Source organism: Cucumis melo, chromosome 2 (assembly GCF_025177605.1).
Source record: "Cucumis melo cultivar AY chromosome 2, USDA_Cmelo_AY_1.0, whole genome shotgun sequence".
In the NCBI taxonomy this organism is placed as follows: Eukaryota; Viridiplantae; Streptophyta; class Magnoliopsida; order Cucurbitales; family Cucurbitaceae; genus Cucumis; species Cucumis melo.
Window position 1 is genome coordinate 3,940,686 of NC_066858.1, and position 72,089 is coordinate 4,012,774.

Sequence of the window (72,089 nt, forward strand, 5' to 3'; positions counted from 1 at the left end):
AGAAAATAAGCGTTCGGTATTTTCTAATGGAGAACTTGCATGAGGATAAGTAGTATAAACTTTGAACTTTCCCTAGTGAGCATCAATCGAGTTTACTTGGTTAATCAGTGGACATGATGCCTTGAACTGTCAACCATTCTAGAATAAACTAAAACAATAGATATCACACAACTTCTCATTATAACAAAGTTTGTTCTCATGATTGTGTTCATTTTGGCCTCGAACACCGCCTGGTCTCATGAGTGTTTTAGAGAATTCACCTTAAAATTCTCATAGAAGCGGCCCCTTCACACTCACATGGGTGATTCCTATACAGAACATCGTATATGCTTTATTATTATTATTAATTATCACTCACAGAAATCATTAAAAGCACGATGCTTACCCTAAACTCATACTAGCACTATTTCATCATTCGTAGAATGGGTGAAAGATATTAATGCAGTGCTCATTATGTTATCTAGAGATCGGTTTTCCCATTGAACCTAGATCTTGGGATCTCCAGTCAATTAGGTTAGGTTGCCTCTTTAGGTAACTTCATATTATAGGCTTTGATCCCATTTTTTTTATGAACTTTCAACCAACTCCCTAGTTAGGCCTTTAGTAAGTGGATCTGCAATATTATCCTTTAACCTCACAAAGTCAATTGTAATAATTCCACTAGAGAGTAGTTGCCTTATTGTATTATGTCTTCGTCGTATATGTCGAGACTTACCATTATACATAATATTTCGTGTCCTTCCAATAGCTTCCTGGCTATCATTATGTATACATATTGCAGGCACCGGTTTAGATCAATTGGGAATATCTTCTAAAAAATTACGAAGCCATTCTGCTTCTTCCCCAGCCTTGTCTAGAGCTATAAATTCAAATTCCATTGTAGATCATGCTATACATGTTTGTTTGGAAGATTTCCAAGATACAGCCCCACCACCAAGGGTAAAAATGTAACCACTTGTGGATTGGGAGTCTTTAGTGCTTGATATCCAGTTGGCATCACTATAACCTTCAAGTACAGCAAGATAGCGAGTATAGTGTAATCCATAATTTTTAGTATGCTTTAAGCATCCTAAAATTCTCAAGATAGCTTTTGAATGATCTTGACCTGGATTACTTGTATAGCGACTTAACTTGCTTACAGCATACGCTATATCAGGACGTGTACAACTCGTAATGTACATTAAACTACCAATGATGCGAGAGTATTCTAATTGTGCTATACTATCTCCATTACTTTTACCTAAATGGAGACTAGCATCAATTGGGGTCTTTGCAATCACAATGTCATGTTTTTTATATTTCTTCAATATTGTAACATAATGTGATTGAGACAGCATTAACCCTTGTGGGGTTCTAGAAATTTTAATACCTAGAATAACATCTGTGACACCCATGTCTTTCATCTCAAATTTATTGGCCAACATTTATTTGGTAGTCTTAATAATGTTGATATTGCTACCTATAATTAGCATATCATCAACATACAGGCACACAATGACATGGTCATTCTGATTGCTTTTGACATATACACATTTGTCACATTCATTGATTTTAAATTCATTAGCCATCATTACACTGTCAAATTTTTCATGCCATTGTTTTAGTGCTTGTTTTAGTCCATAAAGAGACCTAATTAATTTGCAAATTTCTTTTCTTGACCGGGGAAAACAAACCCTTCAGGCTATTACATGTAGATCTCTTCATCTAACTCACCATTTAAAAATGTTGTTTTGACATCCATCTGATGTATCTCAAATCCATGCAAAGATGATATTGCTATGAGCATGCGAATGGAAGTAATTCTAGTAACTGGTGATTATGTATTAAAATAATCTAGTCCTTCTTGTTGCCTATAACCTTTGGCAACAAGTCTTGCCTTATATTTATCTATTGACCCATCGGTCTTTATCTTTCGTTTGAAAATCCATTTGCAACCAAGTGGTTTACTTCCTAATGGAAGATCAACTAGCTCCCAAGTATGGTCATTATGCATAATGGACTCAATTTCACTAGTCACAACCTCTTTCCAATATGGAGCTTCGGGAGAGGACATGACCTCTTTAAATGTTTGAGGTTCGTTTTCTAACAAATATATTAAAAAATCCGGCCCAAATGATTTTGAAATCCTCATCCTTTTACTTTGTCTAAGTTCCTCATCCTTGTTTAACTCATCGTTTGATCTATTTTGAGATTCACTCGTTATAGCATCAAAAGAACGTTTTTGTAACCTTCCTTCACAAGACATTTTGTGTGGAAAAATATTCTCAAAGAATGTTTCATTCCTTGATTCCATGATAGTATTAACATGTATCTCTGAGATATGTAATTGATGAACTAGGAATTGATATGCACAATTGTTGCTAGCATAACCAATAAATATGCAATCAATAGTTTTTGGTCCTATTTTAACCATTTTGGGTTTAGGCACTGCAACCTTTGCTAGGCACCCCCACACTTTTAAGAATTTGTATGAAGGTTTTCTTCCTTTCCATTTTTCATAAGGAATATTTTGTGACTTCTTATGAAGTATCCTGTTTAATAAGTAATTCACTGTCAACAAAGCTTCTCCCCACAAATTTTGAGGTAAACCTGAACTTATAAGCATTGCGTTCTCATTTCCTGAAGTGTTCGGTTTTTTCGTTCAGTAATTCCATTGGATTGAGGTGAGTAGGGAATAGTAGTTTGGTGAATAATGTCATGTTCTGAACAAAATTATTCAAAAGGAGGACCATATTCACCACATCGATCACTTCTTATTGCCTTAATTTTTGTGCTAAGTTGATTTTCAACCTCTTATTATAAAGCTTAAACACTTCAACTGTCTCATCTTTGCTTTTCAGCAGATAAACATAATAATATCTTGTGCAATCATCTATAAAAGTAATAAAATACTTTTTCTCACCTCTAGTTTACACAAATTTCAAGTCACAAATATCACTGTGAATTAACTCTAAAGGTTTGGTCATTCTCTCAGTGGAATGAAAAGGTGCTTTAGTCATTTTTTATTCCACACATACTTCACATCTATGATTTGCATCAAAAGTGAATTTTGGAATCAAGTTCATATTAATCAGCCTACGAAAAGAATTGAAGTTGACATGTCCTAGTCTACCATGTCAAACAAATGACTCAACAATATAAGCAAAAGTTGATACTTTATTATTATTAATACTTTTAGGTACAACTGTGAGTCCATTTAATTTAAACAGGTCATCACTCAGATAACCTTTTCTAATGTACACCTCATTCTTGGAAAGTACAAATATATCAGATACAAAGACCAACTTAAAGCCATTCTTACTAAGTAATGAACCAGCAACTAAGTTCTTGCGGATGTCAGGAACATGAAGCATATTGTTGAGAGTGAGTTCCTTCCCAGAGGTTATCTTAAGAATTACTTTTCCTTGTCCCTTGACCTTTGACGTAGAGGAGTTGCCCATAAATAATTGAACCATTAGAGACTGACACATATGAAGTAAACATATTCTTGTTGGCACAAATATGACGAGTAGCACTAGTGTCTACTCACCATTCCTTGAAATTGCCCACCATGTTGCACTATGAAATGACTGCACAAAGGTCAATATCTGCACAAAGGTCAATATCTGCAACATCATCTGATACTTCATCAACTTCTGTGATATGAGCTTGAGCATGTTTTTTCTGAAAGTTCTTTGGCTTACGACAATCCTTAAATTGATGTCCCATTTTGTTGCAGTTGAAGCACTTACCATTGAACTTTTTCGTGAATCGTGGTTTTTTATTTGAACCTTCACCAGAAAATTTTCTTTTCTTGTTACTTTGTGGTCTATTTTCCACAATGTTGGCCTTGGGATCTATTGTACTATCTATAGTACACTTTTCTATCTTTCTATTATTCTCTTCAATCCCAAGTCGAACTACAAGTTCCTCAAGCTTTATCTTTTTTGCATTTATGCTTGAGATAATTTTTGAAGTCCTTTCATGAGGGTGGCAATTTTTCAATTATTGATGCTACCTGAAAAGACTCACTCAAAGTCATATTCTCGGCATGTATATCATGTAGGATTACCTGGATTTCCTAAACCTGACTGATTACAGTTTTGGAGTCCACCATTTTATAGTCCATAAATTTTCCAACGATAAATTTCTTTGCACCAGCAACTTCAGTTTTGTACTTCTTCTCTAATGAAGTCCAGAGATTTTTTTGCTAAATCAACACTACTATACACATTGTACAGCGTGTTGTCCAATCCATTCAGAATGTAATTTTTGCAAAGATATTCTGCATGTTTCCATGCATCAACTGCAAGTTGCTTTTCTTTGTCAGTTTCTCCCTAAGGTAAACTGGGAGCATCCTCTGTGAGAAACTTTGCCAAATTTAAAGTGGTGAGATAGAACAACATTTTTTGTTGCCAACGTTTGAAATCAACACCACCAAAATTTTCAGAGATTTTTTTGCTGAATCAACACTACTATACACATTGTACAGCGTGTTGTCCAATCCATTCAGAATGTAATTTTTGCAAAGATATTCTGCATGTTTCCATGCATCAACTGCAAGTTGCTTTTCTTTGTCAGTTTCTCCCTAAGGTAAAATGAGAGCATCCCCTATGAGAAACTTTGCCAAATTTAAAGTGGTGAGATAGAACAACAATTTTTGTTGCCAACGTTTAATTTTCAGGTTTCTCCCTATGATCAACATCAGTTACAGGAACTGAATTAAAGTTTGTTGAAGTCATATCTTCAAAACAAGAAAATTTTAAACAAGTAATTAAAGCAAATCTCTCACATACAAACTAATGCAAAGAAAAAAAAATAAAAATTACTCAAGTTAATATGCTAATGTGATATTTGAATTAAAAAGGAAACATATTAAAAGCATTTAAGTTAATATACTACTGTGATTTTTGAATTTAAAAAGAAACAAATCTAAACAATATATATATATATATATAATAAACTAATTATATATATTTATGTATTAAACAAACTAAGATATTTAACAAAGTAAAAATTAAACAAAATCTAAACAAAAGAAAATAATACAGAAGGGATGTATTCTTAGAAAAAATACAGAAGTGTTTTGCTATGTGAAGGATGTAAATTAACTATGAATAAAAAAAATTAGAAGAATTCCTAATAGAAAAAAATTACGAATTATGAAGAAAGTCATTGTGATTGAACCATTATCAACATATATAAGACCACTGTGAAGAAAATTAAAAAACAAATACTTGTTTTGTTTGAAATTCGAACTAAAGAAGATATACTAAAATTTGTCTTAAGATTGTTATGAAAATTATCAATACAACAAAACAGGAAAACATATATGTATATAAGTCTGAGTCCAACGAACTCACGTTGTCTTCTTAAGACAAATTTACTCAACCTAGTGCTTGAGTTTTTAGAGTAATTGTCTCCCAGGATATAACATATTACCTTTCTTCTAAGAGTAGCACTCCGTCTAGAAAATCAGCGAACAAAACTTTGTGGATCTACCGAACGTGAAAATTGTGGATAATGGATAGAAAATAGTTTTTGGAAGAAGACAAATGATAATGAAAATTTTCCTCTTCTTCAACCAAATAGAAAAATGACCTATTTATAGACTTATTTGTAGCCATTTGAAAAGTCATGTCCTTTTTTCTATAACACTTTTCATGAAACGTTGCATCCACTCATGATGCATCCATTCATGAAGAAACACAAATAGTTATCGGTTTTCATGAAGTGATGCATCCATTCATGATACATCCGTTCATGAAGAAACACGAAAAATAACCATTTATTCCAACAATAAAAACGTAATTTATTCAAAATTCTCAAATCAAATTAAAATATTATTTTGAGTTTTTTAATTTGCTTAGTGTTTGACTCGCATACTTCACAAAAAGTTAAATAACTCAACTCAACCGAAATTAAAGTTTTTATATTTATTGAAAAACTCCATTGATGAATCTAATTGTTGCCCCCATCAAATACAAACTCTAGTGATAATATCGCCGGTTACATGTTTTGAACCACCTCTAATATCTAACTTCTGAAGTAACTATTGTTCATGACTATTATTGCCACATTTCAACTACATGGTTTGATGACCCACCTCTGGCAATTGACCCCAACAATAGTCTACTTCGATGTCAACCACCTCCAACAATCCTCTACTGCGACCTCCTCCGACGTTTATCTCCGCTCAAGTACTACTACCTCCAGTAACAACTAACTTTAGTGATCACCTATAGTGACCAACTCCGATCACCAACTCATTGATCATATTCGACACTAACTTTAATAACTAACTCAACCAATCATACTAAAAAAACATGCTGGCTAGTGAAAGTGTTTTATAAGCATAAAATTCAAGTTATTAGTTTATCATTTAATAATTGTCTTATGTAGTAATCTAACATTAATATAAATACTTTGAGCATATAGTCAAATCAAGAAACTTGGGTATGAAAACACTCTTGAGAAAATGAACCCACCATTTGTATTTTTTTGAAAATAGTTTTGTTGAAATGCAAATGACTTTAATTTCTAAAAACACATTAAATTTATGTTAAAATGCTCAACCACAGTTAGATCATACAACCATGATTGCATCTTTTGAGACTTTCCACTTCTTTCTTCAACAATTATTACAAGTATAAACTTTCATCGTTTTACTTATAGTTTTCATCCAAAGTATCTCTCGTATCATTCGAGATAGTTGTCCTTTCATATATACTCATTGTTACGAAATCGACAATTAAGTAATAGAAGAAAGTACAGATCAACATATAAAGATACGCGATTCACTAATAGTGTATTAGCTACATCCACTGGTAGAGGGAGAACAAATTAATATTATTAGAGAGAATGTTTTCATAATACAATACAACGCTAGTAGATTAGAGTTTATATATGCACTTCTTTAAACCATAGGGTTAAAATCGTAAATAACTAAATATGCAAATTCCTGTACTAGGTTGCTCATGTAGTGCCATATTAACAAATTCAAGGCACTCCAACACCCCATGATCATCCTCTCATCTCTGCAGTTGAGACTTTGATCACCTTCCTAATGCTAAAATAGATGCATATAATACACAGCAATCTACAATTTGACATAATGTCATACAAAGTCCTATGCCACCCCCTCGATGAACTATGTTTTTTGTGGATATTACATTGCTACATTCTAATTTCTACTATTGAGAAAGTATGTTATTGTAAAGTTTTATTCAAATTATAACTATGGTCTTTTTTTACTAATCAAATTACTCAAATCATATGCATTAGTATGGTTTTTGATCCATCGTTATCTTTTCAAGGGGATTAATAATTCATCTCATCATCATTATCATCATAATTTATCCAACACATTATAGGAAGAATGAAATTTTCATATTCTTTTTTCATAGCTATTCATTGTTATAGATGAAAATAAAAGATCCACGTACATATTCAACATTTACTAGAGTTGTATAGTTTAGTAATTAAGATATATATATACTTTTAACCTCAAGGTCAAAATTCGACCTGGTTTCCAACTCCAGATTATTGATTGAAAAAACATGCATGCATTGTGTAACGACCCAACTTTTCCGGACTAAGCTGAGGTCACTACCAAATACCAAAACTCGACCATTCAACATAAAATTAAAACGGACCAGATACGATTCATTAAAACATTATAAACCTTACAAAAGACAGTTTCGGGCCCTATTTTAAATAACTCAAAAAGTCACAAAATAAAATGTCCAGTCACCAGTCCAAAAATCACAGTCAAAATATTCTGACAAAATACATAGCGGAAGCGAAAAGAAAACCAGACGCGTCCATATGGCCTTCACGCACCCTTCCTGCCTCTCGTCGGTCTGCCCCTCGCTGTACCCCTACCTGAAAAGTTAAAGAAGAGAAAGGGTGAGTATAACATACCCAGTAAGGGACCCACTACTGGGCCCGTTAGGAGACAACAGTTAACTTCCTATTCGGGGGTGCCCTACATAGCAGTCTAGTGCTCCCGAAGGATGCACATATCAGTCTAGTGCTCCCGAAGGATGCACATATCAGTCTAGTGCTCCCGAAGGATGCACATATCAGTCTAGTGCTCCCGAAGGATGCACATATCAGTCTAGTGCTCCCGAAGGATGCACATATCAGTCTAGTGCCCCCGAAGGATGCACATATCAGTCTAGTGCTCCCGAAGGATGCACATATCCGTAAGGCACACTACCCCATAGATGAAGCTAACCGTTACCCCTCAGTCCAAACTAAACTGTCTACATCAGTCACATCCCAACGACATTCATATCACAGTCCCGCCATCGGCTTTGTCAGTCAGATAGTATAGGTTTAAACATCTACACCCTCAGTTACTATATGCATTACCAACTCGCACACCATTAGGGGAAAACCCTAGCTCCAATCGACTAACCAGCCCAAAACCGGACTCACTGTCCTTCCCCGTCCAAACTCCATGAACCACATCCAGACCAGTGTTTTACTACATACTGAACCGTAATTTTAAGGTCCAGCAACATAAAATCTCAATCCACAAATAGCAGTCACAGTATATTTACATCAGACAAAATATAATATCAGTACTTAACAGTCAACACGCATACAGATATTCAGTACAGTCACTAACGTGTAATCCCCTGTGGATTACTACGCTTTCAGCCTGGACTCGGGGTCCGGTAGTAGGAAAACCCTTACCTGATACTCGGTTATGCCCCTCGACCGAAATCCACGCTCGACAGATCCACCTAACGAAACACGAAAGTTTTAGTTGATGACTTTACTAGCAGTTGTTTTAAAAGGTCATCCGTTGACTTACCCAAGGAAAGGAAACTATCTCCAACCAGGTCTGCCGCGGAACCCGAGAACTTAAGCGTCAACTCTGTACTACCTTCAAGGGAGAAAAGTAGGGCCATATCTTAATCCAACATTCAAACTCGAATCGGACGAGGTAACATTAGGGAATTCATCAAAACAATCCTTACCGAAGACTCACCGTGAACCGAAGTGGAGGAAGGAAGGCTTAGGTGGCTCGGCTCGGCTCGGCTTGGACTCGGCTCGGCTCGGCTCGGCTTAACTCGGCTTGGTTCTCGGCTCGGCTCGGCTCGGCTCGGCTTGGCTCGGCTCGGCTCGGCTCGGCTCGACTTGGTTCTCGGCTCGACTCGGCTTGCTCGGCTCGCGGCTCGGCTCGCGGCTCGCTCGGCTTGGGGCTCGGCTCGGACAAGGATGGCGGCTCGGGTACGGCTTGGAACCGGGTCGGGTTGGACGAAAAATGGCAGCACGGTTCTGGGGCTTCTTCCTTCCGGCGAACGACGGCGTGTCGGCGTCGGAAACACGAGCTGATGACGGAGAGGTTGACGGTGGTGGCAGAAACGGAGAGAGAGAGGGAGTTATCGGCTGCCGGCGGTTGGAAGCGAACGGAGATGGATGGAGGCCGCGGCGAACGTCTGGCGAGGCTACGCACACCGACGGAGATGGAGATAGGGCAGAGGACGGAGACGGAGATGAAGAGAAAGACGGAGACGGAAGAGAAAGAGAAAAACGGAGGCCGAAAAGAGGAAAACGGAGGCGGCGTCGGGGAGGAAGAAGGAGAAGACGAAAAATCGGGGGGGGGGGGGGGGGGTAGGCGGCGCGCGGTTAGGGTTTTGTTTTTTAAAAAAAAATTTATTATATATATATATATATATATATATATATAATTCTTAATAATTATATAATATTAATAATTTAAATTAAATAATAATATATATATTAAATATAAATAATAATAATAATAATAAAGTAATAATAATAATATATTAATAATATTAATATTAAATAAATAATAATTTATTTTATTGTTTTAGAAATAACAATATTTCTATAATATTAATTAATAATAATAATTATAATATTCATATTATAACAAATAAAATAAATATTAATAATAATAATATAATTAATATTATATTATTATTATATCAACTTGCACTTTACATAAAACGAGAAAAATTTTACCTTAAGTTTTCGGGGCGTTACACATTGTTTATATTAAAAAAAAATAGTATATATTAAAAACATATTATTTCTTCCATTCTTGAAGTTGTAGAGAGTAAATAAGGGACATTGGAAGCCGTTAGTAGCATCATTTTTCTGCCGTAAGCTTTAAGAATTAATACTACTTACTACTTTTTCTCTAAGTCACATCTACGTCATATTGGCGATCATAAATTGTTAGAAAAACAAATATCAATCATCGTTGTATCTTTTCGAACCATTACCTTGAAAGTAAAATTCGATCCGACCTTGATGCAAATCACATATATGTTGGTTGTTTTCCAAGATTTACACAACTTCCCAACTCGTCGTGCATTCGCTAGGGTAAGAGAACCACCAACAACACCAAAATCTTTTATTCAAATATATAAAAAGAATAATGGTTTTAAAACTAAGTTTAATTTTAGATCTATAATGGTTAGTATACTAAAGTATATCATTTACAATATTTATAATCAATCAAAATAATAATAATAATAATAATAATAATAATAATAATAATATTTTCGATTGAAACATTAATTATAAATCATTACAATAATAATCATTTCCACCCAAATATCTTACTGCGATGCACACATCATCACTATATATATTCGACTCGCCATAGCAAACATTAAAAACATCTTGAATCATCTTACAGCATTTTTCTACCGATTGTTTGGATGAATCATAATCAGTTATAATTTCAGCACATCGTAGTAGTCCGTCTTCGCTTGCAATTGGTGGAGGTGGTTGATCAGTAGTGACAATAGAAAAGAAAAGAAGGTTGACACAGAAGAAGAAGAGTGCAAGTGAAGTGGTTTTGTTGGAAGAACCCCAAAGAAAAAAAGAAAAAAAAAAAAGAAAGAAATCCTTTTGAGAGATGCTTTTAGAGGGGTGAAAAGAGTGTGGTAATGGGAAGGGTTTCTATAGGGTTTTAAGGAAGAGGATGTGCATCTTTTCTGGGCGACGTGTTGGATAAACTCATTGTTAATCAAACTTAGGCTCATTGTCTATGTTGATTTGCAAATCTTTATGAAGTGGAGATGACGATACTTGTTGGATCATATTTGGTGTGGTTTTTAGTGTGATTTTAAATAAGCATTTGGTATTTTAAAATACTCAATCAAGTTATTGGTTTAGTTTCACTCCCTCTCAAGTTGTAATGCCAAGATAAACAAGAAGAAATCTAGTCTAATATGGATTGGGACTAATATCTTTGATAATATTACTAAAGACCTTTAGGGTTGGTTGGGACTAACATTAATGTTTCAACTTATATTTAATAAATATATAAAACCTCAAAAGCATAATCAGTTGACATTTTATTCTTTTTCATCCATGACTTATCCCTATTATATATGATGTAATTTAATAAATAAAGTCAAAAAAAACAACAAAGACAATAATTAAGTAATCTTAAACTTTGAACTTAACTATAATCAATAATAATACCTAAAAAGTTGAAGACTAAATATAATCAATAAAAAGTTCTATATACAATCAAACAATTAGAACAAAACAAGACTATTGAATAGGCACATATATAAAAAAAAATTAAATTCTTACCCACGTTCCAAAAACTAGCAAGTTCTAATGTATACTCAAATAACTACAAAACTTGCAATCGTATCATTCAATCAACTAACAAGCAAATCTCAAATTAAAAACATCCACAAAGACCAAACACAAACTTCTAACCATCATTATGACATATAATTCCAAATGAATGAAGAAGTAATTAGTTTGATTTTCTTTTACTAACAATTCAAGGTGTGTTAAAAAGTCTTCCAAGTACCAACTGTATCTACAGCTCTTGTTAAAAAGAAGCCGTCAGCAAGTTTTTTCCTACGACTAGTGGTATAAAATAAGTTGATTCAACTAATTTAAAGATAACACTTTTTTTAAAAAGAACAAAACAAAACTAGTGACACTAGAACACTCTTATCAAGATCATTAGAAAACACACATTCTATAAGAGCAACAATCTACAGACTGTCAACATTCACCTATAGAATTCCGTAAACAGATCTTTATTGTAAATGTATGTTAACAACTTCACACCAGTATTTTTAAATCATATGAAATCCAAAGTTACATCATTAAATGAACTTCAAATGAATAATGAATAGAAAAATTACCTTCTCGAGTGTCTCCTTGATTGCTTTATGATCACTCAAACTTCTCACTTCGACCTTTCTAAACGATGTTATCACAATTAAAGGTAGCAAGCAATCATGCACAAAAGTTACGACAATAAATGAACTTCAAATAAATAATAAACGAGGGCTACTTAACAAAGAAGACTTCTACTCATCATTCAATACGTATTTCAAAAATCGTGTGGCTTGATAAAAGAGTAAAGTAAGAGAGAGAAATACTTAATTTTTTTTGCAAAATTAAAAAAATTAAACATAGCTTTAATGTCGCTTTTCAAAAGGAGGGTGTTTAATGCCTTTTAAAAGCGACGTAAAAAGCTCCGTTTTCATTTTTTCCACTCGACATTAAAGACCAGATTTCTTCGGATAATTACATGAAAATAACAGAGTTAATAACTTTGGTGGAGTTCTAGGCTAACCCATTTTTTAAGATAATTTTAATAATATAATTAATAATAGAGGTTTTTTCGTAAATAAAAAAAATTGACAAACTATTTACACTCCATAGAATAAAACCACTAGAAGACAAAATTAGTTACACTTGATTTTCTTATGAAATGTATGTATCTTGTCAAATTGTTCTATTTTTTATAATTTTTCATAAAAAAATATGCAAAACCTAATGGGAATTGGACTTTTCTTAATTTTCTTTTTTTATGGTCGAAGAGAATCATTAAAAATACCTTTCTTAACTGGTGATGTCCATCAAGAAAACCATATTGTATTAGGTTAATCCTGAACGAGAAAATGTTTTACGCTCGCACCAAATTTAAATCTCAATCGAATTTTGTGGATACATTTCTTGATTTGCATACTGCATCAAGCAATAACTATTTATTAATTGATTGATATTATTGACTATCAAGAAAGGGCTATCTTGACTTTTTATTGCCATGAATGAATTCAAAAACCAAAAAATCATCATTTTCACGATAGACTTGTGTATTTGTTTAATTTTCTTGATGAACGTGTTCATCAAGGTAATTATGAATCTTTATTGTTTTAAAAAAAAATATCTTTCTTCATCGTCTTTTACCATGACCATAAAAAAAGAAACTAAATTTGTGTGCTTCAAGAAAGACAAAAGTTATAGTAGTGGAATTATAAAATACATGTGTATCGCATACATTCGGGTTTCCACAAATTTAAATATATAGTATAATCTTGTCATTCGTATGAAACAAGAGTATTTTGTCTACGTTAAATATATTAATCACATATATATAAAAGAAAAAGTGTATAATATATTTGTAAGTTTTAAACTGTTAAAAATGTAGAAAAGTGTGTACAGTTGTAGTGTTAAACCAAAAAATAAACCAACAAACCGTGCCAGATACTCTATTTTTAGCTCAATAAATGGAAAACATAGATTTCTTTAACTTCAATGTCATATTAACTTCAAACTTCAAAACTTTACTCTATTCGTTTAGGAGAGAACATGTTTTCTTTATTTTCTCTTTTGCTAAAATAAAATAATGTATATATCAATATATCCACAACCCTTTTTTTTAATTTATCCACAAATAAGTTGAATTGTCCACTTGTCACTCAGAGATTAGATAATTTAGATAAATGTTATCACACTTAGAAAGATGTAAGATATGATTGTACGTTTGTAATCTTGTAAGATATTGTCTTTTGTGTTTCAATAATTATTCATGGAATTCAAACAATTAACACATAAAAAAAAATATCACGTTTCTTGTGGTTTTTTATTTTGAAGTTTTCTTAATTGTATCCCCCATTTAGATTACAATTACAAATTTACCATATGATATTATTGATCTCTAATCGCATCAATAATATTATGAATTTTTTTTTTATTTTTTTTTTTTAATTTCTAGTGTGGAGAACCTTTGGTATAACACTTATTATTATTATCACTTTAGTTTATTTTAACAATGAATTGAAGATTAAAAAAATATCTAACTTTTGAAACAAAGGGTATAAGTTAGCTTAAATATTACTCTATATCAAAAGTAACGTGGTGTGTTTTGGTAATTATTAAAGCATAACTCTACATTCACAAGTGGGATTATTTTCAATTGGGTGCACGTTTTCTTTTTATTGCAACAGTTGTAGAGAGAAAATGGGAAATTGCCAAAAATAGGTTAAAAAAAGAGATTTAAATGAATTTTGGGACAAGTTTTCAAAAGAAAGACTTTTAGGACAATTTGGGTGTGAATAGACAAAAATGCCCTTCATTAAATTTCTATCGCTCTCTATTGATTGTTTCGCCTACCCACGTTCGCTTTCCCTTCTCTTTCGCATAGAACACCTGAAGTAAAAAAAAAAAACATCTCCTTTCTTTGGCTTTTGAAATTTCCCGCTCTGCTCTTCGAAGATACTCCGACTGTTCGTCTGTCGTCGGTCCTCCAGTGCATTTCGTCGCTTCTCCTTTTCGAACCTAAGAATCAACTTTGAGCGTGTTCTCTTATTTCAGTGAGTTTTATCTGTAACCCATTTTCAATATATTTGCTTTTTCTTGGCTTGAATCATGACATCGACTTCAACATCGACCGACGGACCCTTCTACAAGATTAATCCTTCCCATCATTTTTATTCCCTAGTAAGCTGTTTGTCTCATTTGGAAAAGACAACACATAATATTAAGGCCAAACTCAAACCCGATCAATTAGCCTTATTTAGGAAAACAAAGTTTGGGCACTTTTTGGACCTAAATATTGTCTTCAATGGGCCACTCATCCACTACTTACTGTTAAGGGAGGTGGAAGATGAAGGAAAGGATTCTATAAGTTTCCTACTAGGGGGCGTTGTTTGTACTTTCGGTAGGAGAGAGTTTAACATCGTAACTGGACTATGGGGTCCTAAAGAGGACTATATTCAGTTGGGTGGGAACAGTCGACTGTTGGAGAAGTTTTTCAAAGACAAGGACTGTGTTTACGTTAGCGACTTAGAAGATATATTTTTGGAATACGAGGGTGATGACGATGATATCGTCAAATTAGCTTTAGTCTACTTTATAGAGATATCTTTGTTGGGAAAAGATAGGCGAACCAAAGTGGACATTGGTTTTTTTAAGATTGCTGATGATTGGAATTCATTTAATAATTATGATTGGGGTCGGATTGTTTTTGTACGCACGCTAAGTGCATTGAAAAGAGCCTTGGACAAGCAATATGCCAAGGGAAAGAAGAAATCAACACAGACAAAAAAATATACTATCAATGGATTTCCGCATGCATTACAGGTATTTGACTTCTTACTTCTTACTTCAAAACTTTAAAAAGATCGTTTAGTTATTTGAAACGATCGTTTAGTTATTTGAAACGATCGTTTAGTTATTTTAAACGATCGTTTAGTTATTTAAACGATCGTTTAGTTCTTTTTAACGATCGTTTAGTTATGTTAAATGATCGTATAGTTGTTTTCAAACGATTGTATAACCACTTGTTTATATATCTATATATATCTTGTGGCACTTTCTAAACTTGTTTGTCAAATGTGGAATAGGTTTGGGCATATGAGTCTATACCAACCATCATTGGATGTGGTGTAGATAAAGTAAACGATCATGCCATACCACGAATGCTGAGGTGGGTGTGCCAACAATCACCAAAGTCCCAAACTATAAGCCAGGTGTTTGACTCGCCAATGGTAAGTAGCAAGCAATAGTAACTTACTTAAGGATCGCGTGATTTTGTGCTTATTTCTTTGTCCTAAATACATTTGCCTTTTTCTATTTGCAGTTTATAATTAAGGCGGTCATTGAGATGACACCTGAAGAGGAGCAATTGAAAATTGCTTCAGGTGAACTTTTTGAAAACTTCCGCTCATCTACCATTATTCAGTCGAAGAATGGTGGTTCAAAAAGAGTACGAGAAGTTGTTAACGATGAAGATGAGTTGAAAAAGAGTAAGAAACAGAAGTCCAAGATTAAGATGAAAAAGGCTATTCGAAATCTCCAAGATCGAGTAGCGGTTGTTGAAGGCCAACTTAATACTATAAAATCCGATATTGACGAATTGAAGGGCCTGATGTCAACCATATTGAAGCACATTGGACTTCAAAGAAAGGTTAGGAATGAAACTGTTAAGTGTATTCACGTTAGTTGTTTCATATTTGGTAACCATGTTCTCGCTAATTCATTTTGAGGTTCCATAGGGTGACGAAGGGGACCACAAGGTGTCCGAAGGCTTGGAGGATGAACACATTGAAGTTAAAAAGAAGGTTTGGTTCCATGTTCATGCTAATATTGATGTTTAATTTCTATCATTATATACACTAATGCATTATGAGCTTCCATAGGGTGACGAAGATGTGTTGGAGAAGAAGGTTGATATTGGTTTAGAGGAGCCAATAGATGTCGTTGACGATGAGGACGTCATAGAGATAGAACCATTTCTCACTCAACGACCACACGTTCGGCCCGCCCGTAGGAAGCGTGCAAGTGTTTACCTATCAACCCCATTCACAACTCTACCTAAACGGTCTCTGACATCAACCACCAGCACCTCTGAGTCTGAAGCAATTGTTTATGATCCTATGCACAAAATACTTGACGTCCATTTAGATAGACTTCGAGCTTGGATTACAGACAAGCGTACAGACGATGAGCTGCGTGAAACCTTTCATGGGAAAAAATCGAAGGCTTTTTTCAGAGACTTGTTTATGTGTCGCCGGTGGTTGTCGGATGAGGTATGGGATTATCTTATCATTTATGCAATTATAATTTTATCATTGTTATGGTTCTATACATTTACTGCTTACTTTTGTTTGTATTAGCATTTGGATGCACTTTTTCTTTTCATTCGCTTGAAGATTAAGGCAGCCGGGATACCTTCTTCTCAGAACTTCACAACTGCAGACACAATCTTTATGGTTTGTAATCGTCTCGTTACTTTATGTATGTATTTGCGTTTGATATTTGTCTTTCGGTCTGATATTTGCGTTTGTATGTTTTTCTTTGCAGCGCATTTTAGTTTCGAAGTGGCCCCTATACAAAGAATGTATCAAAGAGAATCGCCCGTTTGACTGGGACGAAGAGTATAGGTTGGTTGACTATGTTGTCGGGTCAAAAGTGGACTTCCAAGATCCTTGGGCAAGTGTTGATTACGTTTACTCTCCATTCAATGTCCATGGCAACCATTGGGTTCTATTATGCTTGGATTTGGTAAGTTGTCAAGTGAAGGTATGGGATTCGCTTCCGTCACTTACAACTGCCGAAGAGATGACAAACATATTACTGCCCATTCGACAGTTGGTGCCAAAGTTGTTAGATAGTACTGGCTTCTTTGATAGGAGAGGTAGATCATCGACATACAAGGAACCTTGGCCAGTTGTCATTGTTGACCCAATTCCACTTCAACGAAATAATTGTGATTGTGGCGTATTCGCAATTAAGTATTTTGAGTACATAGCTGCTGGTGTTGGTTTAGATACATTATGTCAAGAAAACATGTCATACTTTAGAAAACAATTAGCATTTCAAGTATGGACCAACACTCCTATGTATTGAAATATTAACATAAATCACAAGTATCAATTGGCTGTTCTATTATTGTGTATGTTGCATTTCAATTAGTAGTATCGATTATTCTCTATGTTGCAAAACTACTTGTAGCTAAACGATCGCTGAATTTTTTTATGATTTTAAGAATATCGTTTAGACTTTACCAAACGATCGTTTAGACTGTACCAAACGATCGTTTAGACTTTACCAAACGATGTTTAGACTTTACTAAACGATCGCTTAATATTTTGACGTTTATTAAGAAGATCGTTTAGACATCGTTTATTAAGAAGATCGTTTACACTTACCGAACGATCGTTTAGACTTTACCAAACGATCGTTTAGACTTTACTAAACGATCGCTTAATATTTTGACATTTATTAAGAAGATCGTTTAGACATCGTTTATTAAGAAGATCGTTTATACATATGTGCGCGATGAGTATTTCTCTACACGAATATTTTGTGATATGTATCTAAACGAATACAAATATTAACTCAAATATTCTTTCTCAATTTTGGTCGCGTTTAATTGAAAATATCACAAAGTATTTATTTTATAACAAAGTTTAAAATTATAATATGTTATTCTCTCTATAAAAATTACATAAAAAAATTATATAAACGAATACAAATATTAACAAAAGTATTTATTGGCCCAAAGTTCCAGCACATATTGTTGTCTAAACAGTTTCATGTTTGGCACAGTTAGACAACCAAGGTCACTAGCAGTTACAAGGCATTCAACAAATTTGGTACAGAAAATTCCACAATCCAATGAACGCCCTTTCTGTAATGTGGCCTTCGATCTGCGTATTGGCCAAGGGCCATATGTGAAACGATCTGAATGGAGGTTGACTCCAATTGCAATCGCGAGTGAGGCAATGCATCGTGCAGGCATTTGAAGAGCTTCATCAACAAGTTTCTGCTCAACATAATTTGGCATTGAGTCGAACACGTAGATCCTGCATTTTCTCATATCAGCTGCAATAGCCAACCAGTGTTCTTTTATGTTGATGCAGGTAATCACGTAGTTGACATCTCCCCACCCTGGTATGTCGTTGTAATCACCAACAGCAGTGTTGAAATAGTATTCGACATCTTTTTCTGTCCATATAGTTAGGTGTGCTGTTGGGTCTGTCCATTCAGCTTTCTTATTATCTGGTGTCACCAGATGAGTATCAAAAATGTGGTTCCAAACAATGCAGTCTGGTTTATTGATTCCAGTCTTCAAGAACAAGTCAAAATTTAATCAGAATATAATGATGCAGTTTAACTTGTATACAAAAAAAAAAATTAAAGAATAACAACTTACCAGAAAAGAGGAATGTAATATTCTAAAAGAACGCTTGCAATGGTGCTTGAGATGCAACATTTTATTCTGCAAGTGGGCGAATAGCAGATCCAATGTCTACAAAGAAAAAATAAACGATCGTTTAATGAATGAAAGGAGAGGATAAGCGATCGCATAAGAAATGTACATGTGATCGTTTACGTAGTAAGCGATCGTGTAATATTAACTTAACGATCGTTTAGTTAATAGAAGCGATCGTTTAGTTAATAGAAGCGATCGTATATCAAATATAAGCGATCGTTTGGGAAGAGTACTTACGTCTCCATGTACCCATGTGTTTTCTTCAAGCTGTCTGAAAAAGTCTTTCTTTCTGGTTGTGGAGACTACTTTCCTTTCTTCATGGGTTGTTTTTCTTGATTTTTTCCATTGCAAGTATTCCTTCCATAATTTTGGATCCACTTTCCACATCGGATTATATGGATCTACTTCTCTGATTTCCACATCTGGGACAGGTGTTGTAGATACTGATATGATCTGAGCAGATGTTGTGGGTGGATTACCTTGTTCATCTTCATGTTGCACCTCTTTATTTGCTATTTTACATAGCTTTCTTCTCTTTATTGGTTTTTCTTCCACATCTTTATCAGGCACAGTTACTGGTTCTTTTTCAACCAAAGTAACTGCTTCATCATTTTTTTTCATCTCAACCTGTTTTTTTGTTGTTTCCTGCAATGTAATCGTATTAAACAAGTAACAAACTATTCATTCAAACGACTACAAATTTGTTGTGTATACATACCAGTTGAGATTCTTCATTTACAATTTGTACAGTTTGATCCATTGGAGCCAATTCACAAAGTGCAAGAGGTTGGCTCACATATGGAACGGTAGTAATCATCTGTGGCAGGTCTGATTCTTTCTGAATTTGATGACTTAGACTATCCGATATATCTCTTATAGTCATTAGCAAGTCTGCATCCCTACCGTCTATGCTTATATCACTACCACGTTCCTCTTGATGTTCCCTAAACAAAATGAGAAGAAACATGAGAATAAGAAAAAAAAATACAATTGTTAGGTATTTATAAACTAGTAAACAATGAATGAAATGTTAACCTTTGGGTTTCCTCTTGATGTTCAGTATGTTGTTCTTCAGTAGGTTGTTGTTGAGTATGTTGTTCTTGAACAACATACTCATTGTCATTCTGATCAGTATGATCATTCCCTTGATTTTCAGTTTGATTCTAACAAACAAATAAAAACGAACATAAAATTAAAAAAATAATGTATTGTTAAACCATCGTGTATATAAAAGTAAACGATCGCGTAACTTTGATAAACGATCGTCTATCGAAGTTAAACGATCGAGTAACTTTGATAAACGATCGTCTATCAAAGTTATACGATCGTTTATCTAATGTATGATGAAAACAAATTTTACCTGGACCAATCTCTCCAGCATCTGCTTCATTTCATACAGCTCCAATGACTGCTTTGTGATTGTGTCATCCATCCTACAGACTATAGAAGTCAGTGTGGATAAATCCTTACGAACTTCTTTTATTTCCTTCTTCAGTTTCTTGTAGGATTTTGAATGACTTCGTTCTTCTTTGTCATTGGACTTCTTTGATCTGAAATGTTTCTTCTTGGTGATTGGATGCATTTCAGACTCCTCAGCCACTGTTTGACTTTGTTCCCTTTGGGGTGAGAGTTGTTCTCTTTGTGGAGATGAGTCTGATTGCTCCAATGATTTGTTGTTCATTGCTCCAATGGATTCATCCTCCTCCATTTGCATGTTATCATCCCCTCGAATTCGACTCTCCATGAAAGCCTTCTCTTGGGTTGACATCTTGAGTTTAGGTTGAACAACAGTCTGCAATGTAATTGTATTATTGGATTGTGTAATTATATTAAACGATGACTGACAGGTTTTACTTACATTTTTGTTGTCGAATATGTTATTCTGCAGCATTTTGTAAGATGGAGCTTGTGTACAATTCCATCTCAATATCCTTGGGATTAATCCCTTACTGTTTCTTGTGGCCAGGTGCTCATTTGCGGTTGAGAGTACTTCATAAGCCCACACCTACAACATTTAAACAAATATGTTAAACTTTGATGTTCAATTGGAATTTACTTAAAGTGTATGAAGAAATAAAAATCACCTGAAAAGCAAGGACGTAGCCTTTGATGTTATAGTATGACACTGCTTTGGAACTTCGTGTCTTCTTCAGCTCGTATGCTTCTTTTTTGCCTTGGAGACTTGTCTTTAAACTGTTGAGCAGACGAGTGTAGAAGAAAGTTGACCAATCGAAGCTTTTAAATGCTTCTTCATCATCAACTCTTCCCAAAATGTCCATGTCAAACTGTGTTTTCTTATCCTTCCCGACCATCACAGTTTCTATAAAGACGGCCAAGGCGACCTTCACAGCATCGTCATCATTTGTAAACTCAAAATTCTTGAAAATTTCCTCAATTTCCAAGCATGTTATTACTTTCTTATTTTCTGATCCGAATAGAAGACTCTGCAGTCGCTTGCTATCGCAATCTTTCTCCAATGGATTGTTTGTTGGCCACAATCCAGTTATGATGTTGAATTCCTTTTGGGTAAAACGGACGTTCTTCCCTAAAACCGAGAAACAGATTCCATCTGCGTTACCGTCTTCAGGTATCTGCCTCAGCAAGAAATGATGGATCAACTGGCCGTTGAATACCATGTTCACATTCAGCAATGGACCAAAAATTGTTTTTTCGAACATTTGCAGCTGGTCCTTGGTCAGTTTATCCTTAATAAGACTGCCGATCTTGTGCACTTGGCATGACACAGTGGCAGGGAAATACTTTTCGCTAGGTACAGCCATCCTGAAATGAATATAATATATTGAAGACAGAAGTCGAACCCGAAACCCTAAACGCTTCACAATAATAATATAAGAACACAATGATAGTTTTTGAAGACAGAAGTTGAAACGTTTGAAATATAAACAAAGGAAAAGTGTAACGTTATAGTAGGAAAAGTTCGGGAAAATACCTTTTAACGTTGACGAAAACTATGGACTGAGACAAAAATGGTCTGAGAGAACAATGGACTGAGAGAAAACGAAGGTGTGATCAGTGCGGTTGTGTATTGCGTAGTGACGAAAAACGAAAAGTGAGAAGGCGGAACGTATATATATATCGGTCGTTTTTACCAAAGGGGCAATATTGTAAATTCGCATACTTTTTTTGAAATGTTGAATCGCGGTTGTAAACAATTCGCGGGTGTCTTTCGTTGTTTCAAAAGATCGTTTAGTTTATGTAAACGATCGTTTAGTTTTTTATAGTCGATCGTTTAGTTAATTTCAAACGATCGATTGGTTGTTTTAAACGATCGTTTAGTTTTGTTCGACCAATCGTTTAGTTTTGTTTAACTGATCGTTTAGTTAATTTCAAGGTATCGATTGGTTGTTTTAAACGATCGTTTAGTTTTGTTTGACCAATCGTTTAGTTTTGTTTCACTGATCGTTTAGTTGTTTTCCAACGATCGATTGGTTGTTTTAAACGATCGTTTAGTTTTGTTCGACCAATCGATCGTTTAGTTTTGTTTAACCTATCGTTTAGTTGTTTTCAAACGATCGTTTGGTTGTTCTTAACCGATCGTTTAGTTATTTTTAAACGATCGTTTACATATTTTTAAACGAACATTTAGTTATTTTTAAACGATCATAAAACCAGTGTTTGTGTTCTTAAATGAATAAGTCAATCGTTATTTTCGTCTTCTTCATCCATTTGGAAGCACAGAAAGTAAGAATGTTGGGACAAATCATTAAGAAAACACATCATTAACAAACATTAATTAATTAGTGTAATACTTAGTACATTGGTAGGGAAATTTCTAATCTTGTATGCTCGACTTGTCGGTATATGAAATTGGATTGGTACACGTTAATCTGTTGTGACCTATTTGTTTACACCGACCACACTTATGCAATTTCGGAGCTTCACCAACACTTGGAATCCTCTTTTTCTTCGGTCGACCAACTCTTTTGACTACTTTTGGAGGTAAAACAGTCATATGTACGTAGTCTTCGCTTGTCTTCCAATCTGACTGATTCCCAACTGGGTAGACGGCCTCCGCATATGCAGCCAACAAACATTCATTAGTGTAATAATTAGCACATAAACTATAAACATTTATATTACGAACCCGTGCTGCAGCAATGGCATGTGAGCATGGTAGTTGCTCAGCTTGAAACTCCTTGCAAGTGCATTCTTTAGTCTGAAGGTTTACGACCTCCTCCTTATCTAAATCTTTGACATGAAATTGGTAACAGTCAATTGGGTTGACCTTCATTGTCAAAGCTCCTTCTTGTTTCTTTTGAATAACTAACTCTGCCCATTTGGTCAATGTAGACGTCACTTTAATGCCTTCTTCTCGACGCTCCCAAAACCAACGTTGTAGCAAAGCTCGAACATTTTCAAGGAATGAAGCAATAGGCAAATCTCTAGGTTCTTTCAGTATAGAATTCATGGACTCCGCTATATTTGTTGTCATCATGTTATACCGTCTTCCTGGGCAGTGAACACGAGACCATCGTGCTATTCCAACATCATTTAAATATTTCCCTGAACCATTAGGAAATGAAAGAAGATGTCTCCACGCTTCAACAAACGTTGATTCACGATATGTTCTCGATGCATTATAAAACAAAGTAGCAACCGTGTCATTCTTATATTTATCATGCAAATTTTGACTCAAATGTTGGACACAAAGGCCGTGGAATGCAGATGGGAAAACTGATGAAATACCCTTGGCGAAGCATGTTTTCCGATCTGTCACAAAGCCTAGATTAGGCACCTCCCCTATTGCACCTTTCAATTTTTCTAAGAACCACTGTATTGAGTCATCTGTTTCTCTATCAACTACTCCAAAGGCTAGAGGATAGATCTGATTGTTACCATCTAAACAAACGGCCACTATCAACTGACCCCGATATTTGTTCTTAAGAAATGTTCCGTCCATGACTATGACCGGTCTAATGCAATTTAAGAATCCTCTAACACATGCACCAACAGCCATAAAAAGATATTTAAAGAAACGATCATCTTCGAGTTCCATGTGAAATATTGTACCTGAATTTGTAAATTTGAGTGCTTCACCATATCTACGCAAAAGATTATATGACTCTTCAGGAGACCCTCGCACTCGTTCATATGCATTTTCTCTGGCACGCCATGCTTTCTCATAACTCATATTTATGCCATAGTCTTGCCTCATGTCTTCTATGATATCACGTGGTTTGTATATGCGACCGGGCCCCTTGAATTTGGACTTTATTAATTCTCCAACAACCCAAGATTTTGCTTGCCTATGGTCACGATTCAAAAACTCAAGAGAACATGAATGAACTTTCACATACTTTTTAATCTTGAATATATTTGAATCCTTCAGTCTAACCGCTCGCAATCTCCAACCACACTTGTTGTCGATGCATCTAACGAAAAGAACCTCTTTTGTAGACTTTTTTACTACAAACTGAAAATTTTTTTTCATTGCCAACACACTTAATCTCATTGACAAATCTCTCTTGCAAAAAAATATTTGTCCTACATCCAACTCTTCACTTGTAGAGCTTTCTTCCGACCAGCCACTTCCTTTTGTCTTCAACTTCCGACTAGAGGACCTGTAGTCAACTTTACCTTTTCCTTTGCAATCTTTTGTAGGAGCATCTCTTTGTTCTGGGATGTCAAACAATTCATTGTACATCTCAACTGACTCCAATGTAAAAGTATCATCTATTGAATGATATGACTCATATGATTCCCATATAGCCGAATTGGTCCCTATCATGTTATGACACAAGCCACCCTCGACTTCACCAATATCAACTTCATTCTCATCTAATCTATCCATTCCAATTGGAGGAGGATGAGGGTTTAAATTTTGAACTTGGTTGCTCCCAGATACTGAATTGTAATCTTTGTTTAACACTTTCATGCTTCGATTGCTTGTAGGCTCAAACGATAGGTATAGGGGGACCTCCAATGGATTTTCACTAAGAATATAAAACTTCAAATCACGGTCATTGCTTAACTCAAATGGAGGAGCTTCCTTTTCCCCTTTGATCTCATATATACATCTTATCTTTATGTCAAACTTTGTAGGGTCAACTTCTGCAAGGTCATATAGTTCAGACTGTAAATCTTTGTGTGTTATTTCTTTAGGGACAACAATGCCTTTTAACACTCCTCCTTCATATTTTCTTCGTCCCTCATCCCATTCACCACCGTGACGCACTAAAATCCGAACATGTGCCATCCTTAAACTACCTTAAGTACTTTTGTATCTTAAAAAATTGATTTGAACTTAAGAACCTACAAAATGCGTGCAAGATGTAAAGAAATGAATTAGGAGGTGTACCAATTTGATTTTGAAATAAATAGTGGAAGTTTGGAACGTGCGAGATGTGTGCGAGATGTGTGCGAGATACGTGCGAGATGTGTGCGAGATACGTGCGAGATAAAGCATGAGGGCCTAAGAGAGTTACTAAACATGCAAAGAATAGCTCTAAATGGATTAGGAGGTGTACCAAGTTGATTTTGAAATAAATAGTGAAAGTTCGGAACGTGCGAGATGTGTGCGAGATACGTGCGAGATACGTGCGAGATAAAGCATGAGGGCCTAAGAGAGTTACTAAACATGCAAAGAATAGCTCTAAATGGATTAGGAGGTGTACCAAGTTGATTTTGAAATAAATAGTGAAAGTTCGGAACGTGCGAGATGTGTGCGAGATACGTGCGAGATAAAGCATGATAAAGCATGAGGGCCTAAGAGAGTTACTAAACATGCAAAGAATAGCTCTAAATGGATTAGGAGGTGTACCAAGTTGATTTTGAAATAAATAGTGAAAGTTTGGAACGTGCGAGATACGTGCGAGATAAGTGCGAGATAAAAAAAAATGCGAGATAAAAAAAAAAACCTTAATTCCTTCTATTCCTATTGCTTACTCCTCCTCTATTTGATCCAACTAAATCCTCATCCTCTAGTTCAATTCATTTTTCACTAGCCATTGAACATTGAACTTTCTAAGAACCTAAAACCAAAATTTGACTAAACTAATTTACGGCAAATAAGTCCAATTCCAAAAACCAGACAATTACGGATGAAAATAGCACCAAATACCCTAACAAACATTTACTTACAGCAGATAAATTGAAAATCGGTTATACATGAAACTCACCTAAATAAGACGCTCGAAGTTGATTGAATGGTCCGAATAGGAGCGACGAAATGCACTGGACAACGACCGACGAAGGGCAAGCGACGAAGGGCAAGCGACGAAGGGCAAACGACGATGGGCAAGCGACGATGGGCAAGTGACGATGAACAACTGACGATGGCCGGAGTAGGTTCAGGTGTTCTACACGAAAGAAAAGAGAAGGGAAACGGAACTATACGCGAAAGAGAACGAATCGATGGTGGAGAGAAGGGAAAGCAACGTGGAAGAGGGAAAGGAAAGGAAGGGCATTTTTGAAAACTTGTCCCAAAATTCATTTAAATCTCTTTTTTTAACCTATTTTTGGCAATTTCCCAGAGAAAATGGATCGAAAATCACCGATAACCTTTGTAAGGTGCAAAATCGATTATACTACTAAAACTTGGTTCACTCTAATAATTGGGTTGGTTATGTTTGTGAGAATGAAAAAACTAAATTTGCCTTTAGGAAACTAAAAAGTATTACGAAAATATCATCTATAAAGATTTGTCGATATACAACAAAAAAAAAAATATATATGCATATTTTAAGCTTTTATGGTATTAAAATTTTAAATTTATCTATTTTTGGTCTCTAAATTTAGACGATTTATGTAGAAAATGCACTCAAAGTCTCACATCCATTAAATAAAAAGATGATTATGGATTTGCAAGGGAAAACAACTATTTCTAGTGGTTATGAACCTTTTAGGTGAAACACAAAAGCAAGTCCCGAGGGACTCCATATCATTGTAGTGATATTTTTTTAACTTTCAAACTATCTATGAAAAGAATTGTTTTGTTTCTTTTTCTTAATTGGTTTAGGTTATTTTAGAAACATTTTTAAATATAGTAAAATAAACTCAAATGTTATAACATATAATAACATTTTGGATTCTATCAATGATAGACACCGATAGACTTTTATTATTGTCTATCAATATTACTAATAGAAGCATAACAGTGTATACCAATGTCTATCGTTGGTAGAATTTGAAATCTTGTTATACTTTCTAAATATTTTGTCAAATTTGTCATTTTTCACGATTTTTCCCTTTTTTTTTTTTAATTATACTTGTTTTAGGTTTTTCATTTAACTTTAACAAAATATCTATCCAATATTTCAAACTTTAAAAATTAAATAGCCCATTGGGTAATTATTTTATTTTTTTTATTTTCAGTTTTTTAAGTTAAAAGTATTTAAACATTTTTCACTTCTAATTTTTGTTATTTTATTATCTACTTTTTATCGATATTTTAAGAAATCAAGTTAACTTTTGAAAACTAAATAAAATGTAATCACAGAAAAGTAGTTTCTCTATTTTTTAAATTTGACAAATAATTTAACTATTATACATAAGAAATATGCAAATTATTGTAAATAGTTGAAAGTAAATATTCTTAATTTAAAAATAAAAAATAAAACAATCATCGACTTAGGTCTAACGTTTTAAACATATTTCATAGATACCACCGTTTTTACTTAAGAAATAAGAACAATATTTTGATGCATTTCAAACATTATTACCTATCTTTGTACATTCCACCGAATTATCCAATCATAACTTGTTATATATAACAATTTTTTTACTTTTTCCCCCTTTTAGAATATTTTAATATTTTTTTATGTGAATGGTAAGAAAAAATGCACAAATTAGATAAGTGATATTGGAAATGCACCTAAGCATACTTACTCTTTACTAAATATTCCCCCAACTTCAATCAACCCATAACAACTTCAATACATGACCCATCCTACAAGAAGATATAAAGAAGAGCAGTTATTTCAAATACAACAAAAAAAAAAATTAAAATATTTATAAATTATAGTAAAATTTTAGACTATATCAATGATAAATACTCATAATAATTAATAGAAGTCGATCGGTAGTTATCAATATCTATCATCGATAGAATAATCTAAAATTTTGCTATATTTTATAAATATTTTTATCAATTTAGTTATTTAAAATAATTTTTCTTTAAATATACATATTTAAATTTGGAATAAACCCCGATCTCACAAATGTTTCCACTCTAAATTTTTTAATTACATGCAATTGAATGTTAAAGTTCAATAATTGTTACAAACTTTACCCTAATTTATTCAATCTATAGCAAATTTATAAAACACGAAACATGTCTCTCTCTCAAAAAAAAAATCATATAACACAAACAAATAAAAATCATCCACCCATAATTCATTGAATTATTAAAAACAAACAAACAAACATTACACCAAACTAAGCCTGCATAGGATCCACGAAACTCATCAAATTCAACCGAATCAATAAAAAAAACAAAAGAAAAATAATACTTTAGATCCCATTCGATAATTATTTACTTTCAGGACTGAAAATTTTGGAGTCGGTAACAATTTAAGAATATGATAGTCATACATTTTTTCATTTTGCAGATATGACAATGTTTAGTGTATCAAAAGTATAAGTGTTTCATGTGTATCAAATGCGTATTAGGTTGGTCATTTATCTCTATAATTTTTTTTTTTACATTTTTAAAAAAGTAATATGTCATAATCATTTTTTTTAGTTTTTGAAAGTTAAGTTTACAAACATCTAGTCACCTCTATATTTTCTTACTTTTTTAGTTACTTTTTATCTAGAGTTTTAAAAATCAAGCAAACTTTTGAAGAAAAAAAAGTGGAAGACTTTCTTGTTTTCTAAAATTTAGCTAATGATTCAACTATCTTACCCAAAAAATATACAAATGATCGTAAGAAATAATAGGAATCATGTTTATTTTTCAAAACAAAAAACAAAAAAAAAAATAGTTGTGCTAATCAAACGGGGTTTAATTCAAAATCTTACACATATGCATGTAGATCGACTTCTTTGATCATCGAATTAATAAAATGAACAATTAAATTTGATATATGGATAAATTTCAAACAAAATGTTGATAAATCTCTAAATTGACTCGCTAAGGAAAGTTTAAGAATTTAATCAATAAAATCCAAAAACAAAATATAATGGAGGGCGTAAATCGACACATCCGTTAAAGATTTAAGGTTTACTTCCAAAATTTAGAAATATAAATTACTAATTTTACAATATTATATTGTTAGACAAGTTGATAGGTAGTGTATATACTATGCTTATACTTCCATCGTTTATTATTTGGTGGAAAAGGCACCATGGAATTGTGTAGATATCCAATAGAGTGGAAATCTTTTGTTGGAAACCCTTTTTCATAATTACCTAAACAATTGATGGATTCAAAGGAAAAGAGGCCATGGTGGTGGAGGGGTAATAATTCCATCAATTAATTCCATTGTTTTAGTGCATTTCCTTTTGTTTTATTTTGATAATTAACGGAATAATTCATTATTATGCTCATTACTTTTTTTCCTAATACAATAATTAAATTTGGTCTTGAATTAATGATAAAGTTTTGAATTGTTATCTATGTATGATGATTTTGTAATTATTGTATTTTTGGATCTTGTTATGATACAACCATGGTTGATAGTTGACAATTAAATGGAAGCTATTAGATTAGATTACGATATTGATGATCATTGTTGAAAGCAATGTTTGTTCACAAAGTGACATTCGAAAGACAATTTTGGAATATAATGATGGTAGTTTATATATAGCCAACATAAATTTAAATGATGGATGGAAAAAATGTTTCGCAATCGATTTTAACTTATCGTTCCTATACTAAGAAAACTCAGCCACCGTTATCTTTTTGTTAAAATCTCAATTCAAATTATGAGAAAAAAAAAAGTTCATAGAAATTAAGATCAAATCATGGAGACTATTTTTAAAGTTTAATTAAACTATAACATGAAATTTCTCAAATTGAAAGAAACGTATTTGACCTGATTAAACCCTAACAAAACAGATAATATGATACAAAATCTTACTATCATGTAAAGTTTTTGCTCTCGATTCTCGAAACTATCTGATCTTGATGCTAAGCTCTCACTCTTGATGTTAATTTATTGCTCAAAATGTTAGTCTCTCGCTTTATCTTCTTTGCTAATAATCACTCTTAATGTCAATCTTTTGCTCTCTCTTTGACTACATACATAATGGTAATTCTCTGCTCTCTGACCAAACAAACAACAATTACTTGTTTTATTTTAGAAAAATGGTTTTTATTTGGAAATTGCCAAAAAAAAAAAAAAAGAGGCTAATTTTAGAGGGTTGACGACTTTTAAGATTGAATTTGAAAAAAGTTGAAATTTAAGACAAATTGATAGTATAAGTCAATTATTCTCTTAATGAAATTTTCCTTCTCTATAACCTAAAACACAACGTAAAAAAAAAAAAAAAAAAAAAAAAAAAAAAAACTATTCGATATATGATTCTTGCTCTCCCACCTGCGAACCCTTCTCCTTCAATACATCTGCAACATCAGTAACAGTGAGGCAATTTTCCATTTTACGCATTTTAATTAATTTATCCTTTGTTCTTGTCATTTTCTCCATCTTCGGTGATCTCCATTTCAAACTCATTTTCCCTTTCCATCTTTTTCAAGGTCTTTCTCACTCCTCATCTTTAGTGACCTCCATTTCAAACTTCTATATATAAAAACCCACGATTTTCACCTGCCCTTTTTCCCACCTCCTCATTTCCTTTCAAGACCATTTTCATCTGTTTATTATGAAGTTTGAAAGTTATGTTGATTGGTTGTGCTGGTACTGTTCCATTATAGAATAAATTGTTGTGGATACCATGTGTTTATTAAAAGTCCTGAAAGAAGCAGTTGTTAGGCATTTATAGAATTTTCATTTTTGACTTCAGTAGTTTAGGCTTGGTCATCACTGAAGTTTTCGCGGGCTATCCATGTGGTTATGGATTTGTCCTATTCTCTTTATTTGTGTGGGATTTTATATCTTTTGCTTATCAATGAATGCTAGTTCTGTGTTAAATGTGATGGTTTACTAAATTTATTGTTTGTTGATTATAACAATTTGTCTATTTTCTATATTCTGATTGGTCATGCTTTTTCCTTTTCAGATGAGAAAAATATGTTTGGGATGAAATTCAAGCTTTCTTGTGCTACTTGTACTAAAAACTAGCAATATTTACGTGAACTGGCAACACCATGATATATTGGAATGAGAAATATTGTGTTTGATCATATTTACTACTCTGGAACAACATGATATGGGAAATGAGAGATTGACTTTTATTTGATGCTACACACAACACATGTTACATTATTACACTAATCCAAGTATTGACATTAAGAGGGTCAACTCAAGGCTTGCTTTTATCATTTTTAGGTACTTATGTTTTATCTCGCTTACATTTCACACATTCCAAACTTTCACTATGGGTTTCGAAGTCAAATTTATGCCCCACTTAAGTCCTTTGGAGTGCTTTTATGCATGTGTATGAAGCCTTTTAGATACTTATGTATCATCTCGCACATTCCAAACATTCACTATGCCTTCCAAATCAAATTTCTACCCCTCTTTAAGTCCTTTGGAGTGCTTTTATGCATGTTTACGAAGCCTTTTAGGTACTTATGTATCATCTCGCACACATCTCGCACATTCCAAACTTTCACTATGTCTTCCAAAATAAAATTTCTACCTCTCTTATTTATTCCTTTTTTTATTTCAGGTTTGTACTTGTAACACTACTTTTGTATGTTCTTGCACTTGAAGGTTGTCTTCTTGTCTTTTGGTCTAACATAAATATATACACATATATATTTTTTCTTTGCAGTGACATTTAGTTGCGAAGTGGTTCGAACAAAAAGAATGTATTAAAGAGAATTGCTTGTTTGACTAGAAGGAAGAGTATCGGTTGGTTGATTATGTCTTTGGGTCGAAAGAGGACTTTCAAGATCCTTAGGCAAGTGTTAATTACGTTTACTCACCATTAAATGTCCATGACAATCATTGGGTTCTATTATGCTTGGATTTGGTAAATTGTCAAGTCAAGGTATGGGATTTGCTTATATTGCTTACAAATACCGAAGAGGTGAGAAGCATATTGCTGCCGATTTGAGAGTTGGTGCCAAATTTGTTAGATAATATTGGATTCTTCGTTAGAAGAGGTGGATCTTCGACACACAAGGAACCTTGTCCACTTGTCATTGTTGACTTCATTCCAGTCCAACGAAACAACTGACGTATTTACCATTAAGAATTTTAGTTATGTAGCTTCTGGTTTTGATTTACTTTCTTTATGTCAAGAAAACATGTCCTACTTTAGAAAACAATTAGCGTTCTAATTATGGATCAACATTCCTATGTATTGAATTTTGTTGTGAAATCTGTAAGAATTGTATGTCATGTATATTGTGAAATTTGTACATAAATCGATTGAATCTGTAATGAATATCATTGTAATTTTTAGGCTTATGAGTCTTGTGAACATATTTACTATTATATATTATTTATGAATTTATGTATTTGGAATATAGGTTTCAGAATTGTGAACAAGTCTATGCCCAACTTTCAATTTTCTATAGAATATAGGTTCCAATTTATGTTTTTATGGACCACAAGTTCCATTTATGTACAAATTCTGCATTAATTTGGGGTTGTAATTTTGAAATTTGGTATTTTTTTAATAGTATATCGACAATTAAAACTAACTCTTACCACAAACTCATCCATTTTAGCTTATGTTTTTAAATGCGGGGACATCTCGAGGCAACCTTAGTTCAAGATCATCTACATAATGCTTATGTTCTTTAGCTCGGATCCATCTTGAGGCAACTTTGGTCTGGGATCATTGACATATTGCTTTTGTGTTTTCAGCTCGGTGCATCTCGGGGCCATGATGGCCTGAGAACAGTTAACCTAAATGCTTATACTTTCAACTCGTGGACTCTCATGGCAAATTGGCTCGATAAGAGTTAACCTCAATTTAAAATTTTTAACAAAAAGCAATGTATTATCTCGATCACACTCATTCGAGAGAGAATGAGAAATTTTCTTCGAGTTTTTTTAAATTTGGGAAGAGTCTCGGGTTGATCTCAATCGAGATTGCCTCGAGATTACACTTTTGTCTTCAACCTTGCACAGGATTCTGCAGGACTGTCCCGAGATTGCTTTTTTGTCTCCTCTTGGTCAAGCAAGATCAAGTTTTGCCCTAGGATCAACCTTTTGTCTCAAATCTCGACCGAGATCTCACAAAACTTTCTTGGGATTCCCTTTCCAAGGCACTTACTTTGTTTACCATGACATTCAAACTATGTCACTTGGCTAACAACCATATTTTCCTCAACTTTTCTTCCATCATCCTATCACAACTTCAACCTCAACTTCTCCATCCTTTCTTAGTTTTCCTTCTTTCCATGACATACTTAAAATGACACTACTTGAGTTTTTAATTTCCCATCTTAACTTCACTCAAAATCTAACATTCCAAGCTCGTTAAGACTCAAGCTTGTTTAGGGTTCGAATTTTACAGAATTTAAGAAAACATTTTTTTTTTCATATCATTTATAAACCAATGGTTCATTTCAAATAGGTCATCCCAAATAATTATATTATAAACACATAAAATATATTTTACAATTTTTATTCAATTCTTCATTCACACTTGTCTTTAGTGACTACAAACTACGAAAAGAAAAACAAGATGTTGCATATGTGTTAAAGGAGAAGGGGACCCGAACGTGTTGAAGGAGAAGGTCATGGAATGGTTTTTTTTTTTAGGTTAAGGATAAAGAAAATTCTATTAAAGGTATAATTGACTTTTCACTGTCAATTTGTTTTAAATCTCAACTTTTTTTTTTCAAACTCAATCCTAAAAGTTGTTAACTTCTCCAAAATTGCCTTTTTCTTTTTTTTTTTTTTGCAATTTCCCCTATTTTTTGTATCTTAACCCTCAAATTGTTTCCAACGTGAACGAACTGTAAAACAAAAATGAAAATGAATGCAATGTTAGCTATCAAGAGAGGAAATCAAGAGCAAGGAATTCAACTGGCAAAAACAATGTCGAACATGGTTTACACTTTGATAATAGAAAGATTTAGAAAAAAAGACCTAATTTGACTATGAAGTTTCGTAATTATCCTAAAATAAGATTTGTTTACTTAATTAGGAATTCACATATTTGTAAGACAATTTGAACCTTATGATTAAAATTAATTATATAGGTAATTCGAAATTAAGAAGTATATTTTTCCTTATTTACATTATATTTATCATAATTGTGTAAATTATAACTTCCTTAATTCTGATCTTAATTAATGTAAAATCTTAATTATTAAAGAAAAAACGTTACCTTATATAATTTATTTTAAATTATCATCAAATAATATATCTTTGAATATGGAAATAATTTTCAAAATTCTCTTTCTTAATTATTCATTAGCCGCATAATTCTTACATCCTCATCTCCATCGTCAACAGTCATTCTCCACCAATTCCGGTACATCCTCTGTCGGAAAGTTATTGAATTTCTTCACCAATTTCATCCAGTTTCATTCTTCATCTCCTTATATTTCGTCCATCACCAATTCTGATTTCGTTATTCATAGAATCTCAATTTATTTCGTCATTTCGTTCTCGTCATGCATCTGGTTAATTGTCTTTCCTTAATTCATTATATTTTTCTATACTCCATTAAATCGTAGTATTCCTAGAATGTTTAATGTTATATTCCGAAATATTTGTTTTAAACATATATCACTTCATATATATAACAATGCATATATTTATTACATACAGTCCAGAAGGAATTTCAATTGTCTGTCATGTGAATTAGTTTATATATACCCCTTCATATATCCAATAATGCATATAAATTGAGATATAGTAACCAATTAATATGATATGCGTGTTTTGTTATTTTTTAAATACATACCCCTTCACATATACAGTAATATACATAAATTGACATATAGTAATTGACGAATATGATTTGTGTGTTATGTTTTTTTATAGATATATACCTCTTCTTTTCTACCATAATACATATATATGGACATCCAGTAACCGTAGAATATCATATGTTTCTTCAAGTAAGCCCGATTCTGTCACCGAAAAATCGCAACATTCTTTCAATTTTGATACATTCAGTTTCCTTATTCACGTAATCTTATTTCCTTCATCACCAATTCTAGTTTTGTTCTTCACTGATTCTCAGTTTATTTCGTTTTTTTTTTGTTATCCTCGTACTTTCGATTAGTTGTCTTCCTCAATTCCTCATATTTTTTCTTACTCCATTACATCGTAGATTTCCTAAAACGTTTTGAACTTTGATTCTGTAATATTGCATTTAGATATATACCACTTGATATATACAATCTATAAATATATGTTGACATACAGTTTTCAAAAAATATGATATATCGGTTCTGTTATTTAGTGTATATATACTCCTTCATATATACACCAATACATATAAATTGACATACATTTACCGAAAAATAGGATATGTTAAATTGATTTATGAATAATATATATCAAATAATACATTGTATATTTTATGAATGAAAGGTTTGTGTTTTCAATTTATTAAATTGAGTAAGAAAAAATTAAGAAAAAAATATGTGTATTATTGAATATATGCTGTAGTATATATATAACAAATTACAAAACATAAATGTATTATTCAGTAGCATATATGAAAAATCAAAATAGGAGAAACATTACCGAAATATATGCTACGAAACAGAAGAAGATAGAACAAATTTTTTAAGGAAAAAATATATATGCTATGAAATGAAAGAATAAATAATCTACGGAAAAAAACTAATTATATCACAAGAAACAAATCGGAAGAGAAGAAGAAAGAACAATTATTTTTTTTTTTTTTGTAAGAAGAATGTCAATGCTGAAATTGAGGATCGTGAGAAATTAACTTTTGGTTGGACATGAAATTGAAAATATTTATTTTTGTAGGATAATTAAAAATATTATTACCATATAAGATAATATTTATACCATATTTAAATCATTCTAAAGTTAATAAATATTATATTAATAAATACAATTATATGTATTAATAATTAATGAAGTTACAATTCATATAATAAATATGAATTTTGATAATTAAGGAAAATATTATTCAAGATTAATAAAATTTGGGTAATAAGGTAAATTCGTCCATTTTACGATGAATGTTAGCCCACTTAGGACTTTTATGTAATATATTAGAAAGAAAGATCTATTCTTTAATATCATATAGCAATTTAGGCTATTTTAGTTGAAACACTCGATCATATTATAATCTATAATATTATAATCAAAAAGTCCAAAATTGTTTAGACTTCAAAATAGCGTAATTTTTAACTTGGGCCTTGGGCCTTGGGCCTCAAAAATGTAGTTGGGCCTTAAACGCCTTAGCCACTACCCAAGGCGTCCACTTTATTCATCGGAGCTCAGGTTCCATGAACGTCGGAGCTCCGTCCATCAATGGCCATCAACAAGCCTCCTGCTACTACAAATTCCGACAACGAACGCATCGTTATTGGATCTGCCATAGCCTCACGGCTTCTTCTACTCTTCTTAATCGTCTTCTGGCGCTTTCTCCTCAGCCCTTACGACACTTCAGCATCGCTTAATCCTCCATGCTTAATCAACCCATCTTCTTTACCCCTCTCCCAACAACCAGTTCTTTTTCCTCAAATTGGCTCCGCCATTGAGAGCAGCATTGTCTGGGATGGCGTCTACTTTGTTCGAATCGCACAGTGCGGTTATGAATATGAGAAATCCTACGCTTTCTTGCCCCTTCTCCCTTTCTGCATTTCCCTCCTGTCCCACACAGGTTTGCTAATTATACATCATTTCGTTGTTGATTCCGTTTTTTTTATTGGTTATTATGTAGAATGATCGCTTCTTACATTTTACTTGGGATGATTTATGAGCAACTGCTGATGTGCTTCGATGATTAATTGATTTTTTGTGTGGTTAATGCGGTTCTAATTTTGGTACAGTATTGTTGCCTTTGGTTCCGGTAATTGGGCATAGAGCTGTATTGGGACTATCTGGATATCTAATCAATAACATTGCCTTTGTCCTTGCTGCACGTTATCTTTTCAGGTGGGTTTGTTGAGATTACGAGTTTTTGGCCTGTAATTCTTGGGTTTATACTCTGATTTTTCAAATGGGTAAATAGCCATTCATCTGCTTTTGTACTTTCTTGCTTTATTCTATGTAAAATCCTGACATCTTCTACCTGGTCGCTGTAACAGGCTTTCACTTGTTATTTTGAAGGATGCGGAAGCAGCAATGCGGGCTTCAGTTCTATTTTGCTTCAATCCTGCTTCTATATTTTATTCATCATTGTATGTGACTTTTTCTTTCCTATATCACTATGTGCTTAAAGGGGTTTGATGGTGATGGACTATACTTGCAATTGTAGATATACTGAGAGTTTATACTCGCTATTTTCATTGGGTGGATTATATCACTTGATGAGTGGTAGAAGAAGTGTTTCTGCTCTTTGGCTAGCTCTTTCTGGCTGTGCTAGGTCTAATGGAGTACTTAATGCTGGTTACATCTGTTTTCTGACTATGCATTGGGCTTATGATGCTCTTTTCCTGAAGAAATGTATCCGTGTAAGTATCCTTTCTAATTAATAGATAATAAATTTTATAATATCGGTTTGTTAAGTTATCTCGGTAGAGAGTAATGCATTTCTCTAATTGTTCGTGTTTTTGATTTATTGGTCAAATTTCTTTTTTGAGTTTTCCTTTTCTGATGCAAATTTCTTGTGCTTTTATACAAGAGAGAATCGAGTTGTTTTGTAATTATTCTCTTTTAGATATTGGCAAAAGTTGGAGTATTTTTACGTAAGCCCTTAGGCAATTTTGAGGAGAACTCATCTGCTCTTTTATACTCCTTCATTTTCTGATGGATTAAGTCCTTTTACCCTTCTTTTTACTAGGAGATTTCTTTGGAAAGTTGGGCTCTTGACTATTTTGTGGTATATTTGGTCAGAGAGATATAAAAGAGTTAAGGTCCTTAATCAAAGTGGCTTTTTTTAAAAGAAGAAAAGAATTTAGATAGACAAAATTTTACACTTATCAGAAGAAAAGTACAAGAAACGGTGGACAAAAGCTTCATCTAGGAAGGAACTTAAGAAAAAGCAGTCCTGTATTGTTGAACTATGATAAACAAAAAGGAAGTTGAAGATGTAAAATTATTGTTGAACTATGATAAACAAAAAGGAAGTTGAAGATGTAATGTTTTAACTTTGTTCCATGGTCAGCAATGTAGCATTAATAATAGTTTATTATTTATTCCAGAAGGGACTGCAGGTTCTCATTTCTGGAGCCCTAAACTGTGTCTTTATATTTGCTCCATTCATTGGATTTCAAGCATATGGGTATTACAATATTTGCAGTGGACGGATACCAGAAGAAATGAGGCCATGGTGTAAAGCTAGGGTACCGCTGCTATACAACTTTGTTCAAAGTCACTACTGGTATTGACTTTTTAACTTTCCCAGTATTCTAAACTTTATATCAATATTCTGTAGATCCTAGGTGACTTTGTAATCATTTTCTAAATCTCCAGATAATCCTGTAATTCTAGGGTTTCTCGTATATAAATGTTTGAACTTGAAATAGTTTGAAAGTATAGGAACTTGTCGTCAAAGAGAATCAGGTTATAAGAATCAGTAATTAATCTAACTATCAAATAGAACAACTCAATATCCCATCTCTAGAGGATACTAATTATACTTTACAGAGTGAGAAAAAGAAATTATAAATTTTATTAATGAAGAGAATTTTACAAAGAATGAGTCTGTCAAGACTCAATAGGATAAAGTTTCCTCTCTCTGAAGAGTTATGAAGAAGAATAGGATTCCAATTACTGCACAAAAATCTTCCCTCGTTCAATTATCTCTAATCGTGACAAGATATTTGTGAGACTTTTGGAATGAATTGTTTAAGATACAAGGAACCCAACTTCACAAAACACCACCTTCCATGTTTAGACGGACAACCTATGTGAGATTGTCAACAAGTGCTAGGAGATCTATCTTAGGCGTTTTTGTAGCGAACAGCCAGAAAAAGGGGACATCGGGTTCCATGGGGTTAATATCAATGTAAGTCTCGGCATTTTTCTGATAGTATGCGAGTCCATTTAACTTTAATATTCATGAGAAAGGTTTAAATCTATTGTCAGTGAAGATATTGAAGAAAATGATTTCTAAGAACATCTTTTGGATTTTCTTTTTTTGTTACATGTCAGGAAGCATTTGATTTTGGTAAGTTGAAAGGGTGGGATATTTTGGTTGGTTGTGAAGTAAGGTCGTTTCCTTCTTCATACTTAGATCTCCATTTGAGCCACAACCACAAGATTTGTTTTGGGATCTCATAGTGAGTTATTGTGAGTAAGATTCATCAGAGACGTCTTGGAAAGAGCTTTTTCTTGAAAGGTGGTGGATTTACTCTCATTCTATCTGCAGAGTTCTCCGAAGAGGTTGCAACGAGATGATTGAGAAGTTCCATCTCCATCCTTCCTTTCATGAGAATGAAAGGTTTTTATGGCGAGTCTAGATGTTTGCAGTCTTGTGGTACTTTTGGGGAGTGCAGAACAAAGCTTGAAAGATCGTCGAGTGATGTTTGGTTTATTGCTAGTTTTAACGTTTCTTCATGGGCCTCAAATTGTGAAACCTTTGTATAATTAACCTTCAAGTTATTTGATAGGAGGCCCTTGTTTTAAATTGTCCACTTTTAATTGCTTTGTTTTTGTATGCTCTTGTATTTTTTCATTTTCTCTTATAAATCCTCTGTTATTCATATAGATAGATACAACTTTGAGTTTTCTTGGACACTCAAATTGGAATTTGGATCTTCTTAATTTAAGGCTCTGGTAGTTTTCAAAGAAGCAGGCGCACAGGAAAAGAAAGCATGTAGATTTAATTGATTATAAAATTGGCAAATATCATTCGATTTTCAGTATTCCTTACAAACTATTGTGAAAAAGACAATACGTTGGAAATGTTTACTTTGTTTCAGAAATTCATTATAAACCTCTTTTTAGATTTTATTATTTATATTCTAATTGAAATTGCTATACATCTTTTGGGATGGCAGGGGAGTAGGTTTCTTAAAATATTTTCGATTCAAACAGCTACCAAACTTTCTACTTGCATCCCCAATTTTGTCTTTGGCTTTTTTCTCAATTCTTCACTACGGAATGTCAAAGACAAAGCTTCTATTCTCGGTGGGTTTCCAACCAATGGATGATGATAGAAATTCTGCTGCCATGCTTTACTTTCCAGAACGTGTTTCAAGGTCAAGCACACCTCATACTACGTCTTCCTCTGGGTTACAAGGTAATGCTTATTTTTCAATGGCAATGTAACAAGTTTTTGTGTTGTATGAGTAGGTATAAGTTTTGAAATTGGAGTAGTTTCTTGTCTTGACTTCCCTTATCATTTTGTTTTGTTGCAATTTTCAAAGCACCTTAAGCTATTATTTCATAGGAAATCAGAATCTTAGACGGAGAAAGAAGATTATTGGACAGGATCCTGCTGAGCTTCCAGTAGAGGATAAACCATCCAATGGGTCAGGATACTTTTCTGCTCTTGTACTTCCATTTATCCTACATTTGGGGTTTATGGCTGCCACAGCATTTTTTATCATGCATGTACAGGTTTGTCTTCTCTCCAAAATTTGTACTTTTTTCAAAAGAATATGTACATGGTGTGTGCTGAAGAATATCATTTTCTTGCTTTCAATTATTTCAGCTACAAGTCAGCATTATTGTTTGCATTATAAATCTAGTTTCAATATATATATAACAGATTTTTAAAACAACTATCAAGTAATTTTTGAGTTTGGAACCCTCTGGTATGAGGCAATAGTTCTCAAACTTGAATCAAACGAATTTTGAGAGGATTTCTAGACAAACTATAGAATTAATTTAGGTTTCCAATGTTTTAAAAGATTATAGGTGGTCTTACAGCTTTCACCCTGAAGAAGTGAGACCTACACCTTGAGAAGGTATGAGGAAAAGACCTCATATCTAAATTTATATTTTTATTAATGAAAACTTTAAATGTAAAGCCGATGTTGATCTTTTTTTTTAATTGTTCTCTTTCATGTTTCATGTTTCATGTTTTTTAAGGTCATGTATGATAAAACTAGATTTAAGTGTAACTACAAATTTTATCTCTATAGTTTTAAAAGGTAAAAGTTAGTCCTTACAAATACTCATAAATATTCCTTATGGTATGAATTGTGTACGAGAATTTTATCAAACCATTAGACTATTAGTGAGACTTTATTAAATCAAAGGGATTAAATTCCAATTATAAACCAAATGGACTGAATTCTAAGTTTCTCCAAATGATTAGAACCAAATTTGCAATTTAACCCTAAAACTATAGTTCATGCTGTATGGACGTTACATAGTTAATTAGACTTGTATATTTTAAAGAGTAATATTTGGCATAAGCCTCTTCTATTAGGAGCATAAGTTATTTAATCCCTAGCAAAACAAATTCATAAAAACATTCTAAATTTCATGTCTTGTTTTTAAGCTTAGTATCTCACAGTTCAGAACTCGACAGGTTGCAACACGATTTCTCTCTGCAAGCCCTCCTCTGTATTGGTTTGCCTCATACATTACAGTTTCTCCCGATCGGTTTAAGCGATGGGGATATATTATCTGGGCATACTCTATTGCATATATCCTCCTCGGTAGTCTGCTGTTTTCGAATTTCTACCCTTTCACATGATTCGTTCTCACAGCAAAAAAAAAAAAAAAAAAAAAAAAAAAGAACACTTTTAGCTTTGGTATCGAATCATCTTGGTTGCTGATGATCATGCTATTGCTTCATAGTCCACATTTGACTGTTTTGTATAAGAAAAAATGTTTAGAACAAGAGCCACAGAATTCCTTATAGTTCATGTATTGGGGGAGTTCTTTGAGTAGAAGTTATTTAATTAGTTTAAAGAAATTTTGTTCACCTTGTATGTAAAAATTGACTTAATGAGGATAATTAATTACCAAGTTGTATAATTTGTTGTGTTTGAGGTTGTTTTTAGGTACTGTCTTCAAATAGAAAGCTTTCCTAACTATCCAAATGTTCCATTCTAATATAAATTTTGCAATTGCTTCTTCTCTGTTTATATGTAAATATTTGGTTAGTTTCAACTTTTGAATTTCACTTTTAAGTTTATTTTAGTGCCAAGCTTTTAGAGAAATTTTTGAGTCCCTTGCTATTTAAGCAACTTGGAAATTTTGTTGAGTATCATTTTTATTATTAGATACGATTATGGTGAAAATTTCTGAGATTTCGAGGAACAAGACGAAATTTTGAGAATATTTTTAGAACTTTTAGAGAATTTTTTTTATTTTTTAGGAATGAGATATATTAGTCCAATACATGGTCAATTACACACAATTGTATAGTTTTACAAGGTAATGTATAATCTCGTCAATGTCATTTTTATGAAGGCTGAAGCCTTATCGGTATGTTACTTTTTCTAATTTCAAACTTTTCTCAATTCTCAGTTACCTTTACCATTCAAAACTTTGTTTACAAAGAAATTGAATTTAGGGGAATAAAGCTTAAATTTATTTTTAATCTTTTCCAAACTAATTTTAACATCATTTCAGTCCGTTCAGTGAGTTTTGTGTTTTTTTTTTTAACATCTAACACTTATTTTCGCATCATTTTCTATTTCTTTCTTAGAATCCTGCTCTCATGTTGACACTTGTGCAAAAATTTACAATATACATCTAAAGTCAATGTTTACTGATTCATAATGAAAATTGAACGACTACAATCACAAACGTAATTGACTTGTATTTGATTTCATTTATCTAAAACTATAAATTTTGTCAAATTTATCTTAACCCAAACCATAATGGTAATGATGACCGTTAAAATGAAGTTTTTTTCTTTCTCTATAAGTATAACAATAATGGTAACTATAATTCAAACTCATCGGTAACGTCACACGTAATTTTTAGATACAATCAAATCGATCATCTTCCATTCGTCATACGAATTGCTACTTGTTTATAGATTTGGGCTATGATCCCAGATGTTGATACAAATGCATGCAATACACGGGTAAACAATCCTAAGCGTAATTACATGACCCCACTTTTTAAATTACAATTAATTCATTCCCATTAAGTAAACATGCTCTAAATGTTGTCTTGCTCTATAGAAATTATGATTATAAACAATTAGTAATACTCTGACCAAGTCTATCTAAAGTATTATTAACTAATTATAACGATTTCCATAAAATTGAAACCTTGAATCTTCATCGCGTCGATATTTTAACCTTGGACTATCATAAAAGGATCATAGTGAGACATCTTCTAAAAGCAACGTCCCTATCAAGATTAGAGATGGATTGGTTTCAACTTTCAAACACTGTACAAAGAAGTTGAGATACAATAATACAAAGAGATTAAGAAATATCTCAAACAGAGGGACCAGATCTGAGCACTCTCTCTAGTTTCTCAGCTTTTGTGTAATCATTTTCATTGAGAGGCCCAGCAGGGAATGGAGTTATTTCCACAATAAGATGTGGGGTTGGAAGCTCATCAAACAAAGCTCTCACATTGTTGCAACAAACACTCTCCCCATGAGCACTTTCCCTCCTGATTTGGCAACCCTACAAATCATAAACCTCTACGTTGTGATGTCTTCGAGAATAGTCATGCAATCGAATGAAAAAAGGAACGGTTTGTGTGTGTGAAGAGTGAACAGGATGGATAATAAGCATGATATGGAATGGAAATGAAGGAACGAATGAATTCTAGGATTGTGATTAGATTTAGAACCTTGTGGGATGTGGCATCAACGAAGTGGTCGTCGTCAGAAAGGAGGGATGCAATGGCTTTAAGAAGACGCCGTCCTTCAGATTTAGATGGCACTCGATAGTTCCTTCTGAGGGTTCCCTTTGTGGTAGGATGCCATTTGCTCACTAGTTTTCTTTTATCAACTGCTTCATCCACTGTCAACAAACACAAGAAAGTAGAACATTCATTCAAATTCCAGATGTTGAGGAAAGAAAACACTGAAAGGGTTTAAAACAAATTCCTTTAACCACACCTTTTAATTTCATATACAAAACTCTAATTTTGCTTGTAACGTTCCAAATTCAAATTATATCAGATGTCTCCAAAGGGGCCATACAAAACTCTAATATAGCTATATTATACAATTCAACAGAGCTACATGAAGTGTAAAGAACAGAATCAAAGAATACCAGATAATTAGCATATTAAACTCTAGGATCAAATTAAACAAAATGTTGTAAGCAGAGTTGTTCAATGTTTATAAGTATTCCATGTTTATTGGACTAATAAACATGGAACAACTCTAGAACATTCACAAAGATCACTAAGAATTATAGATGGTCTGCCAAGCCTAGCATTCAAGACTCTTTCTGTTATAGGAAACAACTATATTACAAAAGGAAAACTCTATACAAGATCCCCATCAAATAAAGTTGGAAAGTATAGCTTCCAACCCAGCATTCAAGATTCAACAGAAGAATGGATTAACAAAGCCCCAAAGTATTAGTTCCAACAATGTTTTACATTCATAACTTAACTGCTAAAACCTTTTTTATTAATCTTTTGTACCCTATCAAACAAAAGAAGTCATTCAATGTCATCTATATATAGCTAACGATTATTGAAGTTTCAGCGATATGATTGGTAGAATTTTAGTTCCCTTATTTCAATTCAAAATCAAAACAGTAGGCAATGTTGATCAATGAATTCTTCAGTTAATGTATCCTTCAATGCATTCTAACAAACTATGGTCAGTTTGGTAAGTTCATAAAATTCCTTTACATAACCCACAAATGAAGCAGGTTTAAAAGATCACCAACAAACCTGGCTTTCCTCTTACACTCTCCAACCATTTAGAAAACCCCAAATCACTGCTGCTTTCTCCATCAGAACTACCACCATAGGATAAGTCCAAATCTGGAAAGAAAGAACAAAAAAAAAAAAAAAAAAACGCATACACAAACACAAAATTTGCCAATAAAAACCAAATCCCATAATAAAAAAAGGAAAGAAACATTGAAAAAGAAAGAAAATCAGAAAGAAGACGAACCAGAGATAAGTGGGTTGGATTGAGATCCAGCAAGACCAGCTCTTAGAAGGGCATAGAAGATGCAAAGTCTACCAGCCCACAAAATAGGAGCTTCGATGAGAGAAGCGCGAGTGGAGGAAGGAGAATTGAAGGTGTTGGAGAGGGATTTGTTGGATCTTGTTTTGTGGAAATGGAGGAAGGTTCTGAGGGCATTTTTGGGGTGGGATGGAAAACCAGGGAAAAGGGTTTTGGGGAGAAGAAGATTAATGGAATTGAGAGAGTGAAAATGGAAGGGGAAAGTGGAGGATTGGGAAGGGGAAATGAGAGAGTGAAGCATTGTTGTGTTGTAGACTGAGGAAATGCTCTAATCCACGCAGTGGCAGTGCATAGCGAGGGAGACAAGGTGACTGTTAACCTGTCTACTCATAAAACGCCGACGTTTAATCCCTTGAAGGGATTCTTTTTCTTTTCTTGTTAAAAAACATTTTTTTTTTTTAAGTACCAACGACGGACAAAGCGAATTCGGAAGAAGAGCAAATTCGCTCATGGAAGATCAGTTTCAAGCTATATTGTTAAATGTCCAAATTTTCGAGTATAGAGAGGTAGGATGTGAGCAATAACGTTACTTTTATAGTTAAATAAAAGTAAGCATGGGATAGAATCATAGGGATAAAAATTGCAAATAGAATCAAAACAAAATTTGAACCTTATTCAAGCATCTAGTTTTTTCGATTAGTTTCAACCCAAAGAGAGAAAATATCGGTTTTAAGAGCTCTAGAAAGACCTTCAAACATGATATTGGCCTTAACAAGCTCAACAAATCCAATCATTAGATAGTGGTTCTCCATAGCAAGCATAACATCACCTTTTTGAGTCATGAACGATGGTTTTGATCATTGTCTCACAAATTTACCTTTGTTGCAATACCAAAGGGTAGCCCCAAAAGTGATGATGGAGCAACTAGCCAATAGGAGTGAGCATTGACACCCGAACAATCGAACGAACACCTGATAGTCAGTTTTTTTAAAAAATACTATCAATGGTAGGTTTAATTAAAAGGTTTCGAAAAATCGACTAAAACCAACCGGTTGAATATCGGTTGACGATTTTCTTGAGTATAAACCAACTAGGTTGGTTTTCAACCCCGAATTATGTACAAAATTGTCTATCCCCTGTCTGATAATCACCCCTACTAAGCCAAAGAAATATAGGTTGAAAAAGAGCTAACAAGCGCATTAAAAAAATATTCCATCTTTTTTAGAAATAAAAGAGTTTAATAATTTTTAAAATATTTCTATATTGAGGCTTGAGAAAGACGAGGGTTCCTAAGACAAACACTAAAGCATGTGTACCCATTGTCAATTTTAATTTGATTTCTTCAACATAGAAAAATTATGAGTAACTTTGGACTTAAAGAGAAACAGAGGAAGCCAATTTTGGCATCAACATAAATAAAAAGCATACACTAATTGTCATAAAAAAAAATAATGTACACATTGAGAATGGATATTTGTTTTTCTCATTTATTTTAGATTTTATTTTCTTTCTTAAAAAAGTTTCACATTATTAAAATGTTTGTAAGGATCTTTTCAAAAATATAAAAAAAATAGTAAAATATTTATATTGTATAGAACAATTCTAAAAACGAAAAAAAAAAACTCACAAGTCCACAATAAAAATGTCACGTCAACCATGTCGTCAACAACGTGCGTAATATATTTGGTACACGATCGTTTAGATTTGACTTTCAATTCTATCGTTTAATTTGGTTATACGATCGTTTAGATTTCTAAACGATTTTTTTTTCAAAAATTGGTACATGAATTTGGCTAAATGAATTTTTTCAAGAATCTTTTGATACACGATTGTTATTTGTTTACACGATCGTTTATTTTCTCAAGATTCTTTGATACACAATCGTTTAGATTTAGCTAAACAATTTTTTTTAATTCTTTTGTTCACGATCGTTTAGATTTATCTACACGATCGTTTATTTCTTTTACAGGATCGTAAACGATCGTTTATTTGTTTTACATGATCCTTTAGATTTGGCTACCCCAATCTAAACCATTTTTTTCAAGATTCTTTATACACGATCATTTAGATTTAGTTACTCCAATCTAAACGATTTTTTCAAGATTTTTTATACACGATCTTTTATATTAGACTAATTTTTTTTTACAAAATCGTTTAGATTTGAGTAACCGTTTAGATTTGGTTATCCTGCATACCCAAATCTAAACAATGTAAAAAAAAAAGAGGAAAATAAGAAAGACAATGGAAAGAAATCATAACAGAAAAAGAAGAAAAATGATAGAAAGAGATCGCAGCGAAAATGAGAAGAAAGATGGAAGGACAAAGCTGAAATATTTAAAAAAATAACTAATTTCATGGATTTGTTACGAGGGTCGTAAAGTTTGTTATATTTATGAAAATTTTCCATATTTAAGTGAATTCGTAAAAAAAAATATAGCATTTTTGATAAAATATTTACCCTTTATAAAAAAATCAAGTATAATAAAAAAAATTTTTTTTAATGATTTTGTTTTACGGCCTATAAATAATTTGTTAATTTTTTTCTATTTTTTTTTTAAATTATAAATATAAACAAAGGAGCTTCTTGGTAATACCATAATAAAAGAATATTTTGGAGAATGAAAGAAAAACAAGATATTATTAATTTTTATTTTATTTTGGGAAGAAAAATATATTGAATAAGAAACAAAAACATCTACACTATTTCTCTTTAGCACACATCACCACAATTGAGAATAGGAAGGATGGTCAGTGGGTCCAAAATCCAAATGGGTCATTTTATCATCTTATCCAAATGCTAAAACTCTTACTCCTATTATGTTAATAGGAGCTACGTAACAAAAATGTTTGTATATCTTTTTCTTCGAGTAGTTGTAATTTTTATGTTAGATAATCAAGTTTGATATCGAAGTACAATTGATTTCACTATTCAAGTGATTCTTTTTTTGTAATTATAAGGGAATCACCTCCGACATTTTTAAAACTTATTAAAAATAAATTAATAAAATTAGATATTTATTAAAAAGAATTGATAACTGTTGTCGACCAACTTTTAATTACGTCTCCGTCGACTATTTCTTAGTGATTGCTGAAGACAATTTTTTTCGTTATTACTACCAACCAACCTTTGATGATCGTTTTTCAAAATCATCACGATTAATTTTCAACAACTATTTTTTTACTCTTGTCGAACTACTTCTTGCAACCACTACCGCCAACCTCAAAACAAAAGTTTTCCAGCATCATCACTGATCAATTTTTGATGATCACATTTTAGCAATTGACAACCATAAATTAGATGTTTATTAAAATAAATTAATAAAATTAGATATTTATTAAAAATAAATTAATAAAATTAGATATTTATTAAAATAAATTAATGAAATTATATATTGATTAGAACTTGAGGAAATATTTTTGATAACTATTTTCACTTAACTACCGACAAGTGTGTTTCGACGACCATCATTAACCAACTTCAGTGACCACTACTATAAATATTTAATCACCATTTTTCAATGGCCACCGGAAACATTTTTTCAACGACAGTTAAAGTGCATTTAATTTTGGCGGAGCGGCTAACATCCTCAAAATTGTTAGTTTTAAAACAAAATAGGAGTTGCCACCGGTCCTTTTTATAGTGTGATTGAACACCGAAATAAAGTAAACAATTTGAAAATAAAATCATTAAAAAAATGGTCTATGAAAACTAGTTGAGTTCGAGAGTCATTTGTGTATGAGGAAAGTGTTAGCACCTCACAACATCCGTTTAGAAAATGGTGGTCAAATTTCAAATCTTCAATTGAAAATATTCTTTAAATTCTTTTAAAAAACAATGTCTTATTTTACCCCTCATTATTTTAATATTTGAAGCAATGATCTCATAAAATAAGTAGAAAACATTTCATTAATTAAACTATATTGAATAGAAATTTCTCACCTCAAGAAAATAAGAAATTAGAACAATTTCTCAAAATCCTTCGTAGGAATAGCCTTCTAATAAAGATATTGTTTTAAAAACATTAATTAAAATCATTCTTTTCTTGATATCAAATCTTGAACTCTCAAAGATGTGATCCTTCACCTCGAGAATTCTAGAAAATCAACTCCCAAATTTTCAAGATTTTGTCGTCAGATGTCTTTTATAAAGAAAATTAATTAAAAATATTAATAAAAATTAAACAACTATTAGCAAGAATTATTAAATTGACCATAAAGTAAATACAAACATTTAATAAGCATATGTACAAAGATAAAAATGTAAAACAATCTATAAATAAAATAAAATAGAAAACAAAATTACTAGAAAAAGAAAGACAAAAGTAAGAAAAGAAGTAAAAAAAGGATGAACAAAATATGAAACAATGTACATAAACAAATAAATTTATTATAAAAGAAAGGAAAATGCAGAAATAAGATATAAAGAAATAATTATAAGAGAAGAAAAATAGAGAAATAAGAACAAGAAAATTAAATAGATATGAAGAAAAAATATAATATTAAATAACATATAAAACTAAGAAAATACTGAAGAAAAATAATCAATGTTATAAATGAGAAAAAAAAAAGAATTAAATATAAAATGTTAATAAATATAATATATAAAGAATAAAGTTTAAGAATAGATTAACAAAAGGAAAGAAACTATAAACATAAAAAATGTGAAGGAAATATTCATAACAAAAAAAATTATATATAAAAGAGAAGCTCACAAGATAATAAATAAATAAATGTAAAAGAAAGGAAAATAAGATGAAAAATAACTAAAAAATGTTGAAAACCAAAATACTGAACTCTCTTACTATTTGAAGTGTGGATCATTGGGACCTAAGCTCTACCATACACCTCCAACTAAGTTAGAGTTTTATTGTGTCTTGGACTTTTGATATTGTAGAAAGCTTTGTGGAGAAAGATGAATATCTAGGGGTTTGTTAGAAAAGAAAAGAAAATGAATATTGTAGATCTTTTGGTTTTTTTTTTTAAGAAGAGATGAAGGTTAAGAGAAGTAGGGACTATGGAGTGTAACGCCCTCAGTTTAGGAGGGAGACATGAGTGAACCGATATCGCATTTGAATGAGAGAGATACTCACTACAAGAATTTTCGTCTTTGCCGACGCAGAAAAACGTAGGCAACTCTTACGAAAAACGTGGGCAGAATTTCTGCCGATGTTTTTTTTTACGTGGGCACCGTCGGTCGCCGAAACACCGTTGTCTTTTCCTTTGCCCACGTTGTTGACGTTTCGTCGGTAGAAATGTCCACACAAATAAAAAACGTGGGCAGAAAAAATACTTCTAGCCACGAAAAAAACGTCGGCCGAAATATATTTTTGCCCACGATTATCATCACGTCGACATAAATAGATTTTCTGGCCACAAAAAAAAAAGACGTCGAGAGAAATGTATTTTTACCCACGATCAACTTGACGTGGGCAAAAATATATTTTTTGGCCACGAGAAAAAGGTCAACATAAAGGTATTTATACCCACGATAATAATGTTGTGGGCAAAAATAAACTTTCTAGCCACGTTAGTTTTGTGAGCAAAAACTTTTTCCGTCAACGAAAAGATTTTTGTTGTCAAAAAGAAAATTTCTCCCCACGCTAAATTTGTCGGCAGATATGTGTCAAAACGTCGCTAGAAACAAATTTAATATTTTTTCATATTTATTATTAATATTGTATGCTTCTAAATTAATTTTCAAATGTAGAATGAATTTCCTGACTATAACAAAATATATCAAACATTGCAACAATTTAAAAATAAAAATATTTCCAACCATTAATATTTTGTCAGAATATGACAAACAATAATTCTTTAGTTGCAATAACAAAATAACAAAATATTCTTTAGTTGTGCCGTCCTTCGCGAGAGGTTGCTGCCGTGAAGAAGGACTATCGCACGGTATTGTTGCCGAAAAGAACGAGGAGTTCGCACCGCCGTCCTTCGCGCAGAGTTGCTGTCGGGAAGAAGAACTTCTGGCCGTCGTTTGCGTAGGGTTACCGGTGAAGGTTGGGGTTGCCGGAGTTGGGTTGGTGAAGCAAAGGATTGGGCGTTAATTTGTTTGTGTGTGAGAGAAAAGAAGGGAACGACTGAAAGAGAAAAAAGGAAAGGGAGGGAAAATTAGGGCTTTTTTCTTTAAATTACTTCTGCCCACGTTATTATTCTTGCATCGCCATATGTATAACTTTTGCGTCGCCAAAAATATGTATAAAAATATGGGGTTTTTTGTCACGTAAATTAAGTCGGCAAAAATTTAAAATATCTGTCCACACACAAAACGTGGCTATAAACTACAATAAACATCGCTAGAAATTTAAATAAAAAGTTTTCCTATACACCACACAACTTTTTGCTAACGTATATATTTTCATTGGCAAAAACTATGATGTGCCCACACAATACACAACCTTTTGCCCATGTAAATATTTTTGTTGGCAAAAATGAAGATGTGCCCACACAACTGAATTTACGTCGGCACATCATATCTTTGCCTACATTTTTTTTTCGTTGCAAAAAAAAAACTGTCGTCAGAGCCAAAAATTCTTGTAGTGCCTAAAGGCATGAAAGTAAGGTTAATAAAGACTTAAAAGAATTAAAATTTAATACCTATACCAACAATGTGCACCTTTCTTTTTGGTGACTCGATCATAGGAACTCCACAACTAAGCAAGCTTAGCTTGAAGCATTTCTATGTTGGGTGACCTCCTAGAAATTTACATGAAGGTTTAGATGAAGACATTTTCTTTTTGTTGTGTTGTGTCTGATGAATGAAGAAGAATAGATTATTTACAGCCAAAATCATTTCTTCAAATAACTAAAAATTCAAATCATTTCTTCAAATGACTAAAAATTCAAAATGGTAGTTTTTTCTGAATTTGAAATAATACTAACCTTAGTTACCATATTGAGTAATTCTTCACCTACTTTAGTTACTCTAACCAAACTACCCACAAAACTTTAAAAGTAATTAAATAACATTTTTTTACAAAAGTTGGTTAATCATAAAATTATAAAATAGCCAATATAAGGTAAAAATTAATCTAACAATTAAAATAATTTTAAATAATGTCGAATAAAATTAGGTGGTTACAACCCATTTCATCCTATTTAGTTCTAAAAGTTTTCATATTTATTCTATATTAATTTATTAACTTCTTGGGGGCTGTTTGGGGAAAGAGTTTGAATTATGATAAACCTAGTGTTATGATAAACCTAGAATTATGATAAAATGTGTTTGGGGGAAGGATTATGGAAGAATGTTATGATAAGATGTGATTGGGGGAAGAGTTATGTGAATAGGGTTATGATAGTATTATGATAAGATGTGTTTGGGGGAAGAGTTATGTAGGTAGTGTTATGGAATTTATTTTTTATTTATAGTTATTTTTAATTCATTATAAATCCAATTCACAAATTCGTATATTTAATTCATCAAATCGTCAAAGTTTTCGTAAAACAATTTGTCTTACGATCCATTTTTAATCTTTTTTAAGTAATTGTTACGTACGAATAATTTTCTAAACAAATTCATATTCTAAATCGAATACACGAATTTCATATATTTAATTTACCAAATTGTCCTAGTTTTCGTAAAATAATTTGTCTTAATTTATTTAATTACGACGTTCATTTTCAACATTTTTTAAGGATTCATTACGTTTCAATAAATTGTTTTTTATAAATGTGATACGCAACTCGTAAACATGTAAATAAGTGCAAATAACAATTGGAAATACAAAAAGTACGGAAAACAAAAAATAGCAATCAAGGCTTTTACCATTTTTTTTATTGAGTTGACATTCCTTAGATATTTAAGCTAATTAACAAAATACAATGAGGTTGAGATTGATATCAAAACTTTAACTTCACAAATATATTGATATGAATTCGAATATGGAGTTGATTAAATTAAAAATGTAATTGTCATATGATCACAATAAACTACCTAATTCAAGAGTAAAGAAAGAAATTGAAATTTTAATAATGTAACTGTACCAAATTCACAACTTAAAAAATAAGCTGTGTTTTTAAAATAAAAGGATTTAAATTAACAAAACTCATAAATATAGAAATTATAAATGAGAAAAAAAAAAGAATTAAGTAAGAATTGAGGAAGGGTTAAGAGAGGATTGAGGAAGCGTTGAGAGGGTAAAAGTAGTGTTATGATAACTCTTCCCCCAAACGAGGGTTCGGTTACATAACATGACTCTCCCCCATATAACCCTTCCCCCAAACATGCATGTTCTACTTTAGTTTTAATTTTTACATAAAAACAATTCATCTTTTGGTACTAGTCTTTACATCATTAAAAAAAAGATCAAATGTGTTGCAAATTAGAATAATTAACATTGAATGTTAAATTTTGTGCCCATTACATCTATTCATTAAACAAATAAATACAATGGACGATTTTTAAATATAGCAAAATGAACTAAAATATTTATAAAATATAATAAAATTTCAAGTATGTAACTGATAGACTTCTATCTTTATCTACCCATGATATTAATAAATACTAATAAAAGTCTATCAATTTCTATCAATCGATCATTGATTGAAAATAAAATTTTGTTATATTTTGTAAATATTTTCTACATGTTTATCCTTTGCAATAAGTCCCCTGAACAAAAATGTACTAAAATTTTTATTAAACAATTTGAAGAAAAATTGATACCAATAATAAAAATAAATTATGTTTTAAGTAAATGAAAAATCATTTCAAAATTTAAAGATTATTTTACCTAGTAACTCTAAGGGGGTGTTTGGGCCTCGGGTAAAGGGGGAAAAGGAAAAAAAATTTGGGCCAAACAGGGGATTAGTGGCGCACGTACGCCTCTCCTACCCTCTTACCCGCTGTACGCCTCTCCTAACCCTAGCATTTTTCGATTGAACGTCGTAGTTTTTCTCATGATTTTCGTTCCGTTTTCCTCTCATTATCTTCCCTTTTTTTCTCTGATTACTTCCCTTTTACCGATCTCTTCTCCCTTCCTCTTGAAATTCATTTACATCTCCTTTGTCTTCTTTCGAAGGATATGTCCGTGCTGTTTGTGCTCCATTTTTTGCCCTACTCTTTCCGAAACACTTCTTATTCTCTCTGTTGCGTTGATCGGTTGCCACCAACGTGCGTGACCTCCGAAACGTTTCTCATCCTCTCTCCATATTTTCATACCCTTCGCCTGTCGAAGAAACCCTTGTCGCTCCTCACTCTTTGCCAGTCCTAGAACGAGTTTACTGCACGTTTTTTATACCGAACAACCATTTTATCGTAGATGCTACACTAAATCGGTGAAAGGAATTCGAGTACGGGAATGGTGGAGCACGGCATGGGTTCTCGGTTTGCACCAAAGGTATGGTCAGCCTATGATGAGTATTGTGGTGGTGATTCTGATTGTTTTTTGCAATTTTTGTTCTTATTTTCGATCCAATATTCATTCCTGTTCGTAGTGATGAGTTTAATTTAGGGCTTCTGTTCAATTTTTGTTTAATGCCTCCTCTGTGAAGTTGATTAATAATCCGCGCTCTCTGTTTTTCACATGTATTCCGAATTTGTCGTATCATCCGCACTCTCTATTATTCACATGTATTCCGAATTTGTTTACTCATCCTCACTCTCTGGTTTTCACATGTATTCCTTTTTTTTTCTATCCATATGTGATAATAACTTGTTTTGCCTTCTAATGTGATAAATTTTGTTGGAATTTTGTATCTTGAACATGTTTTGATTTGTTTTAGAACATCTTCCATTTCAATTGTTGTATTCAATTGCTCTTAGACCCTCAATTGTATCTATTCCTGTAGTCTATATAAAAAAATGTCATGCCTACTGTGTACTTCTGTTGAAAGAAATGACCTACTTGCTTGAAGTTTGACTGCATTTGTGAAATCCCCTTTTTTATGGGATTCTTGTTGGACTTAATTATTTCTAGCTGATACTCCCTTTACTATATAATAGAGCCTTCCTCCTTCCATTCCATGTTCAACTATCTTGTTAGAAAATAAGGTCGATTAGATTAATTGCTGTGCTGTGACGAACCACTGCTCTGAAACCAAGTTCGACTGACCGTGGTGCTAATCGTTATGCCTGTTGCTCCCCAAGGTTAACACAGCTTTCCAGTACTAACGTGCACTCGTAAGCACAGGGAATAGAAACAAGGGCTTATGTAAATGCTCAGAACGCAGGGTATGAAAACGAGAGGAAGAGAGGAGGAGGTTGAAGTGAATATGTTTTTGTTGTGTGAATGATGGAATGAGTTCTCTCCAATTTATAGAGGGACAAAGAAGGCAGAACGATTATCGGCAAGGAGAGGATGCGAGCGAAGATCGTAAAAATATGGCAGAGAGTGAACGTCAGACAAACACGTTTCACGACGAACGTCCGCCACGTCCGTCGAATGCCTATTTTTCGTGCAAGCGCGGTTACCCGATTTCGAGCCCACCCGCCCGTCCGACTGGACGGACGGCAGCGGTGGCGCGCGTGTGGGACAGGGTTATACTATCACCACTTACTCAATTTGTAATCCCCTTTCAAGACTTGAGTTTATATGTCCTCTTCCCACTTCAAGATTTATCAATGTGAGACAAAGATTTGTTGCTTTGCTATTTGGGTCAAGTCCAATAAGTCATTTCCAATATTCTCCCACAAATGACTGTAGCAACAAAGTTTCTGGGTAGGCGAAGAATGAGATTTGTTCTGAGCATAGAAGAGATATTAAGCTTAGGCACCAATATCTGAAGATTTGAATTGATGCGTAGTGAAGTAAGGCAACGACCTTGTTTAGAGAGAGTGAATTATATCTTGAACTCCTTGTAACACTTGGTTAAGACCCTTACGACACGCTCTATCTAAAAAAAAACCTTTGTTTCTGCAATATAAAATTGTGCCTTTCTGGCCATGCACATAGACCGAACCTCGGGTCGTCGTGAGAGCTCTAGAAAGAGACCTTTAAACTCTTTCATAGAAGGCAGCCTCACCTTCACTGTCACGTTATATGTCCATCAAGTTTTCCAAGTCAAACCACTAAAATAGAGCTATAGAGACTTTAATATTATCCATACCGACTATGGACTTAAACAGGTTTTGGATCATCCATCTAGTCCATTTAAGGACTGTCCACACAATGGGCTATGGACCATCAAGTCTATCGCAACAGACCACCCAATAAGAGGCTACGGACGATCACGTCTATCACAATAAACCACCCAATTATCAAGTGCTATGGATCTCCGAAGGGCTTTAGACCCATGTTCACAGAGGAATCTATGACCACTTTCCTTGTCAGTCCTTTGGTTAAAGGATCAGCCAAGTTCTTCTCAGATTGAACAAATTCCAAGGAAATGGTTCCTTCCTTTAGCAGTTGTTTTACTACTACATGCCTAAGACGTATGTGTCTACTCTTACCATTATAAACACTGTTCTTGGCAGTACATATTGCAGCTTGCGAATCACACTTTATGGACACAGGTATAGATGTCCCTGACAATGATACATCTCCGAGTAGATTTTTGATCCACTCAGCCTCATGTCCTGCAAACTCTAATGCTATAAACTCGGATTCCGTCGTGGATCTAGCTATACAAGTCTGTTTTGCAGACTTCCAAGATATTGCTCCACCTCCGAGCAAAAATACATACCCACTAGTGGAGTTAACCTCATCATTATCTGTGACCCAGTTTGCATCACAATATCCTTCTAATACAGCAGAAAATTTGTTGAAGTGTAAACAGTAATCTATTGTCCCTTTAAGATATCTCAATAGATGGCGTAAGGCATCCCAGTGGTATCTATCAGGATTATGTGTATATCTACTCAATCTACTGACAGCATATGCAATATCAGGTTTAGTGTAATTCATTAAATACATCACACTACCTATGATCTTTGCATATTCAGGTTGAGACACACTATCTCCTTTATTCTTCTTAAGGTGTTTACTAGCGTCAAAGGGAGTTCTCACTGGAGAAACATCAAAGGAATCAAACTTCTTTAGTATTTTCTCCACTTAGTGAGATTGACGTAGAGACATACTAGTTTTGTTTTTCCTAATTTTAACACCTAGGATTACGTCTACTTCTCCTAGGTCTTTCATTTCAAAGTATGATGAGAGAAATAACTTAGTATCAGTTATTAACTTCATGTTTGTTCCAAAGATTAATATGTCATCAACATATAGACATATTAATATGCAATCAGCTCCAAACACCTTTGAATAAACACACATGTCTGAGGAATTTATTTTAAATCCATTGTTTATCAACGTATTATTAAACTTTTCATACCACTGCTTGGGAGCTTGCTTGAGACCGTATGGAGATTTTCTCAGTTTACACACTTTGTTTTCTTACCTAGAAATTTTAAAGCCTTCTGGTTGTGTCATATAAATTTCTTCTTCTAAGTTACCATTTAAAAAGGCAGTTTTTACGTCCATTTGGTGAATAAGAAGGCTATGTATTACGGCTAATGCAATCAAGGCCTTAATTGTGGTTATCTTAGTTACAGGGGAATATGTGTCAAAATAATCAATGCCTTGTTTCTGGGTATATCCTACTACCACTAATCTAGCCTTGTATCTTTCTATTGATCCATTTGGTTTTGTTTTTCTTTTGAAGATCCACTTATATCTAATTGGCTTGTTTCCCATAGGAATGTCCACTAGGTCCCATGTAATTCATGACCAGTGAATCCAGTTCACTTTTAATGGCCTCTTTTCACATACTTGACTCTACAGAGTTCAGCGCTTCTTGGTAAGTTTTAGGATCCTCATCTATTAAGTACAAGTTTGTGAAGTTATAGTCAATTTCATCACATCTTTCCACTATGAAAGTGCTTAGGAAATCTAGACCGAAACTTTTCTCAGTTCTCTGTCTTTTACTTCTTCTAAGTTCTAATTCACATCTTAGGTTTGAAGTATTAACAGTTTTAGAAACAGGTGTTTCGCTAATGATTGAAGGGTTTTCAGGATCATGCATTCTTTTAGATAGGCTAGGAGCAGACAATGATTGCTTTAACGGAAATACATGCTCAAAGAATTCTGCATCTCTAGATTTGTTTATAGTTTTATCATTTAAACACATAAACCTATATGCAGCACTATTTTGAGCATACCCGATAAATATATAGTCAAAGGTTTTAGACCCTACCGTAGATTTCTTCAATGCAGGAACTGGTACCTTAGCCAAGCATGCCTAGACCTTCAAATAGGAAAGATTTGGTGCATGTCTTTTCCAGAGTTCGTAGGGAGTTTTGTCTAACCTTTTGTGGGGAATCTTGTTGAGAACAAAACACACAGACAACACGGCTTCTTCCCACATATTATCAGATAGACCGGAGCTTAATAACATGGTATTCATCATTTCTTTAAGAGTTCTATTTTTTCGTTCTGCTATGCCATTTTGTTGTGGTGAGTAAGGAGCAGTAAATTCATGGATAATACCATTTGACTCACAAAAGTCTTTAAGAGTTTTATCAGAATACTCACCACCTCTATCTGATCTTAATCTTTTTATCTTTTTTCCTAACTGATTTTCAGATTCTGCCTTAAATTTTAAAAACATACTACCAGCTTCATCTTTTGTTTTTATCAAGTATATCTTAGTAAATCTAGAGTAATCATCAACAAAAGATACATAGTAGTTTTTACCACCTCTACTAGTAGTGGTTCTAAAATCGGCTAGATCCGAGTGAATTAATTCTAACAGATCAGTAGTTCTAGATTCAACTGGTTTGAAAGGTTTCTTATGGAATTTACTTTCTACACAAATGGGGCATTTATCAGTTTCATGCGACTTAGTAGTATTAATAAGTCTCAAATCTTTAAGTTTCCTAGTTGATACAAAGTTCACATGTCCTAGTCTACCATGCCATAAGTTAACAGATTCAATCACGTAGGCAGAACTAGAAGCATTTGCATTCATGGAAATTGTGTTTAGCACAAACAGACCATTAGACAGATACCCCTTACCGATAAAATCTTCGTTTTTGGTGAGGGCAACTTTTCCACCTTCCAATATAATTTTTAACCCGGTCCGATTCAACAGACTCTCAGACACCAGGTTCCTACGTAAGGAATGGGCATATAGAACATTACTTAGAGATAAAGTTTTTCCAGAAGTTAACTTTAAAATAACCTTCCCTTTTCCGATTACTCATGTAGTGGCTGAGTTTCCCATGAACACGCATTCTCCATCGACAATGTCTTCGTAGTTATGGAGAAGTTCTCGATTGGTGCAGAAGTGTCTCGAGGCTCTAGTATCGAGAATCTAGTCCGTCTTATTTTCTATCAGATTGGCCTCTACTATGGCTGCTATGATCTCACTGTCTTGTTCTGCTAGATTAGCTTGAGGTGTTGGTTTCTGACTTGGTCTCTCTTTCCTTTGGTTACATTGGTATAATTTTTGTCCTTCCTTTCCGCACACGTAACAGACCAGCTTTTTCTTCTTAATTTGTCCCCCAGGAGCCTTGAACTGTCTTTTCTCTGAGTTTTTCCCCTTATACCCTTTTTCCTGCTTGGTTCTGTCTCTGTTTACAATAGACAATTCGACTAGGTTAGCATTAACTGAATTTAAATTTTTGGTGGCTAACTTATCTTTCAGTCTGTTGGCTTCTTCCGTGCGCATGTGACTGATGAGTTCCTTAAGCTTTAGATCCTTCTTTTTGTGCTTGAGGTGATTACGATAGTCATTCCATGATGGAAGAAACTTTTCCGGCAGGACATTTGCTTGAAGTATTTCGCACATCTTCATGCCTTTAGATAGGACGTTCGCCACCAGGTTCTCGTACTCATATATTTGTTCCACGACTGGCTTGTCGTCAGTCATCTAGAATTGCAGCCATTTTCCAACCACATATTTCTTTCGTCCAGCATCATCTCCTCCATACCGTGATTCTAGGGTGCTCTAGATGTCCTTGGCAGATTTTTAGGCTACGAACAGATCGAACATCGGGTCTGACATATGGTTTAACAAATGTCCACGAACGGTCTTGTTATCCTTTGCATATTTTTCAAGATCGATCACTTGGTCATTTTTTACTTGATCAGCGACAGCGACAATAGTAGGAGGCCCCGTAGATGATTCTGGATCAGAAGATGTTGAAGTGGTAACTGGGGGATCAGAGGATGGCAGATCTGTAATGAGGACAGCTTCCCAGTAATAACGTGCACTCGTAAGCACAGGGAGAAACAAAGGGCTTATGTAAATGCTCAGAACGCAAGGTATGAAAATGAGAGGAAGAGAGAGGAGGTTGAAGTGAATATGTTTTTGTTGTGTGAATGATGGAATGAGTTCTCTCCAATTTATAGAGGAGCGAAGAAGGCAGTGCGTGGAGGAGAACGATTATTGGCAAGGAGAGGACGCGAGCGAAGATCGTAAAAATATGACGAAAGTTGAATTACGCGAATGTGCGCCACGTCTGTTGGACGTCTTGACTGTGTAAAATAAAACAAAAATAGAAATAAAATTATATTCCTATTTTTCGCGCAAGCGCAGTTCCCCGAGCCCGCCCGACCAGACGGACGGCGAAGGTGGCGCGCGTGTGGGACAAGGTTATACTATCACCACTTACTCAGTTTGTAGTCTCCTTTCAAAACTTGAGTTTATATGTCCTCTTCCCACTTCAAGATTTATCAATGTGGGACAAAGATTTGTTGCTTTGCTATTTGGGCCAAGCCCAATAAGTCATTTCCAATATATCTTTCCCTTTTGGTATACTTGCATTTGTCGTTGGTATGTTCATCAAATTCCTTTGGTCTACTTGCATTCCATTACGTTTGCCACTTTACCTACTGTTTTCAATATTTGAATGTAACATGTTTGCCACTTTACCCACTGTGTTCAATATTTCTTTGGTCTACTTGCATTTCCATTATGTTTGCCACTTTACCTACTGTTTTCTTTGGTCTACTTGCATTCCATTCTTTGTTCTTTAGTATGTTCATCATGTTTGAATGTAACATTTCCAACGACATTTGATATATGTATCCTATGCTAAAAGATATAGTCAATTCAGCCCCTGTGTTTTGCCTTCTTTGCCTCTGTCTGTAATTTACAAAACACTGATTTTGTAAATTTGTTTGCTTCCTATTTTGAATGACCCCTTGCAACCAAAGATGCTCCATTGATTGATTCTATAAATTTGTATGTTCTTCAAAATTTTCACACTTATTTGTTAATTGTACAAACAAGTATGTTTGTTCTACTCTTTTCTCCCTATGGTTTTTTTCCTCATGCACTGTCACAAGTAATGCTTGTTGTTTTCAATGCTCCATGTTTGTTCGCATACTATGCTGTCACACTGATCATTGTTTTCTGAACATGTCTCCATGAAACACATTAGAACGATCTCTATTTTATGTCTCTCTTTGGTTGCTTCTGTTTTACATATGATGTTATCAAGTCCACCGCACAAAATGGTATCGTAAATGTGTCCTTCTTGAACGTCTTTGCGGCAATCAAATTAACTCTGAGGCTACCTTCTTTTACATACATTATGTACTCACACTTTGATTTTTTGAACGGTTCCATGGATTTGTAAAGTTCCATTTGTGGTTAAGGTATGTTTCATTTTCGTTTTTTCCTTAATTTTTTTACAATACATTATCTTTACAGGCACGCATATGTAATGACAAACTCATTTTTTGTCTATATCTTCAAGTTGTAAAGGTTTAAGCATTCGTAAATGAGGTACTACGACTATAAAACTCCTTCATTTAAAAAGTCAATGTATATGTCGTCTACTTAGTTGTTTTTGTAATTAATTCTTTTCTTTCGTTATTATTTATTTATGTTATATGAAATGCTTCGAACTATAGCGTGTAAATTGTATTATTCTTACCAAGTCGTTTTAACTTAATAATAATTTTCCTTCTCTAAACTCAAACCCTTCGCTCTCTTCACTCTTCTGATGGTTTTTTGAAATTTGAAACTTGGTAATTAAATTCTAGTATTTTTCTGGTGTTTTTGCTAATTACCCTATTACTAATCATCTATTCAACTTTGTTAATTTGTGCATACTTGTATGAGAATCTTGAGATGGAAATGTAATATATTCTAACTTTAGGAATGATTATATCAAGATTTGTGTATGACAAATAGTATATTTAAAAGGTTAAATATTGTTAAATCAAAAGATCGCCTTACCATTAGCTTATGCTCGAAATGAACAACAAACACATATTTCATTTACCAAAAAATAACTTATCTAATTATAACTACGAAAAAGTATACATGGTTCCCGTATAAATATATTCTAAGCATGAACTTGAAAGACTAAGGAGGGAGAAAAAATAGATTGGTTTTTTTGTTTCTTTTTTTTGGGTTAAATTTCGATGTTAAAAATATTACAAAAAAATACAATTTATTAAATCAAGGTAAATATTTTATCAATTTTTTTTATTTATGACTATTTCTTTGTACTTTTAAACCATTTTTATATAATTGGATTTGGTTGTACAAATATATGATTTAGCATACAATTAATTTTACGTACGAATTCCTTTGTTTGTACAATTATAATTGGTAATTAATTAACGTGAATATACTTATGATTAAAAACAAAGAAAATGTAATTACATCAATGAGAAAAATTATGAACAAAAAAACGTTTTACAATATAACAAAATAAATCAAATTATAGTAAAAATTGAAACCAAATTAACAAAACTAGTGACAATAATTAATAAAATATAAACTTTATGTTAAATTTGAACATATTTCCAACACTTATAAATTAATTTCAAGTATGTCATTATGCTAATAGCATTCGAATGTAACGCGTTCTTAGGATTCTTTTTGAACAGGATGTAAATCTAGTATTTATAATGGACGAACATGAGTTTGCATCTCTTTTAAATACGTTCGTAATATCCCAACGTAAGTTAGTACTAATGTTGGAGCTGTTAAATAACGACACAAAAAGGATAACACACATCCCATTACACAAGGCATACGATTAGACAGTTAGTCTACTTTCGCATGATTCATGGCTCAGACGTAGTGTGTCGCCAGAGTACGAGAATGGACCGAAGATGGGACATAAATAAAAGTCAACGTTCCAGCAAGTGATCGGGCTAGGTATAGAACACGCAAGGGGGAGGTGGCCACAAATGTACTTGGCGTGTGTGACACAAAAGGAGATTTTGTTTACGTACTTGCTTGTTGGAAAGGATCAGCTGCGGACTCACGCATCCTCTGTGATGCCATTTCAAGACCTAATAGCCTGAAGGTGCCCAAGGGTAATATCCTACAACATTGTACATATGAATGCAATTTTGCAATTAATAGCTGCGACATTTTAATCGTGCAATGTGATCACAGGTTATTACTACCTGGCTGATGCAGGGTACCCAAATGTTGATGGTTTTCTGACACCGTACAGAGGCCAATGCTACCACTTGCAGGAATGGTGTGGCACTAAAAATGCACCTTTAACATCGAAAGAGTTCTTTAATATGAAGCATTCATCTGCTCATAATGTAATCGAAAGAGCATTCGATGTCTTGAAGGGTCGATGGGCGATACTGCGGGGAAAGTCATACTACCCTGTAAAAGTCCAATGTCGCACAATACTCGCATGTTGTCTCCTCCACAACCTTATCAATAGAGAGATGACAAACTTTGATATAGAAGACAACATAGATGAGGTTGATTCCACCCACGCGACTACTGCCGCCAATGACATACATTACATAGAGACGTCCAATGAGTGAACTCAATGGAGGGACGACCTTACAGAAGAAATGTTTACTGATTTGGAGTTGCATAACCAGTAGAAAAATTAAATGTTCCCCGTTCATTTTCATACTTAAGTAGTGATTGCACTTTGTCTTATTTTGTCATAGTTTTTGGAATATGATTATTTTGAATGTATTGGTTATGCAAGTAAATTAATGCCAAACTGTTTTTCAGTAGGAGTTTACTGTACTATGAAACTAATCGTAGGTATGTTATCTAATCATAGGGAATTATTGAAACTAATATGTTTTCGTTTGACTTCTAGTATGACAAGTTCATCGAGACTACCTAAACACAGTTGGACTAAAGAGGAAGAGTGCCTCGTGGAGTTTGTCAATGTTAGTGGGTGGAGGTCCGACAATGAGACCTTTCGCCCTTGGTACGTAAATCAGCTGGCAAGAATGATGGCCTTTAAGATCCCAGGTTGTAATATCCATGTTTCAACGATTGATAGCCGAATCAAATTGATGAAGAGAATGTTCCGTGCACTTGCGGAGATGCATGGCTCAACGTGCAGTGGTTTTGGGTGGAATGATGAGAAAAAATGCATCGTCGTAGAGAAAGAAGTCTTCGACGATTGGGTCAAGGGTGCGTTACTAATCATTTGAACAATACTGTACTATATTTCAATAAATGGACTAACAATTTATTATTGCACTTATACAGAGTCATCCGGCGGCGAAGGGTCTCCTTAATAAGTCGTTTCCCCACTATAACGAACTGTCATACGGTTTGACAAAGATCGTGCAACGGGAGGACCGTGCCGAGAGTTTTGCGGACGTTAGGTCAAACGATCCTGCTGGGTATGACGCATTTGTCGTTGATGCTATGCCGGACACGGACTTCCCGCTAATGTACAGTCAGGGATTGAACATGTCGTCTGATGATTTGATGGAAACAAGAACCGCTCAGGTCAGTGAAGTTAGGAATGTTTCAAGCGGGTCTAATTAAGCGAAAACGTGCAGGACATGCCGCATATAGTGGGGACATAATTCGCACTGCGATTGAGTACGGAAATGAACAACTGAATCACATTGCTGAATGACCTATCCTACAACGTCAAGACGCAAGCCAAACACGTGAAGAGGTTGTCCGACAGTTGGAGGCCCTCCTTGAGCTGACATTGATGGACAGGTGTCGCTTAATGCGTATACTTATGCGTAACGTCGATGACATGAAAGCTTTCCTTGACGTTCCCGACAATATGAAGTACCCATACTGGAGCATTATTCTTCAAGAAAACCGATGACTAGTTTGTTTGTTGTATTTATATTAATGAAACTTTTCTTACTTCGACGATATATTCTTCTTCTAACTTGTTATGTCTTATTATGTAACGAACTTCAAATTCTGTTGAAGCTAATTGGTTTGTATTTTCATTTCGCTTTCCAATGTAATGGTATCAATTGTTGTATTATCGTATTAATGTAGTGTTTCGTTGAAGTTCTTTTTTACAATATTTATAAGTTGCGTACACATGTAAATAATTTGGTTTAAATGCGCTAATGAATTTACGGATTTACGAATTAATTTTGCACGACATAACATAAGAGAAGAAACAAAATTATTAAATGGGACTCAATATAATTATTTTAGAAAACAAATATTTTGTTACTCACAGGGTACGTAAAAAAAATATTTCAAAACCTATATACAGAATTATGTTTGGGTTATTGTAATTATATAATTGAATATTGATCATGAATAAAAAATATTAAATTATATATTTTTTATTCTTATATTAGCATTCATTATTAAAAAAAATAACATAAATCTAATTAACATAATCTTTGCCCCAAACAAGTTTTATAATAATACTACACTCATAACTCTTCCTCCAAACACATTTTATAATAATACTACAATAATAATCTTTTTCTCAAACACATATTATTATAACACTACTATAATAATCTCTTTCCCAAACACATACTATCATAACACTACATTTCATATTTCTTTCTCCAAACACATATTATAATAACACTACCAATAATAACTCTTCCCCCAAACACATATTATCATAATACTAGAATTATCATAATCATTTTCTCCCATAACTCTTTCCCTCTCCCAAACACACCTTAAGAGTTCAAAAGATTCAAATAAATGAACGTGGAATAGATTTGTTTGATACTTTTCTTAAAATTACTTAAGTAATTGAATTTTTGTACTAAAAAAAGTGATATACAGAGTTGGTGTGAATGAAAAAGTTATTTTTCAAAAAATGATAGGGGGAATCCAAATTAGTTAATTAATTAAGGAATAATAAGGGATATAACATAGTTTTTAGGAGTCATTTTGAAAAATGATAAAACTATTTTTTCTTTTGATTTCTAACAAATGATATTTTCTGCACGTGCATGGTGTTTTATAAAATACCAAAATACCCATTTTTTCGAACTGTAATTATTTCGTCTATACAGTGTAATTAATCTATGTTATGCATTTATGAACCTTTAACTATTTTTCGACATGGTAAAAATATAGCAATCCATACCATAACTTCTTCCTAATATCTCGGGACTCAACTAATTGATTCACATTTTAACAACTTTATTCAATCTTACTAATTCCAAGATAACCAAATTATTATTTCTTTTATCAATTTTTTCATGCCTTTTTTGTTTAAGTGAGAAATTGCTTATTTGTTTCTCAATGTTTTTTATTAAATTCAAATTAACTTATTCTAAAGATACAACATTGTGTGTGTGTGTGTGTATATATATAATCAATTGTGTTTAGAAAGACTTTTAAACCAAAACATGTTCACTTGCCTGAATAACATTAATTAAATTATAATTTCTATCAATATTGATTTGACGTCTATAATTGCATGTTCATGTGATTGAAGAAATAACGTACCAACTAACACGATTTCGGAAGTACCACACATGCATGGTATTTCATACAATACAAATATACTCATATTCGCAAACTGTAATTATTTCTATTAAAAGTCTATCTAGTGTAATTAATTTGTGATATATACTTATGAGTTCGTAATTAATTTCGACGTATTAATAACGTAGACAACCTCTATCATAACCTCTTCCTAATATCTCGGGATTTAACAATTTTGTTGAAGATTTTAACAACTTCATTCATTTTTTTATTTCAAAATAACCATATTATTAATTTTTATTGGCTAAATCTTCATTTTTTTTATTTCAAAATAACCTTAAATCTTTCAACCTTAATAATTTGAAAATTAAAACTAGTTTTTGTATTAGATTTTAATTTATTTTTAAAATTAAAATTTTTATTTGAAAATTAAAATTAGTTTTCATATTAAGATCTTAATTTATTTTTAAAATTTTAATTTTTTCCAACAAAGTAGTCTAAGATATTCTGTTTTTAGATCAAATCTCCCAAATTCCATCTACATTTTATTAATTAAATAATATATATAATTTTAAAAAAAAATTAGCTAAAATTTCCCCTAAGAGACAAAGAAGATGCAACCTTTGTATCTTCTTTGAGTTTAGGGTTTTGTTCTTCCAAATGAAGGTTTTTGTTCTTCCACCCCAAGCGTAATTGAAGGTTGTAGACTTGAAAATTAAAGATGGAAGAGAAAAATGAAGATAGTATTTACGTGCTTTAAATGTTTATATTCTTCTTCTTGAAAATGGAAGGTGGAAAGATTAGGATTTGTCTGCTTGAAGAAGATGAGATTGGTGTTTAAAGATGGAAGAAGAAGAAGATGAGGGTGGACATTGGCGTTTGAAGAAGATGAGATCAAAAAAGAAAAATGAAAAATGGAGATGAAGGAAGATGGAGAATTGTAAAATGGAAGATAGAGAATCAAAAAACAAAAATGGAGACGAAGGATTCTAATTTTCATTGGACTAGTAAGTAGCTATAATTATGTTTCAACATTTATTAAAGTGTATTTATTTTATTTTAGCTTAAGAAAGTAGCTTACGTTCTACGTGTATAGAGGTACTTTGGGGTTTTGCAAATTCTTGTTTATTTTTTTTTTCATTTTTGCCATTTTTGAAAAAAAAAATGATTTTGCTATTTTTCAAAATGACAATTTTAAAATTGCTATTATTCTAGTTGACCCATTAATTAAAAATCCATGAGTCTTATGAATATTTCTTATATGGATCAAATGAGTTGAAAAGACATCTTTTTCTAATAGACAACCGTAAATATAACGATTAGACTCAAAGTACTAATGAAACAATATTTTTAAACAAATTCAAATATACAAAATTTGTCACATTAGATCAATAATAGAAAGATTATATTGCAAATATTAACTTATCTCTGACAGAACACAAGAGTCTATAAACAATGGAAGTTTATGATCAAATAGATTTTGATATATTCATGTATTTTTTCAAAATGGGTTTACTTTACATGTTAATATTTCAGACTTTTCTTAAAAGATGGCATTTGGAAAGAGAATATTTGGGCTTTATGGATCTGATCATTGGGCTTACCTATACAATGCATAAATATCTTCTCTTTCTCCTTTCTAGGCTACATTATAATTTATACATAATTTACTTTCAACTTTTTCGATTTTCTACTTAATTTTAAAAATTTTCAAAGCTTTCCAACTACTCTTTCAACTTTCTTTTCTTTTCAGTTTTTATCATAATAAGTTTACATTAGTATTGTTAATGTCCTTTTTTTTAATTATATACTATAAATTAATTAATTGGTTTGACATTATACGATACACAATAATAAGTCAACTAAACGAGATAATATAAGAGTAATTAGTCAAAAGATAATTTGATTTAAAAATATATTTATTACCTATACTTTTTTTTTTTTGTCTAATTGACATTATTTATGTCGATCATGGTTAGACTAACATTATCACATGCAATAGAACAATTTTTTAAAAGAAATTATGGTTTATTAATTTAGTTGTCTACAATCCTTTTTTCAGAGTCCAAAGTTTGCAAATTTTTACATTATTTTTCAGAAAAATAATACTACAAACACCAAAATGCTTCATTTCAAATAAAGGAATGATCCTCATAATAGATCTAGAATCTCAACCATAAACATATTTGAAAATAAACGTTGAGAGGTGATTTGGTTCGCTAAGTAAAATTAATTAAGGAGCTCTTGCAAATATGACAATTATAGTATCATAAATTAGGCCCATAGCACATCATTTTTACATTTGCAAAAATAGCAAAATTGAAGCCCAGCCGCATTTTAAAATTACGAAATTACGAAATTACGAAGTTACCCTTCAGTCATTACTGATACACCAATATATACGGTTGATACACTAATATATACAGTTGATACACCAATATATACCGTTGATATACCAATATATACCGTTGATACACCAATATATACCGTTGATACACCTGATTTGATCTACTGCTTGTACACTTTTTTTTACTCTCTAATACTTCACTGATACATATTATTAATTTAAAACACTTGATATGTTGTTGATACAGTCAATCAATTACATACACTTGAAGCACTAAGAATGATACACTTTATATATCGTTGATACACTTGTTATTGTTTCCTGATACACTCGATAGATTTAATACACTTAATCACTTGCTAAACTTTATTGATACATATTATTAGTTTGATACACTTGATATGTTGTTGATACAGTTGCTCAACTGTTGATATACTCAATCAATTAAATACACTTTGATGCACTCAGAATAATACACTTTATATATCATCGATACACGTTATATATCGTTGATACACTTGTTATTGTTTGTTGATACACTTGATAGATTTAATACACTTAATCACTTGCTAAACTTCGTTGATACATATTATTAGTTTGAAACACTTGATATGTTGTTGATACACTTGCTCAACTATTGATGCACTTAATCAATTAAATACGCTTGATGCGCTAAGAATGATACACTTTATATATCGTTGATACACTTGTTTGTTTGCTAATACATTTGATAGATGTAATACACTTAATCACTAACAAAACTTCATTGATACATATTATTAGTTTGAAACACTTGATATGTTGTTGATACACTTACGAAACTGTTGATACACTCAATTAATTAAATACACCTGATACACTAAGCATGATACACTTTATGTATTGTCGATACAGTTGTTATGGTATGTTTACAATCTTAATAACATGTTGAACATCATTATCGCCTATAGTCAACAAATTAAAACTGAAAGTTCAATATATGACTCAACCTGAATTTCAGTATGAATCAAGTTCACAAAAGAATCAAATGATGATATCGCTCCATCAACCAAAACACAATTTGTTTTGTAATCCACGTAGTAATGTTGTTCATCCCATTGACCACTTTGAAAAACAATTCAATTTAACCATAACTACAATGAACTGCAACAATTTTGGAAAAATAAAAAACACGTAGTAAGTATATCAGTTAACTAATACATATAATATAAGTATATCATACCGTTGATATAAAAAACTAATACAAATTATCAAAAAAAAAAAGAACCGAACGTAACTAAATAAAACCAAACTGATCTACAAAGTTCCTTTCGATAAAAGATATTATGAACAAATAAAAGAGATGAGGAAGAACTAATCGTAGCCCTAATTTTAATAAATAATATATGAGCAATTTACAGAAATAATATTATGGCTTAAAAAAAGGGGAAGAAGTACATACATAATTCTTGTTTTCCCTAAAGAAAAAATGAGGAGAATAGGAGAAGAAGATGAGGAGAAGATGATAAAAAAAAAAAAAAGAGAGAGAGAGAAGCAGACGAAGAGGGAGAAATCTAAAAGAACGAAACTGAAGAGAGAAGAGAAGGACGGTGGAGAAGAGGCAAAAGAAGACGAGGAGAAGAGAAGTAAGTGAATAGGAGAAATGGTGAAGAAGAACGATAGAGAAGAGAAGAAGAAAACGAAAAATGAAGGAGAACAATAAAGAAAAACGAAAGAGGAAGAGAAAACACCAAAGAAGGGTAATTTTGGAATAATAAAAAGAATAAAATAAGAAATATCAACCAAAATTAAAAAGTTGCTATATTTGCAAAATTGAAAATGTTAGTGCTAATATTGCTAAATTGGATTTTTATTGTGCCACCCAATACAATTTCCCTTTATAATATGTTCACTACAAGAAAAGGTATCTACTATGACAGTTCATTACATCCAAAATTAAAAGGAGGGAAGAAAAAACTGTCATAAAAGGTCAAAATGCTCGTTTTTGGCGGAAAAAGGCGGAATTTTTCGGATTTAAAGAATTTATGAAAATTTTTAAGTGTCATAAATCTATGACAAATTTTAACTATCATTGAATATAAATAATAAAATAATTTATTAATTATATATTTTCTTATCTCCTTTCTTATTAATAAAAAAGCCCTAACTTTTAATTCAATTTTTTACCACCAAATTTCTCCTTCTCCCACAATCTTCTGTCTGTCGCATGGTAATTTGAAAAGCCCTAACTTGTTCAACATTGTCTCTTCCGTCTGCGTGGTATTCATCGTCGCTCGCAAGCTGCCACCACCTCTTCTGTCTGCGTGTCATTTTGTCGTTGCTCGTGTTCATCGTCGTTCGTTGCTCGTGGTTACGTGTTCTGTTCGTGGTTGCTCGCAAGCCACCGCCGCCTCTTCCATCTGCACAGGTTTGTCTGCCACCGTCGTTCAAAAGTCACCGTTGTCGTTTCTGCCTTTTTTCAGTCCAATCTGCCGCCATCAACAGGTTATTAGCTCATTATTTATATCTTTATTGTTTTAATCTAAACATTTAACATAATAGTATCCCACCAATTCCTAGAGAACTTCCAACCCTAACTGATTGGAAAAATCTTTTGACTACAATATTTACAGAGGTATTCTACACTTGATTTACTCCAACAGTATGTTTGTTATGACCTGATTCTAGGATCTATTTTTCTCTCATTACTAAGGTGAAACTGAAGAGATATTTGGAGATGAAGGGCATATTTCCCTTTGCTAATTTTGTCACTAGAAGAAAATTGGGCTTTAATGTCAGTTGGAAAAAATGAATAGAGATGTTTAATGTCAGTTTTAAAAAAGCGGATCTTTGATGTTTGTTTTAAACCGACGTTAAAGATGAAAGATTCATGTCGGTTTTAAACCGACATTAAAGGGTCACTTTTTTAAAACTGACATTAAAGATAGTAAGAGATGCATTTAGGGTTTCACTTTTGTTAGGATTTTAAATCCCCAAACTCACACCCATCTCTCCCAC

The 72,089-nt window shown here is 32.9% G+C and overlaps 4 protein-coding genes and 1 long non-coding RNA gene across 8 annotated transcripts; 3 read left to right on the plus strand and 2 right to left on the minus strand.

Moving 5' to 3' along the window:
• Positions 1-15,882: 15,882 nt before the first annotated feature.
• On the plus strand, positions 15,883-17,682 carry LOC127148194 (uncharacterized). The gene is made up of 5 exons (XM_051081439.1): positions 15,883-16,198; positions 16,287-16,352; positions 16,431-16,820; positions 16,908-17,003; positions 17,095-17,682. Exons 1-5 carry the CDS (start codon positions 15,896-15,898, stop codon positions 17,638-17,640), a joined length of 1,401 nt encoding a protein of 466 aa, XP_050937396.1. The 5' UTR covers positions 15,883-15,895; the 3' UTR covers positions 17,641-17,682.
• A 537-nt stretch (positions 17,683-18,219) lies between these two features.
• LOC127148195 (uncharacterized) lies at positions 18,220-22,094 on the minus strand. The gene is made up of 9 exons (XM_051081440.1): positions 21,960-22,094; positions 21,094-21,790; positions 20,868-21,014; positions 20,370-20,801; positions 20,045-20,172; positions 19,728-19,953; positions 19,247-19,654; positions 18,950-19,045; positions 18,220-18,862 (listed from the first exon to the last, which is right to left on the minus strand). The coding sequence occupies exons 2-9, from the start codon at positions 21,787-21,789 to the stop codon at positions 18,272-18,274; spliced, it is 2,724 nt and encodes a 907-aa protein (XP_050937397.1). The 5' UTR covers position 21,790; positions 21,960-22,094; the 3' UTR covers positions 18,220-18,271.
• An 8,379-nt stretch (positions 22,095-30,473) lies between these two features.
• Positions 30,474-32,500, plus strand: LOC107991119 (uncharacterized). 2 transcript variants are annotated; one of them, XR_007819002.1, is made up of 3 exons: positions 30,474-30,553; positions 31,151-31,419; positions 31,868-32,500. It is a non-coding gene; the product is annotated as an uncharacterized LOC107991119 (long non-coding RNA). The 2 variants fall into 2 exon arrangements; XR_007819001.1 differs by lacking the exon at positions 30,474-30,553 and adding an exon at positions 30,586-30,828.
• A 3,966-nt stretch (positions 32,501-36,466) lies between these two features.
• LOC103492481 (uncharacterized) lies at positions 36,467-42,087 on the plus strand. 3 transcript variants are annotated; one of them, XM_008452879.3, is made up of 8 exons: positions 36,469-36,871; positions 37,041-37,146; positions 37,299-37,391; positions 37,469-37,664; positions 38,355-38,533; positions 40,155-40,396; positions 40,547-40,716; positions 41,636-42,087. In XM_008452879.3, the coding sequence occupies exons 1-8, from the start codon at positions 36,520-36,522 to the stop codon at positions 41,801-41,803; spliced, it is 1,506 nt and encodes a 501-aa protein (XP_008451101.1). In that variant the 5' UTR covers positions 36,469-36,519; the 3' UTR covers positions 41,804-42,087. The 3 variants fall into 3 exon arrangements, with proteins under 3 accessions (XP_050937399.1, XP_050937398.1, XP_008451101.1); XM_051081442.1 differs by lacking the exon at positions 41,636-42,087 and having other exon boundaries at positions 36,467-36,871; positions 40,555-40,689; XM_051081441.1 differs by lacking the exon at positions 41,636-42,087 and having other exon boundaries at positions 36,467-36,871; positions 40,524-40,660.
• Positions 42,088-43,402: 1,315 nt separating this feature from the next.
• LOC103492482 (uncharacterized) lies at positions 43,403-45,735 on the minus strand. Its single transcript, XM_008452880.2, has 4 exons — positions 45,161-45,735; positions 44,935-45,027; positions 43,873-44,045; positions 43,403-43,703 (listed from the first exon to the last, which is right to left on the minus strand). Exons 1-4 carry the CDS (start codon positions 45,474-45,476, stop codon positions 43,509-43,511), a joined length of 777 nt encoding a protein of 258 aa, XP_008451102.2. The 5' UTR covers positions 45,477-45,735; the 3' UTR covers positions 43,403-43,508.
• Between the last annotated feature and the right edge of the window lie 26,354 nt (positions 45,736-72,089).

Coding starts and splice junctions, on each gene's coding strand:
- LOC103492481 (XM_008452879.3), top strand. CDS start 36,520: ATGGCCATCAACAAGCCTCCTGCTACTACAAATTCCGACAACGAACGC. Junction 36,872..37,040: donor TTCCCTCCTGTCCCACACAG/GTTTGCTAATTA, acceptor ATTTTGGTACAG/TATTGTTGCCTTTGGTTCCG. Junction 40,397..40,546: donor GTCTTCCTCTGGGTTACAAG/GTAATGCTTATT, acceptor ATTATTTCATAG/GAAATCAGAATCTTAGACGG.
- LOC103492482 (XM_008452880.2), bottom strand. CDS start 45,476: ATGCTTCACTCTCTCATTTCCCCTTCCCAATCCTCCACTTTCCCCTTC. Junction 45,028..45,160: donor ATCCAACCCACTTATCTCTG/GTTCGTCTTCTT, acceptor CTTTCTTTCCAG/ATTTGGACTTATCCTATGGT. Junction 43,704..43,872: donor TTGATGCCACATCCCACAAG/GTTCTAAATCTA, acceptor TATGATTTGTAG/GGTTGCCAAATCAGGAGGGA.
- LOC127148195 (XM_051081440.1), bottom strand. CDS start 21,789: ATGGCTGTACCTAGCGAAAAGTATTTCCCTGCCACTGTGTCATGCCAA. Junction 21,015..21,093: donor GCTACGTCCTTGCTTTTCAG/GTGATTTTTATT, acceptor TAAATGTTGTAG/GTGTGGGCTTATGAAGTACT. Junction 20,173..20,369: donor TGCTGGAGAGATTGGTCCAG/GTAAAATTTGTT, acceptor TTTGTTTGTTAG/AATCAAACTGAAAATCAAGG.
- LOC127148194 (XM_051081439.1), top strand. CDS start 15,896: ATGACACCTGAAGAGGAGCAATTGAAAATTGCTTCAGGTGAACTTTTT. Junction 16,199..16,286: donor ACATTGGACTTCAAAGAAAG/GTTAGGAATGAA, acceptor GAGGTTCCATAG/GGTGACGAAGGGGACCACAA. Junction 16,353..16,430: donor ACATTGAAGTTAAAAAGAAG/GTTTGGTTCCAT, acceptor GAGCTTCCATAG/GGTGACGAAGATGTGTTGGA.